The sequence below is a fragment of the Phyllobates terribilis genome, unplaced genomic scaffold (assembly GCF_046119375.1).
Source record: "Phyllobates terribilis strain yellow unplaced genomic scaffold, ASM4611937v1 Scaffold_3__8_contigs__length_932513732, whole genome shotgun sequence".
NCBI classification, from domain to species: Eukaryota; Metazoa; Chordata; class Amphibia; order Anura; family Dendrobatidae; genus Phyllobates; species Phyllobates terribilis.
Genome location: NW_027362763.1, coordinates 274,761,505 through 274,833,593, shown reverse-complemented (window position 1 = coordinate 274,833,593; position 72,089 = coordinate 274,761,505).

Genomic DNA, 72,089 nt, shown 5'->3' with positions numbered 1-72,089 from the left:
GCTGCTGCTGTTAGACATTTCTAGAAATAGGGCCAGGAATAATTTTTTTTTTGGATCTAAATCCTCATGATTTGCTTAAAAAGCAATCCAGAGAACACCGTTGCTCTGCGATATTTGCTGCTGGCACTGTAGAATGCCGCTAGGTCCTTTCCATTTTACAGTGCTAAAAATCCAGCTATTTAAAACTATGGCTTGACCGTCACACGGATAACATATAATTGCGCTGAAAATACTGCCATTTCTGGCATCCATTAAAAATTAGTTTGTGTGTCAGTGAAGCAGTTGACATAGGTTTGCTGTTCAAAATAGTTACCTACAGGCCAGGCATTTAAAACTGTGGTTTTTCTGTCACACAGATCACATATACATTTTCAGAAAATACTGCCAATTCTGGCCTCCATTAAATTTATTTTGCAGTGTGTCAGTGAAGCAATTGATACCACTTTGCTGTTCAAAGTAGTTACCTACAGGTCAGGTATTTAAAACTGTGGTTTGTCTGTCACACGGATCACATATATGGTTTCAAAAAATACTGCCATTTCTGACCTCCATTAAAAATTTATGTCGGTGTGTCAGTGAAGGAATTGATACCAGTTTGATGTTCAAAATAAGTTCACTCCAAATTCAGTCATTTTTAGTGAACGTGGAAGATATTGTCCTCCATTTAAAATGGGTATGGCACGTGGCATGGGAAGGGAACTGGATGTGATGGTGATGGTGCATGTAGAGGCCGAGGCTGTGGGCAACTTGAAATTGTGCCACAACAAACACCCACATCTTCTCGCTCGACCTTCCTGTCCAAATTAATAGGGGACCGCAGAACCATACTACTGAACACAGAGCAGTGTGAAAAGGTTATTGGTTGGAAAGCAGATAATGCTTCCAGTCACTTAGCCACCACTACCACCAGCTTGCCTTCCACACGGTCAAGTCTCAGTAGTTGTGAGTCAGGACCGCATATTCCTCACCCTGAACCACTTCCTCCCACAATGCCGAGTGCCCAGAGACAACTGATCCCACACTTGGACACTCTGAAGAGCTGTTCACTTTCCCATTTATAGATTCGGGCCTCTCGCCCGGTCCACTTGAAGCAGGGCAAGAGGAGAACGCTTGTAGCGATGCCCAAATATTTGAGCAGCCACGGTCACAAGAAGGCAACGGTGGGAAAGTGTCACAAGAGGTGGATGATGATGAGACACAATTGGCAGAAAGTCAGGAGGAGGACCAGAGTGCGGAAGTGGAAGACGAGGTGGTGGATGATATAGTAACTGACCCAACTGGGCAGGAGGACATGCAGAGTGAGGAGAGCAGCACACGGGGGGAGGGAAGCAGAGCACGGCAACAGGCAGGAAGAAGCAGTGTGGTGGCTGCAGAGAGAAGGCAGGTAACCATTCCCCGTAGCACCAACATGAAGGAAGTTGCCAGTACAACTGTTAGGTCTTCCCGAGTCTGGTTGTTTTTTAAAGACTCTGCTGATAACCACAAAAAGGCCATTTGCACCACCTGCCAGGCCAGCATCATCAGGGGTGGCAAAACGATCAGCCTGACCACCCCAGGGTCCAGGAACAGGGTCTGCTGGTGGCACCATTGCTTCTTCCTCTGTTGTGCATGCAAGCCAATCCCCTGTCCATGGTGCATGTGAAGATGCCTCCTGCCTTACACCTGTCATTGTACACTCTCAAGTAGCAGCATCAGGAAGCACGTCCACATCCATCTCCAAGCGCAGCGTTCAGTTGTCCATACCCTAGTCCTTGGAACACAATCGCAAATACACAGCCAACGCCCCACAGGCCACACTACTAAATTCCCACATTTCACGACTGTGAAATGTTGCCTTTTAGGCTCCTGGAGACTGAAGCATTCCCCAACCTGATGGCGGTGGCAATTCCTCAGTACTCAGTCCCCAGCCGCCACTATTTCTCCCTGTGTGCCGTCCCCGCATTACACAAGCATATCTCCCAAAACATTAGCCGTGCCCTCAAAAACGCAGTTACCGGGAAAGTCCACATAACCATGGACACGTGGACAAGTGCTTGTGGACAGGGACAGTACATCTCACTGACGGCACACTGGGTTAACATAGTGGAAGCCGGGACCCAATCGGACCATGGGATGGAACACGTCCTCCCGACGTCAAGGATCGCAGGCCCTAGGCCAATCATGGTTGCCCCCACAGTCTACAGCTCCTGCACCACATCCTCATCAGCCTCCTTCTCCTCTTCAGCCTCCATCTCCAAAATGGTGGCTGCTCTGAGGCGAGGCAAGCTCACACATGTACCATGCCTGGCACATGTGCTTAACCTCGTAGTTCAGAGATATCTCAAATCCTACCCGGAGCTGCCGGATCTGCTTGTCAAAGTACGCCACCTGTGTGCCCATTTTAGAAAGTCAGCTACAGTATCTGCCGCCCATGCTGTGCTTCAGCAGCATTTGCAGCTTCCGGTTCACAGACTGGTGTGTGATGTCACCACGCGTTGGAACTCTATACTGCTGATGTTGGGAAGGATTTGTGAGCAGAAGAGTGCAGTTGTTGAGTACCAGCATTAACAAGGCCATCGGTATTCAGTTCAGACTCCACACATAAGACCTCAGGAGTGAACATGGATGTCAGGCATATGTACCATCCTCCAAAACTTTGAGAACTTCACCAAGATGGTGAGCGGCGATGACGCCATAATTAGCATTACCTGTCTTCTGAAAAGCTCTCTGCTCACGATCAAAAAGGATGCATTGAAGGCGGAGTACGATGAGATGTGGCAAGGAACCATACAGGGTGATTACACACAGCCCAGCCTCATCTCATCCCAATGTGGATTGGGTGACAATGAGGAAGAGGAGGAGGAAGAACAGGAGCTTTTTTCATGTGCTATATACTTTTATTACCTGCACACCTGTCATAACATCTGTTCAGCATGGATGGCCTGAGGACAGAGAGGAGGAGGAGAGGATGGTCTGTCATCCTCTTGGGGAGGACCCACGCTACAAGTAGAACTTTATATCTCTTATTTCTGAGGTGGACAGGTCTACAAAAATGTGGCAGTACCAGAAGGCCCTTGTTGTGGAGCTATTAAAAAAAATTTAATCTGAAAACGCTGGCGGCAGAAGTCACAGTTCGTTGGACAACCAAGGAGTACAGGCGAGAGAGACCAAGCTCAAATCCAGCAGAGGCAGAGGAACACTGTCAAAGTTCTGGGAGATTTTTCTCAGCCCCTCCCATCGCACAAGCCCTGAGTTGCAGGGTACTCTCACAAGGAGTGCAAAGTTTGGGAAGATACTGATTCAGTTCCTTGCTGACCGTACCAACGTCCTCCGTGATACCTCTGTGCTTTATAATTATTGGGTATCCAAGGTGGATACGTGGAGTGAACTGGATCTCTACGCCTTGTAGGTCCTGACCTGCCCTGCCCCCAGCGTTTTATCAGAATGGGTTTTTAGTGCCGCTGGTGGAATTATAAATGATAAGCGCATCCGCCTGTCAACTGAAAATGCTGACATTTGCATTATAAAAATGAACAAGGGCTGGATTGGGCCAGATTATCAACACCACTGAATGATAGCAGCATAACATAAACTCAAATCCAGTGTCTTTTTTTGGGAGGTGTATTCCCATGAACCTTTTCACACCCACACATGGGTATACACTTCCTGATTTTGGCTATTTGCTCTTGTCCTCCTGCTTCTCCTCATCCTCATCCTCCACCACCATATCACCAGGGTGACCGTGGTCTGTGATGCAACACCCATATAATTTTTTTTAAAGATTGTTTATGATGCCCGTAAAAAATATTTTTTATACGGTATGTTCATGTATACCCCCCAGAGGTAAATGTTTGTCAGCCCATACACTTAGTGCATGGGCATTACAAGTATAGGAGTCCCGCTCCTTTTTATTTGTGAACTTTTTTTATGAGGCCCTCTAAGTCTCTTCCAAAGGGTATTGGAGTACCTCCCAATTTTTGGCAGCACTTGCATTCACTGCATATGCCAACACAATGGGAGACCCACTTCCAAATAATGGGAAAAAATTTTCATGATACCTGTACGTCTCTTCCAAGAGGCATTGGAGTGGCTCTCAATTTTTGGCAGCCCTTGCATTCACTGCATAGGCCAACACTCTCCTTTCTAATGTTAATTTGTCATTTCTGTGGCCCTGCTATATGTGTGGTTTTTCCTAAATTTGGTCAGCCGTTGGGCTCACTGCATACCCTATAACTGTATAGCAGACTCTCTCCTTTCTAATGGGAACATGTCGTACTAGTTACTGTGGCCCTGCTCTGTATCTTTAAATTGTTAATGAGGCTTTTCCTAAATTTGGTCAGTTGTTGGACTCACTGCATAACCTATAACTGTACAGCAGACTCTCTCCTTTCTAATGGGAACAGGTCGTACTCTTAACTGTGGCCCTGCTCTATGTGTCTTTAAATTCTTTGTGGGTTTTTTTCTAAATTTGGTCAGCCGTTGGACTCACTGCATACCCTATAACTGTATAGCAGACTCTCTCCTTTCTAATGGGAACATGTCGTACTTGTTAATGAGGCCCTGCTCTATGTGTCTTTAAATTCTTAGTGGGGTTTTTCCCAAATGCTGGCAACCTTTGCAGTCACAGCATGAGTATTACCACATTAGGAGACCCGCTGCTTTATAATGGGAACATTTTTTTTACTGAGACCCTCCTCTATGTCTCTTCAAAGGGGTATTGGGTTGCATCCAAATTTTTGGCAGCCCTTACAGTCACTGCATACTCAATAACAATATATGAGACCCACTCATTAATAATGGAAACAACAAACCATAGCTGGCTGATGGCTCTCTAACAATAGCGAGGGCCGACTGCTGGTCTTTTAAGAATATTAAGGGCCATCTGATGGCACTATAAAAATAGTAAATAATTTGTTTGTGACTTTCAAAGTCCCTCCATCATAAATGAAACAAGATGTGTCTGATGATGGGTCACACACCACATTGCCAGATAAGGTTGTAAAATGTTAAAATGAAATTTCCCGGTGAATGCATTAGTCTTACAAACAAAACTGTAGGATCTTTCTTTAGTATAAAAAACAGAGTCGCCAATGTAACCTCAATGTAATCACATTGTTCAGCTCCTGCACCTCCTCCTCCATGTCCGAAATGACCAAATCAGTCACAAGCTGAAAGCACTGCAGCACTGCCTTGGCCAAGCGGCAACAGGCTGTGCTGAAGATAACATGCTTAATGCTTAGGTGACAAACCGCCCAGCGCTGCAGAGTTGTTGAAAGCTGTAACACAGCAGCCTGGTCTGTGGCTCTCACCACTAAACATACAGCCAGGCATGGCCGTGTGTGTCAATGGGCGGACCCTGGTGACGGAGAAATGACAGCCGGAGTAAATGCGGTTTCCCTCTATGCCAGTCTTTTCACCGAGCTAAAGAATATGGCTGTGGTGAAATACATCTCCCACTGAGAGCTGTTTCAGATTGAAAAACATTGGGGCCACCAGAGGATTAAATTCTGAGGGATCACCTTTCTCCCCCGCTCAAGAGTCCAATAGCAGCTGCAAATTTAGCGCTATCATGAACTCTCCTGATTTAGAAGCCAGGGCACACCAGAGCACTTTCTGGTGGGACGTCCAACCCTGCCGAGAAGCAGTCCTGGCTAAGAAAAATGTGTGGGATGGTTCCTGGACACTCTATGGCTGCTTTTTAACTGAGGTGGAAACCCATGCAAAAACAGGGAGAACATACAAAATACTTGCATATGTTGTCCTTGCTGGGATTTGAACCCAGGATCCCAGTGCTACAAGGCTTCAGTGCTAACCACTGATACAATGTGCTGCCATTCACCCTCTGATATCTAACAGGCTGGAGAAACTTGCACCTACTACCACTCTATCTTCAGCTCCTTTGTGAGAAACTAATGTATTTGGGCAGCCACTCAGTCTACCAAATAAAATTTCTGAGAAGGAAATTGGGGATGGCTTCGCTACTGGTACTGGGGACAGTGCTAATACCATGGCGTTGTACCATAGTTTACTGGAAATATTCCAGGCCAGTAGGAGGCAAGCAGATTCCCACTGAAGTATACCAGCAGTAATGTTATGGGACCCACACTTGTAGAAGACGGAAACAACACCGGGGAAAATAGTGGCAGGTGGAGACCGGGTATGGACACAAGGCATGAGGCATGTGTTTGTGAAAAGCTTCTGCCTCCACGAGCCTAAAAGGCCACATTTCAAGTGAAAGCAGCTTTAGAAGACTTCCTGGGAGAAATGACAGCTGAAGTAGATATGGTTTCCAATTCCTTTCACCAAGCTAAAGAATATGGCTGTGATGAAATACAACTCGGCAAAAAAAGCTGTGGACTGGCTCCATACCGCCCCTGGCCACATTCACTTGATCACATGTTTGTGGGTAGGCGGTCCTTCCCAGTAAGTTCACTGGAGAGGGCACGGGTAATATTGTGGGACCCGTGCTTGTGGAAGGCAGAGACGACACCGGGAGAAATAGTGGCAGCTGGGGATCGAGTATGGACACCCGGCCGCCGCCGGCATGAGGTTGTGAAAAGCTTCCCTCTCCATGAGCTTAAAAGTCCACATTTCAAGTGCAAGCAGCTGCCCAGAAATCTGGCAGTTTAGTATTGCTGCCTGTGGGTGGGTGGATGGGTGGCTGGCTGCACACTTGCGCTTGCATTCCAAGTAATAGAAAACTAAGCAGATGGTGGCCTCTGTCATCATCATGGCCTCACCTCAGCACTATGAACTCTGCTGAAGGAGAAACCAGAGCCCACCGGAGGAGTCTTCGGATCTCTGGTGGGTCTGTCCAACCCTGCCGAGAAGCAGCCTTGGCTAAGAAAAGTGTGGGGGAAGGTTCCCGGACACTCTATGGCTGCTTTTTTAATGTGGATCGGACTTGCTTATGCATGTTATTTCTCAAATTGCATTGCAGATCAGGCCATTGCCCAACTCTGTAGTCATGAAATTCAATGCGTAAAGAAATATGTTTGTGTGTCAAAGCACCACCGACAAGTGAGAGCTGATGTTGGATGAGCTGCCATTTCTTCTGCTACAAGCTGCATTACAGGACTTCCTGGGAGAAATGATACCCAGAGTAGATACGATTTCCCTCTATGTCCAAAATTTGGCAGTATAGTATTGCAGCCTGTGGGTTAGTGGCTGGCTGCATACTTGCACTTGCATTCCAAGGAATGGAGTAGGGACAACGGAATGCTGCACTGAGACAAGGATGTGGACGGTGAATGTTGCAAGTCTGCAATGACAGCTGCATGGCGGGAGGCATCTTCGCATGCGCCAAGGATCACTTATGATGGGCACACTTTTAGGCAGTGACCAGGGAGTCAGAGATGCTTCCAGGGGCCTTCCCCATGCAGTTTCCATGTCTTTTCAGCGCTGTATGCATGTGTCTGATGATGTGTCACACACCACATGGCCAGATAAGGTTGTAAAATGTTAAAATGACATTTCCCAGTGAATGCATTTGTTTTGGTTGAAAGCAATGCAAAAGTGCAAAAACGCATCAAAAATGCTACGTGTGAACATAGCCCAAGGTGTGGAGGAGTATTTTTGGTTATTTATTTTGCCTTATACACAAGTCATTACCATAGAAAGGATGTTCCTTAACATATTTCCCAGGAAAATCCATTTTGGATTTGTTTTTGTATGTTTTATTGTGACTCTGTAAAAGTGGCATAATGCCGCTGACAACGTTGTTGACAGCAGTGACCTTGGAGTTAGAAACGCTTCCAGGGGTCTTCTCCATGCTGTTCCCATGTCATTTGAGCACTGTTCCCATCGATTTGGGCAATTTTTAGGCACTCTGCAAACCGCCGGGTGGAGCCGCCTGAAAAATGCTCGAGTTTCCCATAGACTTACATTGGGCTCGTTGCTCGGGTCGAGCACCCGAGTATTCCAATTTGCTCGACCCGAGCAAGCACTACCCCAGCATTTTAGTGCTCGCTCATCACTAGTGATGAACCCACCGATACTTTGGTGCACATCTGAAGATGCAGAGACAGAGAGAGCAGCGCAGTTTTTTTCCCTTATGAACAGTGCTATACATAACATAGCGCTATACATAGTAGAGGATACAATGTAATAAGAAATGGCACTACACATAATGAGAGGATGCTATATAATACCGACTGGCGCTATATATAACAAAAGGGAATGCTATGTAGTAAGAGACAGCTCTATATATAACAAAAGGGAATGCAATATAATATGGGACAAATCGCTCAGTGCACATCATTAACTGTGGTCTGTCGGTTTAAATAGGCTTTTAAATGACTGCCAATTGGCAATGGTTTACCGAAAAATGGTTATTTAGCGCCGCCAGTCAGTCCGTGTAATCATGCTCCTATACAGAGTAGAGACAGAAAAAAATATTTGCATTCAGTAACTTAGCGTGGACATCTTGGCTAATTACTGCCATTTTCTTAGTCATCTTGTTAAACCTTGATGTCAATGTCCTAATGCTGGGACTTGGTCACTGCAGAATTTGCTGCACTCATCACCCCGCCCCTGAAAATAAAAAAAGGTTACATATATGTACACATTTGTTTCCTGAATAAGAAATAATGCATACTTTGCAGATAAATACAGACATGCACCCAACATTAACATATAATTAATAGTGATGATCGAGCATTAAAATTCTTGAATGCTCAGCACCCAAATCAAGCTGGTCGGATGAGTATAATGGAAGTCAATAGGAAACTCGAGCATTTTTTCCGGAAGATGCCAAAAGGAGGGCGAGGTGACATAGTAACATAGTAACATAGTTTGTAAAGCCGAATAAAGACTTGCGTCCATCAAGTTCGACCTGTTAGTTCTGTAATTGCTAAAGTTGATCCAGAGGAGGGCAAAAACCCCAAATGATTTAGCCAATCTTCACCTGAGGAAAAATTCCCTCCCGACTCTGAAACCAGCAGTCAGAATAAATCACTGTATCAACCTACTATTTTATTTTATTTTTAAGTATATGCTGAAATCTGCCTGGTATCTAGAAATGCATCCAGTCCCCGCTTGAACTGGTGTAGTGAATATGACATTACCATCTCCTCACTCAGTGAATTCCTTATTCTCACTGCTCTTACCGTAAAGAACCCCTTCCTATGCTGGTGCTGAAACCTTTTCTCTTCCAGTCTTAGTGAATGCCCTCTTGTTACCGTAATATTCCTCCTTTTGAACAAATCCCGGGCAAGATCTCTATACTGTCCCCTAACATATTTGTACACATTTATTATGTCCCTCCTCAACCTTCTCTTTTCCAGGCTGAATAGTCCTAGTTTTGCCAACCTCTCTGGGTATTGCAGTCCCTCCATTCCCTTTATTAATTTTGTTGCCCTCCTTTGTACCTTTTCAAGCTCATTTATATCCTTTCTATATATTGGGGCCCATAACTGAGCACAGTATTCCAAGTGTGGTCTGACCAGTGCTCTGTACAGTGGAAGAACAATGTTCTCATCCTTTGCAGCTATACCTCTTCTGATACATCCCATTACCCTGTTTGCCCTTACAGCAGCGGCCTGACTTTGGGCACTCCAATTTAGTTTGCTATCAATCAAGATGCCCAAGTCCTTCTCCATCTCTGAATTCCCCAATGATTTCCCATTCAGTGAGTACTGGTGACTTCCATTTTTCCTTCCCATATGCATGACCTTACATTTCTCCTCGTTAAACCTCATTTGCCATTTAATGCTCCACCTACCCAGCTTATCCAAATCCCTCTGTAGGTCTGCACTGTCCTCTTTTGTATTAATTGTTTTACATAACTTTGTGTCATCTGCAAATATTGATATTTTACTATTTATCCCGTTGACTATGTCGTTAATAAAGATATTAAATAACATTGGGCCTAGTACAGACCCCTGTGGTACCCCACTAGTGACGCTTACCCAATCTGAGTATATTCCATTTATAACCACCCTCTGCCTTCTATCCTTTAGCCAGTTAGCTACCCACTTGCAGACATTTTCCCCCAGCCCCATCATTCTCATTTTGTATACCAACCTATTATGTGGCACGCTATCGAACGCTTTTGAGAAGTCGAGATACACGACATCCACTGGTTCCCCCTGATCTACTCGAGAGCTAACCTCCTCGTAGAAGTCAATCAGGTTTGTTTGGCAGGAGTGATTCCTCATGAATCCATGTTGGTTCGGGATTAAAAGACTATTAGGATCAAGATGCTCCGTAATTGCCTCTTTAATGAAGCTTTCAAAAATTTTGCCCACAACGGACGTCAGACTCACCGGCCGATAGTTTCCGGCGTCACTTTTCGCTCCCTTTTTTGAATATTGGCACTACATTCGCCTGTCGCCAATCAAGTGGCACAGACCCAGTCTCAACAGAGTCCTTAAATATAAGATATAACGGTCTGTCTATCACATTACTTAGTTTCCTTAGTACCCGTGGGTGTATGCCATCAGGTCCTGGTGATTTGTTTATTTTAATGTTACTGAGGCGTTTCTGTACCTCAACTTGGGTTAGATTTGTCATACTTAGTGGAGGATTAAGCTTGTCACTTCTCATTTCTCTTGTTAGTTCTATTTCCTTTGTGAAAGTTGTCGAAAAAAAATTATTTAATAGATTAGCTTTATCCTCATCTTTCTCTATGATTTTGCCTTCCTCACTTTTTATCGGTCCAATATTATCCGATTTAATCCTTTTACTATTTATATACGTAAAGAACAGTTTGGGATTTGATCTACTTTCCCTAGCAATACGTTTCTCTGTTTCCTCCTTCGCTATTTTTATTTGTTTTTTACAGGTTCTCGTTTTTTTCTTGTAACACATTAGTGCCTCCTTACTCTTTTCCTGTTTTAATCTCTTAAATGCCTCTTTTTTGCTATTTAACGCCCCTTTTACATTCTTGTTCAACCATATTGGTTTCCTCTTATTTCTGGCCCTTTTATTCCCATACGGTATATACCTCTCGCACTGAGTATTCAGAATTCTTTTGAAGGTTTCCCATTTACTATTCGTATTCCATTGATTAAGAACTTTGTCCCAGTCAATAAGTTGAAGGTTTTCTATCAGCTGATCAAACTTCGCCCTCCTAAAGTTTAATGCTTTTGTTGTTCCCTTATTGATAACCCTACTGAAGGGCATTTTGAAGTCGATAATATTATGATCGCTATTACCTAGGTGCCCCCCTATCTGTACCTCAATTATTCTATCAGGCCTATTAGTCAATATTAAGTCCAACACGGCCTTCCCTCTCGTTGGTTCCTGCACTAGTTGGGAGAGATAATTATCCTTAATATTTGTCAAGGTGGGCAGAAAAATATCTGAAATGGATGGTAATAGCACTCAAATGGAATGGGAAAAGCTTGTGGAAGATGCCTGGACGCATCGCTGACTCCCAGGTTGCTGCTGGGAACTGAATAAATAATTAAAAATAATTACCTATGACCCCTCCTATTTTTGATAACCAGCCAAGGTAAAGTAGACAGTTGGGGGCTCATATTATCAGGCTTGGAAGGTCTATTTTTTAATAGCAGACTAAGCCGCATGAATGACTATTTGTACAAGCGGGTCCCCGGTGACTTTTCCCCACCCACTTACAGTTAATGATGAACCTCTGAGTATACACGCACGTAGGCAAAGACTTACCAATCACTGCCAGTGGGTAGGGAGAATTCGCCGGGGACCCTCCTGTACATCCATGTGGCTCGGCCCCTGGAAGCTAATAAAATTGCTTTTTTTAAAATGCCGCAGCATTTCAGAGACAAACATACAGTTAGGTCCATATATATTTGGACAGAGACAACATTTTTCTAATTTTGGTTCTAGACATTACCACAATGAATTTTAAACAAAACGATTCAGATGCAGTTGTAGTTCAGACTTTCAGCTTTCATTTGAGGGTATCCACATTAAAATTGGATGAAGGTTTTAGGAGTTTCAGCTCCTTAACATGTGCCACCCTGTTTATAAGGGATCAAAAGTAATTGGACAATTGACTCCAAGGCTATTTCATGGACAGGTGTGGGCAATCCCTTCGTTATGTCATTCTCAATTAAGCAGATAAAATGCCTGGAGTTGATTTGAGGTGTGGTGCTTGCATTTGGAAGGTTTTGCTGTGAAGTAAACATGGGGTCAAAGGAGCTCTCTATGCAGGTGAAACAAGCCATCCTTAAGCTGCAAAAACAGAAAAAACCCATCCGAGAAATTGCTACAATATTAGGAGTGGCAAAATCTACAGTTTGGTACATCCTGAGAAAGAAAGAAAGAAAGCACTGGTGAACTCATCAATGCAAAAAGACCTGGGTGCCCACGGAAGACAACAGTGGTGGATGATCGCAAAATAATCTCCATGGTGAAGAGAAACCCCTTCACAACAGCCAAGCAAGTGAATAACACTCTCCAGAAGGTAGGCGTATCAATATCCAAATCTACCATAAAGAGAAGACTGCATGAAAGTAAATACAGATGGTTGACTGCACGGTGCAAGCCACTAAGCATCAAGAATAAAAAGGCTAGACTGGACTTTGCTAAAAAAACATCTAAAAAAGCCAGCACAGTTCTGGAAGAACATTCTTTGGACAGATGAAACCAAGATCAACTTCTACCAGAATGATGGAAAGAGAAAAGTATTGTGAAGGCGTGGTACAGCTCATGATCCAAAGCATACCACATCATCTGTAAAACACGGTGGAGGCAGTGTGATGGCTTGGGCATGCATGGCTGCCAGTGGCACTGGGTCACTAGTGTTTATTGATGATGTGAAACAGGACAGAAGCAGCCAAATTAATTCTGATGTGTTCAGAGCCATACTGTGTGCTCAGATCCAGCCGAATGCAGCCAAACTGATTGGTCGTCAATTCATACTACAGATGGACAATGACCCAAAACATAAAGTCAAAGCAACCCAGGAGTTTATTAAAGCAAAGAAGTGGAATATTCTTGAATGGCCAAGTCAGTCACCTGATCTCAACCCAATTGAGCATGAATTTCACTTGTTAAAGACTAAACTTCAGACAGAAAGGCCCACAAACAAACAGCAACTGAAAATCACCAAAGTGAAGGCCTGGCAGAGCATCAAACAGGAGGAAACACAGCGTCTGGTGATGTCCATGAGTTCATGACTTCAGGCGGTCATTGCCAACAAAGGGTTTTCAACCAAGTACTAGAAATGAACATTTTATTTACAATTATTTAATCTGTCTAATTACTTTTAGTCCCTTTAAAAACAGGGTTGCACATGTTAAGGAGCTGAAACTCCTAAACCCTTCATCCAATTTTAATGTGGATACCCTCAAAAGAAAGCTGAAAGTCTGAACTTCAACTGCATCTGAATTGTTTTGTTTAAAATTCATTGTGGTAATGTCTAGAACCAAAATTAGAAAAATGTTGTCCCTGTCCAAATATATGTGGACCTAACTGTACCTAGCTGGGATACTACAGTCAGTGGCTGATACATGCAGCCCACGGTTTGGGCAGCATGTATCAGCTGAAAGGTTTCCTTTAACCCCTTCCCGACCTTAGACATATCCATACATTCTGATTGGGAAGGACTTCCTGACCTTAGACGTATGAATACATCCTGGTGATTTTGTGCGCACAGAAGCTGTGTGCACGCGATTGCCGCTGGGTGTTCAGTGAATATGATAGATTGCAACCGGCACTCAATACCAGGAGAAGTGGCCGCACTGCTCCCGGAAGTTTTACCCTCTAAATGCTGTGATAGAGACCGATCGTAGCATTTAGAAGGCAGGGAGAGGGAGGGAGCTCCCTCTCCGATCGGCACACCCATGATGTCATTGCGAGGGTTTTATCATTGCCATGGTGACCTGAGGTCATTATGATGACATCCAGGTCACCAGGGTAGCAAGATTTTTAGACCATGCTCAGAGAATGGTCTAACAAGCTTGTGTGAGGTGAGACCAGAACTCAGAATACACAGATGCAAAAATAATTATTTTTTCTATAAAAAGTTTTTTAAAAAAATATATAAATGTGATATTGCTATAATCATACTGACCCAAAGAATAAAGTAATATTATAAATTTTACCATACGTGGAACGGCATAAAAAAAAAAAAAAAATCTTAACGTACTGGTTTTTGTTCATTCTGCCTCCCAAAAATCAGAATAGAAAGCGATCAAAAAATGTCATGTGCCTGAAAATGGTACCAATAAAAATGTCAACTTGTTCCGCAAAAAAAGCTCTCACAAGACTTACATGTCGGTAGAAATATGAAAAAATTATAGCTCTCAAAATATGGCAATGCTAAAACTAGTTTTTGAAAAAAAAGCCTCTTTTAGTCTGTGATTGCAGCCATACATAAAAACTCTGATATAAATCTGGTATTGCTGTAATCGCATTGACCCGAAGAATAAAGTCATCTAATTACTTATACCACAAGAGGAACAGCATAAAATATAAATAAAACGAATTCCTGTCCATCTATTGATGTGTTAATTTTGCCTTCCAAAGATCAGAGTAAAGCATTTATCCTGCACTCTATGCTGAGCGCTTACACCAGGCTTTCCGTGTAAATCTCTGAAATGTGTGATTCAGACCGAACCCCCAGCAGAAGATTCCCTATAATGAGGCAGATGGGGACACTGTTGATTCTGACCTTTATGGTCTCAAAAAAGGCCCAGGCTAGGCAACCCCTGCCGTACCTGCCAACTGCAGACCCGTGACCACTGCTGGCCACAGCCACAGTTGTGGGTGAGGATGCAGTGCTTGTCGTGGTTGCATTACTTCATGTCTGTGCAGAATGCCGCAACGTAACCGCCTCGTCTTCCTCCTCCTCCACTTTCTCTGCTGAGCTACTCAGCTGTGTGCCTCTCTGTTCACACCAAGTAGGATCTACAACCTCATCGTCATCCTCTCTGTTCTCCCACTCCTCACCTTGACAGTCACCATTTTCCTGCCTTGACAGCACAGTACAGTCCGCTTGTACCTCAAGCATCTGAATCTCATCAGGATCACCTTCCATCCGGGGGTTAACGTCTGGTGACGAGGGTTAAAATTCTGCTCGGACCCCACTATGTCCATCTCTGGATCCAACAGAAAAATTTTTGGGCATTGGTGCTGATGCTTTCCTCCTCTTGAGTCTGTGAATATTTGGAGCAGACCTCTGATGCCCATGGCATAGAATGTGTGAACAGCTCTGCAGACTCAGTCATCTGTGGTTCCCTACTGTCAGTTGGGCAGTTGGAGATTTGTGACACGGGGGAAACAAGGATAATTGGGGTGCCACATCTGAGGACTATATACTGTGTGCGATGTTGAGGTGGTGTCACAAATAATTTGTGGATTTGTGACAGCTCTGCGTATCCTGCAATTTAAATGTAGTTTTTTCCTTCTGGCCCAGCCAGGGTTAATCTTAGTCTCTTGCTGGCAGCCTTTTGAGGACAGTCAGCTGATGTTGGTTAGTGACATTTCCACCTCCCTTTAAATAGCGTGTGGGGATTGTGGTCTCCCTTCTTGGTAGTGATCTCTAGTCCTGGGCCATCTCCCTACCCTCCCTCTCCATCATTCCGGTCATTGGACAAATCTTTTGCGACTTTGACCCTGGTATATGGTGATCCCGATGGCGTCTCCCTGGCTGAGTCTAAACTCCGTAGGATCAAGCAAGGTGCCTGGCCAGCTGAGGAGTACTGCTCCGAGTTGCGGAGATGGGCCACTGACACTCAGTGGAATGATCTGGCCCTTAGGAGTCATTTTTTGAGGGTCTGTCAGGCTGCAGGATTCTCTGGCCCAATACTCTACTCCAAAATTGTTGGAGGCTGCCATGGCCCTTGCTATCAGAGTGGATAGATGCCTCAGGGAGAGATCTACACAAATTCTGCCCCCTGTTGTCATTCCTACGTAGGAGGCCATGCTGATGCTGTCGGAGGAACCCATGCAGTTGCCTCTCACTAGGTTGCCTGCAGTTCACCGTGGGAAGGGGGCATGTTTTTACTGTGGTCTTACAGATCATTACATCAATGTCTGTCCATCTCGTGCCAAACTTGCTGTTCGATCACATAATCTGCTTCCCCCTGGTTGTGTGGAGGGAGACGACCAAGGTGTGTACCTTTCCTCCATTAATACATCTTCGTTTTCCATTTCAGCTGACATAATAGTGGGTGGAAAAACTGAGACTATTCCTGTTTTGCTGGATAGTGGAGCTGGAGTCAGTTTGCAGGATGCTCGCTTTGCTCAGTCCCATGAGTCTCACTGAGTCTTCTAAGGGTAGGAGTTTTGTGACACAAGGGACAACTCTGCTGTCAGACCTGCAAGGAGAGTACCATCTGGTTTCAAATGTACATGTGGTAATAAACATTCAGATCCAGACCTGTATGTAAATGAGTACTTGTGGGTGTCCACTAAAAACATCAGGGGGAAATATGCTTTGGGGTCTCCGGGTTCTAGGGTGATAGGTCCTTATATGGTTACGGCCAATCTCAGCCCTGTGACCTTCCAGTTGGAGTTACCCCCAATGATGCGTTTCCTTAACATATTCCACAGGTGGTCGCTTAGGAAATTTGTTGCGCCTCCGGAGCCTACGTCATTACCATCACCGTCGGTCTGTGTTGGTCGCAACCTTGAGGACCAAGTATCTATGGAGGTGAATACTGATGTTTTCTGGTGTCCCTGCCATATGTCATTTCAAGTCTGGTCTTGAGGGTCCAGAGGCCCTTTGCAGAAAGGGGGGTACTCTCACGAATAATTTGGGTATTCGTGGCAGCTCTGGGTGTTACGGGTCCAGGTGGTGGAACCTCTGTGCCTAGGTGCAAGGAGGGACCCAGAGGGGCGTGACTAAGTATCAACCCGAACCTACCCTGGCCGGACGGCAGCAACCGACACCGTGACCAGGGAGGATCCGGGCTGAGGGACCAGATGCTACTCTGGGGACGACCTCGTAAGAGAGCAGGTAGCTCCCACGGGTCAGATGGCTGGGACTGACCGGTATGAAGGATGGACACGGCAAGCAGGCAGAAGTCTCTGGTAGCTGACAGGTGGTCACGGTACGTGACAGCAGAGCAGGTACTAGTCTCTAGGTTTACCAGGCAGGTGGTCACAGCAAGTGACGGCAGGGCCTCCAGGCAGGCTGGCAGGAAACAGGCGGGCACTCCCAGGTGAGCGGTATGACAGACACAGCAGGTAACAGGTGAGCGCTCCCAGGTGAGCAGGCTGACAGACTCTGCAGGTAACAGACGGATGCTCCCAGGTGAGCGGACAGACAGACAGGGCAGGTAACAGGCAGGAAACAGGTGAGCGCTCCAGGTGAGCAAGCTGGCAGGCTCGGCAGGTAACAGCAGATAACAGGCTGGCAGGCAGGACGAGGAGTCAGGCTAGCAGCGGGACTTGAGGGTTGAAGCAGAGATCAGAAACTGTGCAACAACTATGCTCGGGCACCTCCATTTTGGAGGAGGTGCCCTATATATGGGAGGACCCTTGGCTATTGGCCGGGGACTCCTTAGGATGGCGCGCGCAGCCCCTTTAAGAGGTGGGGAGCCCTAAGCACAGTGCCCGGGGGACTGCGCGCCGACAGCAGGCTGAGAAGAAGAGCGGGGAGCGTGGTGAGAGGGACGGCGTCTCTGCCCGGCAGGAGGCAGAGACGCCGAAGCTACAGGGCTGCACGGGCCGACAGCAGGCTGGGAAGGAGAGCGGGGAGCGAGGAGGTGAGAGGGACGGCGTCTCTGCCTGGAAGAAGGCAGAGACTCCGATGCTACACTGGGTATTCTGTAATTAAAATGTAGTTTTTTCCTTTTGGCCCTGCAAGGGTTCATGTTAGTGTCTTGCTGGAAGCCTTTTGAGGATGGTAGGCTGATGTTATTTGGTGCCACTCTCACCTCCCTTTAAATAGACACATGATTAGTGTTGAGCCACCCCCGTAGTGTTCGAGTTCGGTTCGGTTCGGTTCGTCGAACACCCGTGTGTTCGCCGAACTGTTCGTCGAACTGTTCGTCGAACACCTTCGAACACCGTTAAAACCAATGGCAGGCAAACAAAAACACATAGAAACACATAGAAAACACCTTCAAAGGTGTCCAAAAGCTGACAAACTGCTCAGAAGACACGTCCAATATCTATTAAGTGAATACCGTCGGGCCGTATGAGGCCTGCTTTATCTCCTTCCAGTTGTCGGTGTCGTATCACTACACCGCCTCTGTCTCTTCTAAATTTTGCCATCCGAATATTTATTACCCGCCTTGTCCATTCGATGGCCGTGATGTCTCGCGCACCTTGCCATACCGCTATCGGTATCTCTGACCATACTATAGCTAATTTTGTGAAAAATTCTCTGAAGCGCTCAGTGTCTAGTTTCATTATTGCCATTAGTTATGCGCTCTTGTGATGACCTAGGTTGTTTCCCCCGGCCTGTATAACTAAGATGACCGGACCTCTTGCCTCTCTCCCTACCTTGATTACCTCCATTAGTACCTGTGGCCATAGCAGGCCTCTAATACCTCTCCAGTTGAAATATGTGTTATGAAACTCTAATCTCCTCCCGCCTGGGCGGACTTTCGCCCTTTTTTGTGCCCAATATATATACGAGTGGCCTATCACTCAAACTGTTGGCTTAGCGTCACCTGTAAAAGAAACAAACCACGTTAGGATAACAAGTCCGGTCTTATGTATCTCGCCAAACACGTGGATCGCCATCTCCCTATCCTCTGAACTTCCGTTTCTGACAGTCCTGCTCTTGCTGCTTCCGTGGCCGTACCTATGCGGAATGAGTGTGTCCCGTAATCTTTGGGGTGGTTCCCTGCCGATGTTATGCATTTATTAAATATAGCTTGGAACAGGTATCTTGATAATGGCGTTCCATCAATGTGTGATACGAAGAAATTACTTTGTGATCTGATGGTTAGATATGTTTTTACTATTGTTACCCGACTCAGTGTACCGTTTGTGGGTTGTAGAAGTACCCAAGTACCCCTGCCCGCTGGAACCGTTTTCGATTGGTGTATGCGTACACGTATTGCATTATTGGCTATGACTACTTCCTGGTGTAATAAGCGTCCACTGGTGGTAATTTTGGATTGAGGGACTAATTCGCTTATACATAGCTCCCCGAAGAAGGCGATCACAAATGCAGTAGACATTAGTGTTGCTTCAAATTGTGAGTGTCATGTTAATGGTGTTAGGGATAAGATGTGAGAAATCAGTTTTAGTGACACGGGACGGGACGTCTACATTCCTGACTTGGCTGACCCCTTTTCCACCCTTTTATGGATTGTCTGATGATGAATCTTTGTCACATCTCCCCAATTCAGTAGTTGGAAGTGAAATGCTACTCCGGTCAGACACCGCTGCGCTGACGGCCCTGATATGCCCCTCATCATTAGCTGGTGGAGAAATTCTATGGTGACTTGTGATCTGGCTTGTTCACATTGGTCAACCCGTCTGCCTGCTACTAGTCGTGTCCACTCTTCCCATGCCTTACCATATGCTTGCCACGTTGACGGGGCAACTGACGCTCTGATTAATGGCATCAACTATTCGCCACTAGATCCCATAGGGAGGGTGGGCAACTGTTGCCCGATGGATGGGCGTTGTGGAAGAGCTCTGTGAAAATCTGCCAATTGAATTGTTATAAAGCGTTAGCAGCAGCTTTATACCCCTCAGCATAGTGGCTAGCGCGGACCCATACATTGTGTTTTAGGCACAGGAATACTAGCCTGCGTAGTAGGCCTAGCACTGGGAGAGACGATGATGCCATCTTATTAATGCAGTGCGCTAGGCTGGTGTTTTGTGTTATGAAGCGTATATTTTTGTTAGCCAGGCGCGCGCCCCATATTTCTATTGCTACCACTATTGGGAAAAATTATTTTCAGGGCTAGATGCAGCTAAAAATTATTATTAATTTCAAAGCTGGTGGAGCTTGGTATAGATGGCCTAATACAATGAGTCCCACACACTGCTAGAAGCCCAAATATTTTTTCAGAGGTAGATGCAGATAAAAATTATTTTTAATTTGCAACCTGATGGAGGTCAGTATAGATGGACTAATAGAGAAAGTCCCACACACTGCTAGAAGGCCAAATATTTTTTCAGAGCTAGATGCAGATAAAAATTATATTCAATTTGCAACCTGATGGAGGTCAGTATAGATGGACTAATAGAACAAGTCCCACACACAGCTAGAAGCCCAAATATTTTTTCAGAGGTACTGTAGATGCAGATAAAAATTATTTTTAATTTGCAACCTGATGGAGGTCAGTATAGATGGACTAATACAACAAGTCCCACACACAGCTAGAAGCCCAATATTTTTTCAGAGCTAGATGCAGACAAAAAATTATTTTGAATTTGCAACCTGATGGAGGTCAGTATAGATGGACTAATAGAGAAAGTCCCACACACTGCTAGAAGGCCCAATATTTTTTCAGAGGTAGATGCAGAAAAAAATATATTCAGTTTGCAACCTGATGGAGGTCTGTATAGATGGATTAATAGAACAAGTCCCACACACAGCTAGAAGCCCAATATTTTTTCAGAGGTAGATGCAGAAAAAAATATATTTAGTTTGCAACCTGATGGAGGTCTGTATAGATGGATTAATAGAACAAGTCCCACACACAGCTAGAAGCCCAATATTTTTTCAGAGGTAGATGCAGAAAAATATATATTCAGTTTGCAACCTGATGGAGGTCAGTATAGATGGACTAATACAACAAGTCCCACACACAGCTAGAAGCCCAATATTTTTTCAGAGCTAGATGCAGACAAAAAATTATTTTGAATTTGCAGCCTGATGGAGGTCAGTATAGATGGACTAATAGAGGAAGTTCCACACACTGCTAGAAGGCCACATATTTTTTCGGAGGTAGATGCAGAAAAAAATATATTCAGTTTGCAACCTGATGGAGGTCTGTATAGATGGATTAATAGAACAAGTCCCACACACAGCTAGAAGCCCAAATAATTTTTCAGAGGTAGATGCAGATAAAAATTATTTTTAATTTGCAACCTGATGGAGGTCAGTATAGATGGACTAATAGAGAAAGTCCCACACACTGCTAGAAGGCCAAATATTTTTTCAGAGCTAGATGCAGATAAAAATTATATTCAATTTGCAACCTTATGTAGGTCAGTATAGATGGAATAATAGAACAAGTCCCACACACAGCTTGAAGCCCAAATATTTTTTCAGAGGTACTGTAGATGCAGATAAAAATTATTTTTAATTTGCAACCTGATGGAGGTCAGTATAGATGGACTAATAGAACAAGTCCCACACACAGCTAGAAGCCCAAATATTTTTTCAGAGGTAGATGCAGAAAAAAATATATTCAGTTTGCAACCTGATGGAGGTCTGTATAGATGGATTAATAGAACAAGTCCCACACACAGCTAGAAGCCCAATATTTTTTCAGAGGTAGATGCAGAAAAAAATATATTCAGTTTGCAACCTGATGGAGGTCAGTATAGATGGACTAATACAACAAGTCCCACACACAGCTAGAAGCCCAATATTTTTTCAGAGCTAGATAAAGAAAAAAATTATATTCAATTTGCAACCTGATGGAGGTCAGTATAGATGGACTAATAGAATGATGCTATGCCCAAAAGATTTTACTTCACTAGGTGCAGTAAAAAAATTGGTATTCTATACACAGGTGGTATATCTTGCAACACAGATAGGCTACTCCACTGACTAACACACTCTGCAATAGGCCAAAAAGGATTAGCTTTGCTAGATTCAGCCAAATGCTGTGAAAAAAACTTGCTCAGCACTGGCACAGACCTGCCTGGCAAAAACTGATAGGAACTGATGTAACCTAGTCCTGAAAAGGACTCCAATTACAATTAGTCTTTACTCCCACAACCTATCTATTTAAGAGCACAGACCTGCCTGATAAAAGTCATAGGAAATGCTGTAACCTAGTCCTTAAAAGGACTGCAATCACAACTATTCCCTACTCCCAAGCTATCTGTAGATATGTGCGAAAATTGGCTTGAAATTAACAAGGTATAGCGCACACAGCAACAGCGGTGCCGTCTAACATGCAGCTGCAGCAGTGAGAAAATGGTGGCGACGGGGAAAATGGTTTGGTCTTATAGGGCAAGGACATGTGACATACACTGCCAATGACACGTGCCCTTGCTTGTGTGAAAAAAAAGCACTTCGCTCCGTGTGTGCGCTGCTGATAGGCTGACAGATTGCACCTCCCCACTGTAAATGCGGGAAAGAGAAAAAAAAAATGGAGATCTTCATTGTTCCTGCAGAGATCCATCCCCTGCCCCTCCCCCCACCCCGCTGTACACTCAAACTGCGTATTAACATTAATTTTCATCATTACTGAGAAAAAATCCAGTTATGATTTTGGTGCACGAACAGTTATCGAACATAACCTCGAACAGCCGAATTTTTCTCAAATTGTTCGTGTTCGCCGAACGGCTCGAACACCGCCCAAAACAGCTCGAATTTGAGATTGGCGAACAGTTCGAGTAGAACAACGCTCATCTCTACACATGATCCATTGGCTGATCACCAGTTACAGTTCATTCTATTCTGATCTCTTTGAAGGAGCCAGTCTCTGAAGAAGTTGTGGTGTTCATTGCAATTGCAGTCGTGAAGTTTCCTATTGGAAAGCTAAGTGTATTTTGTGTTATCTTCCCATTGTTTGTCTTACCTTCCTTGTGTTGTTCTATTGTAGTGGTGAGACTAGTTCACTAGCCAGGTTAAGACCAGGGCCAGAGAGGGCTTAGGCATATGTTCGCACACCAGGGGGAAGGAACAGTCTAGGGACAATAGGGGAGCTTTGGGACAGTCATAGGCTGGTGTCAGAAGGTGATTCTTCCCTCTTTCCCTACTGCTAGGGCCCTCCTCCCCCTCTATCTTTCCTTTTCCTCTGTGTGTTGTGCTGTCCCCCGGACATCTCCTTGTTGTTCCGTTACAGTTGGAGGAAGAGAAGGAGAGGCCACTTGATGCAGCACTTGCCATCCACTGCAGTACATGCTCTTTCTGGCCCTCTTCTACAAGTTGTACCACTGTACAGCTGCCAAAGAAAGGGAGTGGAGTAGCCCATTTAGCAACAGAAGTTGTCAGTTGTCTTTGGATGGGATGTGACAGTGTTTGCTCACTAGAGCTTTCACTAACATTACCACCTACCCCACATACACCTTGAACACCAAGCCTATTCCCCATTCCACCACAACCTCGCTTTTTCTCACTCATGTTTGATGTACCCTTCCTCTCTTGTAACCATCTGTTTCAGAACTCTATGTCTAGACCTCTCTGTCACTTGTCACTAAATTACTAATCATAATTTATTTGCTGAGAAAGTGTGGCTGGAGCACGCTATTAGCAATAACAATTTAGATTTTTAATGTGAACTCCTGGATGGAACAGAATCTCAGCACAAAACAATTTGAAGCTCAGATGTGGCCTGCTTTATGTAGCACGGTAGTAAAATAAAAAATTTTTGGTCTAATCTGACCAGACTACAGTATATTCTCCCAGTATTTCACAGGCTTGTCAAAATGTTGTTGAGCAAACAATAAACGCTTTTGAAAATACTTTTTGTTCAGCAATGGAGTATTGTGTGGACAGTGTGCATGTATGCCAAGAGGTTGAGTACATAACTTATTGTTTTCTTTGGAAAAATTATACCTACTGATTCTCGGTCTTTCTATAGCTTTCCACTGGTGGTCCTTGGCTGTTGGACAACTTTTCCGATAATTATTTTCACTCCACTGTCTGAAATCATGTGTGGAGCACCTAGTCGATGCCAGTTTATTGTGAAATTGTTATTTCCACCCCCGGATTATGGCCACAGCAGTGCTCACTGAAACCTTTAGTAGTTTAGAATTTCTTCTGTAACCAATGCCATCAGCTTGTTTTGCAACAATAAGGTTGTGAAGGTATTGAGACATCTCACAGGCTTTAACCATCATCAGATGTTTCTTGTGTGGCACCTTGGTAATGAGACATTTTTTTATAAGCCATCAATTGAACCATTTGATATTATTTTTCACTAAGTGGCAGGATTGCTTTTTAATTACTAATAGATTTCATCTAGTGTTATGACTTTCCATGGCTTTTTGCACCTCTTTTGCTTCATATATTTAATACTTTTTTCCTGTGCTATTTCTCATTATTACACATAACTTAATTTATGGACATCTGTAGTTTGATTTATTTGCCTGTTTGAATTGGATGGGTTATTACTGACATATAATGTAAATTTCATGTCAATACCACCATAAGAAATATATTTACTTAGAAAATTGGTGACGTGTTCAATACTTATTTCACCCAATGTATAGATAGATAGATAGATAGATAGATAGTTGGATGTGCTGTGTTCTTTTTTGAAATTTGAATTTCTTTGATAGAAAGTTTTGCCAGTTTCTTTGGGGGACATTTGCACCCATTTATGCAGTGCTGTGGACACACTTAAAGCCTGTTATTAATGTAGAAGCCAGTAAGACAGTAAAAAAGAGGCAGAAGAGACCCCCACAGCCATAGTTAACAGAAAATACCCTAAAGATCATCGAAGAAAGACAAATGGCAAAAGCAAAAGGTAACAAGCAGGAGAAAGACAACCGCAGTAAAAGACTAAAGACAGCCATTCGATCAGAAAAACAACTATTAACAAAAGATATGTACAGAGATAGAAAATGAACACCTGAGGGGCAAGACCAAGAAAGCATGCTTAAAGATCAAAGAGTTATGATGAAAGTTTCAACCAAGAGGGGGCATGTTGAAATAAGCCAAAGGGAACAAACTTACTGAGCCAAAACTGATCAAGGAAAGATGAAAAGAGTACACGGAGCACCTCTAAAGAGTGACTCATTGATACGCAAAGAAAATGAGATTTGAACTATAGAGAGCCAAACATCCTGAATGATTGTCATTGCTGTGATAAAGCTTCTGTCAAATCACAAATCGCCTTGATGTGACAATATTCCAATAAAGTTAATAAAGTCTTCTGAAGTAGAAGTTGATGTCATCACATGCCTGTGTCAACAGAAATAGACAACTAGAAAATAGCCCAAGGACTTGACAAGATTGGTGTTTATTTCTATTCCAAAAAAGGGAGATGGTAACAACTGTGGAAACTATTAGACTACTATGCTCATACCTTATTCCAGCAAAATACTAGTGAAGATCCTACAAAGACAGTTATAGCCTTACTTTGACAAAGAGCTGCCAGAGGAACAAGCAAGATTCGGAAAAGGCAGAGGAACAAGAGATGGGGTTGCTAACATTAGATGGATAATAGAAAAGGCCATAGAATACTACAAGGAGATCTATTTTTGCTTCATCGACTACAGCAAAGCCTTTGACTGTGTGGATCACCAGAAATGTTTGAATACCATGAAGGAAATGGATCTGCTGAACCATTTAATCAATCTCATTAGGAACGATTACATTGACCAAGAAGCAACAGTTTGAAGGGAACATGGCAACATGGCATGGTTCAAAGTAGAGTGAGGCGTCAGACAAGGTTATATCCTGTTAATATTTCTCTTCAATTTATATGCAGAAGCTATTTTCAGAAAGGCTGGACTTGCCGAAAAAGAAGGAATCGTAAATGCTGGAGGAATCATCAACAATCTTTAAGGCTGTGTGCCCACGATGCATTTTTTAAGTGTTTCCCCAGCAGCAAAAACACTGCAGAAATGCTTAAAAAATGCATGGTAGAAGGCCTGCCATGGTCCCCAATGATAATCCGCATGTGCTGAGCACATGCTGCGGAAATTTCTGCTGCGGGTTATCATTGCGGAAAAAAAAGCATCACTACCAATTATTTTGCAAAAGTGCTGCGCTTTCACCGCCATTGACTTGCATTGAAATGCATGGATTATGCATCACTGCATCTGTAGATGCGCATTCCATGCGTTTCAATTTGCAGTTGGTACCCGGGTCTGGAGGAGTAGAGACTCTCCTTCGGACCCGGGTACCAGAGAACCTGTAAAAAAAAAAGAATAAAATAAAAAATAAATATCATATTTACCTTTTGACGGCCCCCGATGCGCTTATCCTCCCTTGCCGGCAGCTCATGATGGACTGAAGGACCTGCGCTGACGTCATAGTCATGTGACGGCAGGTCCTTCAGTGTACCGTGAGCTGCAGGCAAGCCTGGACGGAGTGAAGCAAGACTGCGGGGGCCATCAGAAGGTAAGTATAGATTTATTTTTTTATTTTTAAACATTCTTTACTGTCACGCTATATAAATCCATGCCGTTTGCATGGATTTATATAGTGTGACCAAGTTGACAAGCACTTTCCAAGTGATGCTAAAATTGCTTGGAAAGTGCTTGTCAACCTGCATGCGGAAATGCATGTGCAGAACGATTCACATCCGCAAGTCCCTGGCAGGAAAAACGCATGTACAATCCACATGTACAATCCACATGCGTTTTTTCTGCCAGGGAGATGCAGAAACGCTCAGGAAAAATTGCTGAGCATTTCTGCATCGTGGGCACATAGCCTAAGAAGCACTTCCATCAAAGTTTTTATCCTCTTAATATATTGCAATCATCATATTACAGTGGCAAGAAAAAGTTTTGGCACCCCTGGTCAAAATTACTGTTATTGCGAACAATAACATGCAAGTTGAAGATGAAATGATCTCTAAAAAGGTTAAAGTTAAAAATGAAACATTTCTTTTTTATTTTAGGCAAAAAAATATATTGTCATTTTTTATGTTTTAAAAATTACAAAACGGAATATAGGTTGATGCAAACGTTTGGGCACCCTTGAAGATGTGTGTGCTCCGATAACTTTGACCAAGGTTTCAGACTCTTTTTTTTTAGCCTGTTAGGGTTATGGCTTGTTCACTATCATCATTAGAAAAGGCAAGGCGATGCAAATTTCACAGTTTTATAAAAACCCAGACTCCTCTAACCTCGTGCCAAAAACAAGTGGCCATGGGTTCTTCTAGGCAGCAGTCTAGCATTCTGAAAATGAAAATGGTGGAGGCTCACAAAGCAGGAGAAGGCTGTTTAGGGTGGCATATAACTAGTGATGAGAGAGCATACTCGCAAGTACTCGGTACTCGCCCGAGCATCTCAGTACTCCAGATGCTCGGAGCTCGCCGAGTACTTGTGAGATGCTCAGTCGGATGCTGGGGTCCCCTCCCTGCAAGTTTAGCGCTCTTTAGAGTGCCAATCAACATGCAGGGATTGCCTACCACTCACTGTAATGCCACAGCAATGATTGGCTGGCCACAGAGTGTCATCAGGTCTATATCAGACCTGGCGCCGCTGTGCTCGTCAGTCTACTCCGCAATCAGGCAGTGTAGGGACAGGTGCTGCTGAGCAAAGGAGAGATTTGGTTGTGTATTAGGTAGTGTAGGGAGAAAACAAGTACATTACAAATGTCCATCTCAACAAACAGTCCTTCTGAGGACTAATCCATCTGCAGATATATCAGTCAGGCAGTGTATATAGGCAGGCAGGCAGTGTATATAGCAGACTGCAGTGCATATAGCACAAGAAGCTCCATTCCAGTTCTGCCTTCTGTTGCTGTTAGATATTTCTAGACAAAGGCCCAGGTCTCAGAGCTAGGAATAATTATTTTTGGATCTTAATCCTCATTATTTGCTTATAAAGCAATCCAGAGAACACTGTTTTCCTGCACCATTTGCTTGTTGGCACTGCAGAATACAGCAAGATCCTTTCCATGTTATTTAAAACTGTGGTTTGTCAGTCACATGGATCTCATATAATTGTGCTGAAAATACTGCCATTTTTGGCCTCCATTCTAATTTTTTTCAGTGTGTCAGCAAAGTTTTTGACACCGGTTTGCTGTTCAAAATAGTTACCTACAGGCCAGGAATTTAAAACTGTTGTTTCTCCATCACACGGATTACATAAAACTTCGCTCCAAATTCAGCCATTTGTCTTGAGCATGGAAGTTATTGTCCTCCATTTAAAATGGTCAAAGCGCATGGTAAGGGACAGGGAACTGGACGTGATGATGATGATGATAGTGCATGCAGAGTGCGAGGCCGTGGACAAGCTAAAATTGTGCCACAACAAACACTCACAACTTCTCGCCCGACCTTCCTGTCCCAATAAATAGGGGACCGCAGCACAACGCTATTGAATCCAGAGCAGTGTCAAAAGGTTGTTGGTTGGATAGTGGATAATGATTCCAGTCGCTTAGCCACCACCATCACCAACACTCTGTATTCCACATGGTCAAATTTCAGTAGCCGTGAGTCTGGACCGCATATTCCTCACGTTGATCCCCGTTTCTCCCACCATGCTGAGTGCCCGGAGACAACTGATCCCACACTTGGACACTCTGAAGAGCTGTTAACTTTTCCATTTATAGATTCGGGCCTCTCGCCCGGTCTACTTAAAGCGGGGCAAGAGGAGATCACACGTAGCAATGCCCAAATATCACACGAAGGTGACGGTGGGAAAGTGTTGAAAGAGGTCGATGATGATGAGACACAATTTTGAGAAAGTCAGGAGGAGGACCAGAGTGCAGAAGTGGAAGACGAGGTGGTGGATGATATAGTAACTAGCAGGAGGACATGCAAAGCGAGGACAACAGCACACAGGGGGAGGGACATAGAGCACCCCAACAGGCAGGAAGAAGCAGTTTGGCGGCCACAGACTGAAGGCAGGTAACCTTTCCCCGTAACATCAACACGAAGAAAGTTGCCAGTACAACTGTTAGGTCTTCCCGAGTCTGGTTGTTTTTTAAAGACTCTGCCGAGAACCCCAAAAAGGCCATTTGCACCACCTGCCAGGCCAGCATCATCAGGGGTGGCAAAACGACCAGCCTGACCACCACCAGCATGATCAGGCACAAGGCAGCAAAGCAACCGACTGTGGGCCAAACCCCAGGGTCCAGGAACAGTGTCTGCAGGTGGCACCATGGCTTATTCTTCTGTTGTGCAGGCAATCCAATACCCTGTCTATGGTGCATGCGAAGATGCCTCCTGCCCTGGACCTGTCGTTGCACACTCTCAAGTAGCAGCATCAGGAAGCCCACCTCTTTGTCCCAGCGCAGTGTTCAGTTGTCCATACCCCAGTCCTTGGAACGCAAGTGCAAATACACAGCCAACGCCCCACAGGCAACACTACTGATATCCCACGTATCACAACTGCTTGTGCTCGAAATGTTGCATTTTAGGCTCGTGGAGACAGAAGCAACCTGAAACTTGGTGGCGGCGGCCGTCCCTCGGTACTCGGTCCCCAGCCACCACTATTTCTCCCAGTGTGCCATCCCCGCATTACACAAGCACGTGTCCCAAATAGTGTTGAGCGAGCATGCTCGACACTGCTCGGTACACGCCCGAGCATCTCACTACTCGGGATGTTCTGCGAGCACCGAGCATTTCAGGGTTACTCGGGCGGGAGCTCGGCTCTCCGCACTGCACGTTTGGCGCTCTTTACAGAGCCAATGAACATGCAGGGATTGCCAGCCAGTCACTGGAATGCCGCAGCCATGTTGTTTGTGGGCATTACAGTGATTGGCTGGCCGCACAGCGTCACCTCGAGTATTTAAAACCGGGCGCCGCCATCTTGGGCACAGTAGCTCCGGATCAGACAGTGTAGGGTCAGTGCTGCTGAGCTAGGGAGAGATTTATACTCCCCGAAATAGTTAGTGTAGGGTCTCTACAGCCTGCCAAATAAAACAAACAGTCCTTCTCAGGACTAATATCCATCCCAGATATGAGGCAGGCAGGCTGTATAGGAGACACAGTAGTTATACCAGCAAACGCTGCATTACAATCCTGTGTGCTCCTGTTGGTCAAATTGCTAGACTTATCACCCCGGTCTTAGGGGCCAGGAAAAATTATGTTTTTTTCATCTAAATCCTCTATTTTTTTTTTCCTTGGTCAGACTGTCCAAATACGCATCTTAATGAACATTTGGTATCCCCCCCCCAAAAAAAAAAAATTGAGTGTGTCTGTGACTATTCAGACACCAATATATCTGTTTAAAAGAGTCTGGTGTAGACAAGAAAAATATAACTGTGGTTTTGCAGTTCCAAGGGTGAAATCTCTGTATTATCCTGTTTTTGGCATTTTTTGCCGTAAAAAAAAAACAGTAATAGTGTCTCCCTGACTGGTCAGACACCAATATATCTGTTTAAAAGAGTCTGGTGTACGCCACATAACTATAACTATGGTTTTGCAGTTCCATGAGTCAAATCTCTGTATTATCCAGCTTTTGGTAATTTTTCCGTAAAGAAAACAGTAATAGTGTCTCCCTGATTGTTCAGACACAAATATATCTGTTTGAAAGATTCTGGTGTAGGCCAGAAAAATACAACTGTGGTATTGCTGTTCCACGGTTCAAATCTCTGTATTATCCAGCTTTTGGTATTTTTTCCATAAAGAAAAATGGTAATAGTGTCTGCCTGATTGTTCAGACACAAATAAATCTGTTTGAAAGATTCTGGTGTAGACAAGAAAAATATAACTGTGGTTTTGCAGTTCCACGGGTCAAATTTCTGTATTATCCTGTTTTTGGCATTTTTTGCCATAAAAGAAAAATAGTAATAGTGTCTCCCTGACTGGTCAGACACCAATATATCTGTTTAAAAGAGTCTGGTGTAGACCAGAAAAATATAACTGTGGTTTTGCAGTTCCACATTTCAAATCTCTGTATTATCCAGCTTTTGGTATTTTTTCCCTAAAGAAAAACAGTAGTAGTGTCTCCCTGATTGTTCAGACACAAATATATCTGTTTAAAAGATTCTGGTGTAGGCCAGAAAAATATAACTGTGGCTTTGCAGTTCCACGGTTCAAATCTCTGTATTATCCACTTTTGGGCCTTTTTTACATAAAAAAAACAGTTTGAGTGTTTCGCTGACTGTTCAGCCCCAAGTATATCTATTAAAATAGTCTGGTATACGCCAGTAAATTAGAAATGTGGTTTTGAAGTTCCACGGTTCAAATCTCTGTATTATCCAGCTTTTTGCCTGCTTTACATAAACAAAAAAAAAATAGTATCTCCCTGTCTGTTCAGTCACAAATATATCTGTTTAAAAGATTCTAGTGTAGGCCAGAGAAATAGAACTGTGGTTTTCCTCTTCCACGGTTCTAATCTCCTTTTTGTTACCCTTTTTCCATTGATAGTGCGAGTGTAAGCTATTTTACTAAATCGACAATGGGCAAGGCGCGTGGCAAGGGATGTGGAACTGGACGTTATGGTGATGGTGCGTATAGAGGACGGAGCCGTGGCCAAGGTGAAAATGTGCCACAACCAACAGCCATATCTTCTCGCTCCCATTTCTTGACCGAATTACTTGTGTACCTGACTACAACACCAGTATTGCGAACTGATCAGTGTGAACAGGTTATTAATTGGATAGCAGATAATACTTCTAGTTACCTGGGCACCACCACTTCCAGTCTGTCTTCCAAACGGTCAAGTTTTAGTAGCCGTGAGTCTCGACCGCATACTCCTCCTCACCCTGATGCTCCTTCCTCCCACCATGCCGAGTGTCGTCAGACAGCAACTGATCCCACACTTGGACACTCTGAAGAGCTGTTCACTGGTCCATTTCCATATTTGGGCCCCTCGCCTGCTCCACTTGAAGTGGAGGAAGAGGAGATCCCATGTAGCGATGCCCAAATATTTGAACAGCCACGGCAAGAGGATGTCGACGCTGGCAATTTGTCACAAGAGGTGGACGATGTCGAGAAACAATTGCCACAAAGTGAGGAGGAGGATCGTGGTGCGCAAGTGGAAGAGGAGGAGGTGGTGGATGATCTAGTAACTGACCCAACGTGGCAGGAGGACCCGCAGAGCGAGGCCAGCAGCACACATGGGGAGGGAGGCAGAGTACCCCAACAGGAAGGAAGAAGCAGTGTGGTGGCCGCACACAGAAGGAGTGCAACAGTTCCCCATAACACCAACACGAGAGACGTTGCCAGTACAAACGGTAGGTCTTCCAGAGTCTGGAAGTTTTTTAAAGACTCTGCTGATAACCCCAAAAAGGCCATTTGTACCACATGCCATGCCAGCATCAGCAGGGGTGACAAAACTACCAGCCTAACCACCACCAGCATGATCAGGCACATGGCAGCAAAGCACTCAACTTTGTGGGGCGTACCCCAGGGTCCACCACCAGTGTCAGCTGGTGTCACCACTGCTTCTTCTGCTGTTGTGCATGTAATAGAACCCCCTGTTGTGCGTGCAAGGCAATCCCCTTTCCATACTGCATGCAAAGATGCCCCCTCCTCTCAGGCTTCACTTGTTATGGCAGTTTCTCAAGAAACAGCATCAACGTCCACGTCCACGTCCCACCGCAGCGTTCAATTGTCCATATCCCAGACCTTTGAATGAAAGCGCAAATTCGCAGCCAATGCCCCACAGGCCACAGTCCTAAATTCGCACATTTCATGACTGCTTGCGTTGGAAATGCTGCCTTTTTGGCTGGTGGAGACGGAATCCTTCTGCAACCTTAAGGCGGTGGCCGTCCCTCCTTACTCGGTCCCCAGCCGACATTATTTTGCCCGGCGTGCCATCGCCGCACTACACAAGCACTTGCCCCAAAACATCTGCCGTGCCCTAAACAACGCAGTTACTGGGAGAGTCCAACTGACAACGGACACGTGGACAAGTGCTTGTGGCCAGGGACGGTACATCTCCCTGACGGCACACTGGGTAAACATAATGGAAGCTGGGACCCAGTCGGACCTTGGGACGGAACACATACTCCCCACACCGAGGATTGCGGGCCCTATGTCAGTCAGAGTTGCCTCCACAGTGTATAGCTCCTGAACCTCATCCTCCTCCTCCTCCTCATGTTCAGCCTCCATCTCAGATATCACCAATCAGTTACAAGCTGGAAGTACTGCATTACTGCCTCAGCCAAGCGGCAACAGGCTGTGCTGAAACTCTTAAGCTTAGGTGATAAACCTCACACTGCTTGTGAGTTGTGGACAGCTATGAAAGAGCAGGCAGATCTGTGGCTGAGACCGCTGAACCTACATCCAGGCATGATCGTGTGTGACAATGGCCGTAACCTGGTGGCGGCTCTGAGGCGAGGCGAGATCACACACATACCATGCCTGGCTCATGTGCTTAACCCCGTGGTTCAGTGGTTTCTTAAATCGTACCCTGAGTTGCCAGATCTGCTCGTCAAAGTACGCCGCCTGTCAGCTCATTTTCACAAATCGGCTACAGCTACCGCCGCCCTTGCTGTGTTGCAGCAGCGTTTGCAGATTCCGGCACACTGACTAGTGTGTGATGTCCCCACACATTGGAACTCTACCCTCAACATGTTGCAAAGGATTTGTGAGCAGAAGAGAGCAGTTGTGGAGTACCAGCTGCATCAAGGCCGTCGATATTCAGGTCAGACTCCACACATAAGACCTCAGGAGTGGACCTGGATGTCTGACATATGTACCATCCTGACAAACTTTGAGGAGTCCACCAAGATGGTGAGTGGTGATGACGCCATCATTAGTGTCAGCATCCCACTTGTCTGTCTGTTGCAACGTTCTCTGCAGAGAATTAAAGATGAGGCATTGCAGCCAGAGTATGATGAGATAGATCAAGATTCCGTAGCAGGCGATTACACACAGCCCAGCCTCATCTCATCCCAACGTGCATTGGGGGACAATAAGGGAGAGGAGGAGGAGGCGGAAAAACAGGAGCTGGCTTCATGCGCTGTAGACGGTAGTACCTGTACAACTGTCATACCATCAGTTCATCGTGGGTGGCCTGACGACAGGTGGGAGGAGGAGGAGAGCATGGTCAGTCGTCATCTTGGTGATACGCTGCCTTAACTGTGACCCTCGCGTTGTCAAAATGTTGGGTGACAGTCATTACTGGTTGGTGACACTTTTCAACCCCCGCTACAAGGAGAACTTTCACTCTCTTATTCCTGAGGTGGAGAGGTCTACAAAAGTGGGGCAGTTCCAGAAGGCCCTTGCTGCAGAACTGTTAAAAAAATTCCCATCTGAACACGCTAGCGGCAGAGGTCACAGTTCGTTGACCAACCAAGGCGTACAGGCAAGAGAGAGGCGTTCCAATCCAGCAGAGGAAGGGGAACACTGTCAACATTCTGGGACAGTTTTCTGAGACCCGCCCAGCTTTCTGGCCCTGAGGCGCGGGGTACTCTCACAAGGAGTGAAAGTTTCAATAGATGGTGAGGGAGTACCTTGCCGACAGTATCAGCATCCTCTGTGATTCCTCTGTGCCTTTTAATTATTGGGTATCCAAGCTCGACACTTGGAATGAACTTGCTCTCTACGCCTTGGAGGTCCTGGCCTGCCCTGCCGCTAGCGTGTTATCGGAGCGTGTTTTTATTGCCGCTGGGGGAATTATAACTGATAAGCGCACTTGCCTGTCAACTGACAATGCTGACAAGCTGACCCTTATCAAAATGAACAAGGGCTGGATTGGGCCAGACTTCTCATCACCACCAAATGACAGCAGAGTAACATAATAAGTCAAATCCACTGTGTTATTTCAGGAGGTGTATTCCCATGCACTGCTTCACACCCACACATGGGTATACGCTTCCTCATTTCGGCTGTATTTTGCTCTTCTCCTTATCCTCAGCCTCCACCACCACTATACCACCAGTGTGACCTAGGTCTGTGTTGCCAGCATTGCAAGTTCCTCCCTCCTAATTTTTGGCAGCTTTTGCTTGGAAGGCATAGGCAAAGACTATGGGAAACCGACTCCCCAATAATGGAAATAATGTTTTTAAGATGCTGCACTGCATTGCTCTTCCAAGGGGCAATAAATCTGTCTTCTTAAGCTGTTGCGTCCTCCACCATTCTTCCAAGGGGCATTAAAACCATTTTGTTAAGCTACTGCGACCTCCACCATTCTTCCAAGGGGAATTAAAACCGTCTTGTTAAGCTACTGCGACCTCCACCATTCTTCCAAGAGGAATTAAAACCGTCTTGTTAAGCTACTGCGACCTCCACCACATTTTCAAGGGGCATTGATATTGTCTTTTTATTCCACTGTGGCCACGTCTCTTCCAAGGGTCATTAAAACCGTCTTGTTAAACCACTCTGACCTCCACGTCTCTTCTAAGGGGCATTAAAACCATCCGGTTAAGCTACTGTGACCTCCACGTCTCTTCCAAGGGGCGTTAAAACCGCCTTGTTAAACCACTCTGAAATCCACGTCTCTTCCAAGGGGCATTAAAACCGTCTTGTTAAGCTACAGTCACCTCCACGTCTCTTCCAAGGCGCATTTAAACCGTCTTGTTAAGCTACTGCGACCTCCACCACTCTTCCAAGGGGCATTAAAACCGTCTTGATAAGCTACTGCGACCTCCACCACTTTTCCAAGGGGCATTAAACCATTGTTAAGCTACTGCGACCTCCACGTCTCATCCAAGGGGCATTAAAACCGTCTTGTTAAGCTACTGCGACCTCCACGTCTCTTCCAAGGGGCATTAAAACCATCTTGTTAAGCTCCTGCGACCTCCAGGTCTCTTCCAAGGGGCATTAAAACCGTTTTGTTAAGCTACTGCAGCCTCCACGTCTCTACCAAGGGCCATTAAAACCATCTTATTAAGCTACTGCAACCTCCACGTCTCTTCCAAGGGGCATTAAAACCATCTTGTTAAGCTCCTACGACCTCCAGGTCTCTTCCAAGGGGCATTAAGACCATCTTGTTAAGCTACTGCGACCTCCACGTCTCTTCCAAGGGCCATTAACACCGTTTAATTAAGCTACTGCAACCTCCACGTCTCTTCCAAGGGGCATTAAAACCATCTTGTTAAGCTACTGTGACCTCCACGTCACTTCCAAGGGGCATTAAAACTGTCTTGTTAAACCACTCTGAACTCCACAGCTCTTCCAAGGGGCATTGAAATGTTGTTTCTAATTAACTCTAACCTCCATGACTCTTCCAACGGGAATTGAATTTCCTCCTAATTTTAGTCAGCTTTTGATCTTCAATGCATAGGTGAACACTAAGGGATACCCACTCCCCAATAATGGGTAGACTTTTTTAGTATGCTGTAATCCACGTCTGTTTCAAGGGCCATTGCAGTTCCTCATAATTTTTGGAAAGCCTTCCATTCACTGCTTAGGCCAACAGCGCACAGGAGACCCAGTTGCTATAAATGGAAAAAACTGTTTACTTAAGGCCCTCTGACCTCCATGTCACTTCCAAGGAGCATTGGAGTGCCTCAAAATTTTTGGTAGGCATTGCACTCACTGTATGTCCTATAACTGTGTAGCCGAATCGCTCCTTTTGGTACAGAAACATCCTACAAGACATGTGTGGTTGACTGGCCTGATATTGATGTGAATGGTCCCTGTTCCTCCTGCACCTCATCCATCATTCATCACCTGAAGCTTTGTTTTAATGGGAGTCATAGAACTGGGATAGTAGCAGGAAAACATCCAGCAATCCTCGGAGGAGGTAGGATATGCGGCAAAACGCTGACCACCTCAGGCCTAGCCGCTACTACATACATGCGCTTGCATTCCAAGGAACAGAAAGCTAAGGAGATGGATGGCCTCATGAACATGAATAATTTACTAGCTGTGCAGGAGGCCGACCAGTGCTGCAGTCTACCTTTTGAACTTTGTGTTGAAGCCTGATTGACCCAGGACACGCAATCCTCCCAGTGTCCAACTGTGTCTTGGCTTCCACAAAATTAACCCAGTATGAAGGCGTGAGATGGACTATCCCTGGCCACATTCACTTGTCCACGTGTTTGTGGTTAGGCTGTCCTTCAAATAGGGGCGGCTGGGGACCATTTAAGGACAGCCGGCCGGCCCCTGGCGGCTGTGGGCTGTGTGTGGACACCCGGCCGCGGGATGGCTGGGGACCGAGTATGGATACCCAGCCGCCCCCTGGCGGCTGGGGACCGAGCGTGAACACCTAGCCGCCAGGCAGCTGGGGACTGAGTATGGATACCAGGCCGCCGACGCATCCATGACGTGGTGGACAGATTCCGCCTCCACATGTCTAAAAGGCCCAATTTCAAGTGCAAGCAAGCAAGCTGTATGGTATTTCAGCCTGGGGGTGGGTGGGTGGCAGGCTGCATACTTGCGCTTGCATTGGGGGAGGTACAATTGAACACTGCCCTCGAACAAGGACTTGCACGGGGATAGTTGCAAGTCTGCATCTTCTGATGCAGCAAGGATCACTTCTGATGGGCACACTTTTAGGCAGTGACCTGTGTGTCAGAGATGCTTCCAGGGGTCTTCCCCATGCTGTTCCCATGTCTTTTAAGCATTGTATGCATGTGTCACACAGCACATGGCCAGATAAGATTGTAAAATGTTAAAATTACATTTCCCTGTGAATGCATTTGTCACGGTTGAAAGCAACACAAAAGTGCAAAAACGCATAAAAAATGCTACTTGTGAACATAGCCCAAGGTGTGGAGGAGTATTTTTGTTTTTGGTTATTTATTTTACCTTATACACAAGTCTTTACCCTGGAAAGGAAGTTCCTTAACATATTTCACAGGAAAACCATTTCAGTTTCGTTTTTGAACGTTTTATTGTGAGCCCTTTAAAGAGGCTTAATACCTCTGACCACATTGTTGACAGCAGTGACCTGGGCATCAGAAATGCTTCCTGGGGCGATGCTCATGCTGTCCCCATGTCTTTTGAGCACTGTCACTATCGTTTTGGGCACTTTTTAGGCTTTCTACTAACTGCCGGGGGTGCCGCCGCAAAAATGCTCGGGTCTCCCATAGACTAACATTGAGCTCATTGCTCGGGTCGAGCACCCGAGTATCATGGCGAGCTCGGCCCGAGCTTCGAGCACCCGAGCATTTTAGTCCTCGCTCAACATTAGTCCCAAAACATTAGCCGTGCCCTCAACAACGCAGTTAGGAGGAAAATCCACCTAACCACGGACACGTGGACAAGTGCTTGTGAGCAGGGACGGTACATCTCGCTGACAGCACACTGGGTTAACATTGTGGAATCCGGGACCTAGTCAGACTTTGGGATGGAGCAAGTCCTCCCGATGCCAAGGATTGCGGGCCCTAGGTCAATCATGTTTGCCTCCACAGTCTACAGCTCCTGCACCTCATCCTCCTAAGCCTCCTCCTCCTCTTCAGCTTCCATCTCCAAAATGACCACATCAGTCACAAGTTGGAAGCAATGCAGCACTGCCTCGGCCAAGCGGCAACAGGCTGTGCTGAAGCTAATATGCTTAGGTGACAAATCGCACAATGCTGAAGAGTTGAGGACAGCTCTGAAAGAGCAGGCAGATCTGTGGCTCACACTGCTAAACCTACAGCCAGGCATGGTCATGTGTGACAATGGCCGGAACCTGGTGGCGGCTCTGAGGCGAGGCAAGCTGACACATGTACCTTGCCTGGCCCATGTGCTTAACCTCGTGGTTCAGTGGTTTCTCAAATCCTACCCGGAGCTGCCAGATCTGCTTGTTAAAGTATACCGCCTGTGTGCTGATTTTAGAAAGTCACCTACAGCTTCAGCTGCCCTTGCCATGTTTCAGCAGCGTTTTCAGCTTCGGGCTCACAGACTGGTGTGTGATGTCCTCATGCATTGGAACTCTACACTGCAAATGTTGGGAAGGATTTGTGAGCTGAAGAGGGCAGTTGTTGAGTACCAGCATCAACAAGGCCGTCGGTATTCAGTTCAGAGTCCACACATACGACCTCAGGAGTGGACATAGATGTCAGACATATGTACCATTCTCCAAAACTTTGAGGACTCCACCAAGATGGTGTGTGGCGATGACGACATAATTAGCATCACCATCCTGCTTCTCTGTCTTCTGAAATGCTCTCTACTCACAATCAAAGAGGATGCATTGCAGGCGGAGCACGTTGAGATGGAGCAAGGAAACATACAGGGTGATTACACACAGCCCAGCTTCATCTCATCCCAAAGTGGATTGGGTGACAATGAGGAAGAGGTGGAGGAAGAGCTGGAGCTAGTTTCATGCACAATAGACGGTACTACCTGCACAGATGTCATACCATCTGTTCAATGGGGATGGCCAGAGGACTAAGTGGATGAGGAGGAGGAGAAGCATGGTCAGTCATCCTCTTGGTGAGGACATGGAAGTCTTGCCTGTTAGCAGTCTGGCACGCATGGCTGAGTTTATGTTACGCTGCCTTTCCCATGACCCTCGCGTTCTCAAAATTTTGGGTGACAGTCATTACTGGCTTGTGACACTTCTAGACCCATTCTACAAGGAGAACTTTATATCTCTTATTCCTGAGGCGGACAGGTCTACAAAAATGGGGCAGTACCAGAAGGCCCTTGTTGTGGAACTATTAAAAAAAATTCCCATCTGAAAACGCTGGTGGCAGAGGTCACAGTTCGTTGGACAGCCAAGGAGTACAGGCGAGAGAGACACAACTTCAATCCAGGAGAGGCCGGGGTACCCTGTCAAAGTTATGGGAAAGTTTTCTCAGCCCCTCTCATCGCACAGGCCCTGAGGTGGGTACTCTCACAAGGAGTGCTAAGTTTGGGAAGATGCTGAGTGAGTACCTTGCCGACGCTACCAACGTCCTCCGTGATTCTTCTGTGCCTTATAATTATTGGGAATCCAAGCTGGATACGTGGAATAAACGGGCTCTCTACGCCTTGGAAGTCCTGGCCTGCCCTGCCGTTATCGTTTTATCAGAGGGGGTTTTCAGTGCCGCTGGTGTAATTATAACTGATGAGCGCATACGCCTGTCAACTGAAAATGCTGACAGGCTGACTCTTATAAAAATGAACAATGGCTGAATTGGGCCAGACTTCACAACACCACCGAATGATAGCAGTGTAACATAAACTCAAATCCAGTGTCTTTTCTTGGGAGGTGTATTCCCATTCACCTCTTCACACCCACACATGGGTATACGCTTCCTGATTTTGTCTATTTGCTCTTGTCCTCCTCCTTCTCCTCATCCTCATCCTCCACCACAATATCACCAGGGTGACCGTGGTCTTTGATGCAACACCCACATAATTTTTTTAAAAGTTGTTTATGATGCCCTTAAAAATTTTTTTTATACAGTATGTTCATGTATACCCGCAGGGGTAAATGTTTGTCAGCCCATACACTTAGTGAATGGGCATTACAAGTATAGGAGACCCTCTCCTTTCGAATGGGAATATTTTTTATGAGGCCCTCCTCCATGTCTCTTCCAAGAGGCATTGGAGTACCTCCCAATTTTTGGCAGCCCTTGCATTCACTGCATAGGCCAACACTATTGGAGACTCACTTCCTAATAATGGGAACATTTTTTTTCAAGGGGCCCTCCTCTACCTCTCTTCCAAGGGGCATTGGCGTGCCTCCCAATTTTTGGCAACCCTTGAATTCACAGCATAGGCAAGCATAATGGGAGACCCACTTCCTAATAATTGGAACATTGTTTTCAGGAGGCTCTCTCACCTACATGTCTCTTCCAAGGGGCATTGGAGTGGCTCAAAATTTTTTGCAACCCTTGCATTCACTGACTAGGCAAACACAATGGGAGATCTACTTCCTAAAAATGGGAATATTGTTTTCAGGAGGCCCTCCTCTAAGTCTCTTCAAAGGGGTATTGGGGTGCGTCCAAATTTTCAAAGTGGTATTGGGGTGCATCCAAATTTTGGGCAGCACTGCCACTCACTGCATACGCAATAACAATATAGGAGACCCACGCTTTACTAATGGGAACAATAAAGCAGCCGGCTGATGGCTCTTTATGAATAGTGAGGGCCGACTGCTGGTTCTTTAAGTATAGTAAAGGTGGCCTGATGGCCCTATAAAAATAGGCTTTGTGACTTTCAGAGTCCCTTCTTCATAAATGAAACACAATGTGTCTGATGATATCTCACACACCACATGGCCAGATAAGGTTGTAAAATGTTAAAATGACATTTCCTGGTGAATACATTTGTCACGATTGAAAGTAATGCAAAAGTGGAAAAGCGCATCAAAAATGCTACGTGTGAACATTGCCCAAGGTGTGGAGGAGAATTTATGTTTTTGGTTATTTATTTTGCCTTATATACAATTCATTACCCTGGAAAGGATGTTCCTTAACATTTTTCCCAGGAAAATCCATTTTGGTTTAGTTTTTGTATGTTTTATTGTGAGTCCGTAAAAGTGGCGTGATACCTTTGACAATGTTGTTGACAGAAGTGACCTGGGAGTCAGAAATGCTTCCAGGGGTCTTCCCCATGCTGTCCCTATGTCATTTTAGCACTGTTCCGATCGATTTGGGCAATTTTTAGGCCTTCTGCTGACCTCCGGGGGGAGCCGCCTGAAAAATGCTAGAGTTTCCCATAGTCTTACATTGGGCTCGTTGCTCGGGTTGAGCACCCGAGTATTCCAATGTGCTCAACCCGAGCATCGAGTACCCAAGCATTTTAGTACTTGCCCATCACTGCTTTTGAACTGTCAGTATGGAAGTGAGCAGGGTGTACACCAAAGTACAATCTGCACTGGTAGATGAATCCACCAAATTTTTCATGGTTTCCAACAAACCTGAAAAGTGGCAGTAGAAGGGTGAATGGAGGGGCCGGAGCAATATGTTGATTTTGTAGCTGAAGGACCTTTTCAGACTACCGTGCAATCTTAACGCTTAGATCTTGCAAAATATTCTGTAGATCCTTTGTAGCTTCTCCAAATATTTGAATGTTATGAGTTGTCTGATTTTCAAATGCCGTTTATTTTGTTTTTAGTGTTTACATATCTGCATAGATGTTGGTAAGCAAACAGTTCATCTTAGTTACATGCACCTCCAATTTTCCTCCCTCAGCGGCGTCTATGATGAAGGCTTGAGTATCCTGCTATGATACTGGCTAAGTACTGGTGGAAATCAGTGGCCGAAAGAGCACAAGCAGGAACAGCAAGCTGTAGTAGAAGTACCTGGAGATAGCAAAGAGTTGTAGGAAACAATCCATAGATAAATTAAAACTGACTGCGTAAAAATGTACAGGAGCTGGAGACTGAAGCTAAGCTAACAGCTAGACACAATACTCAAGCAATAAGTGAGAGATCCATGTGACTTTAAGTAGGTCCAAACAGGAAACAAGATGGATTCCATAGATTCAGAGTCTGCCATCTTGGAAAAGGGCAATTGTACAACACAACAGCAACCTCCAGTGGTAAGGAGTAAAACTGAAGCACAATTAATAAAGGGACCAATAGCGACAACCATAGGATCAAAATATCAAATATCATTTATTCCACTTCTTATGACCTAAATTCCTATATAGACAGCTTAGGAGGGTTGATCCTACTGAGAGATTTCCTTTAATAGAGTCTGATGGACATTGTTGTGATTGTTTGACAGATCTGGCACTGCATGACTCTTGTTAGAAAAAGAATCCACAACACATATGTGAACAGTGTATTGAGATCAATCATAGAATCATAGAATCATAGAATCATAGAATGGTAGAGTTGGAAGGGACCTCCTGGGTCATCTGGTCCAACCCCCTGCTCAAAGCAGGATTCACTAAATCATCTCAGACAGATGTCTGTCCAGCCTCTGTTTGAAGACGTCCATTGAAGGGGAACTCACCACCTCTCGTGGCAGCCTGTTCCACTCATTAATCACCCTGTCAAAAAGTTTTTTCTAATATCTAATCTGTGTCTCCTCCCATTTAGTTTCATCCCATTGCTTCTAGTCTTTCCTTGTGCAAATGAGAATAAAGATGATCCTTCTACAATGTGACAGCCCTTGACATATTTGTAGACAGCTATTAAGTCTCCTCTCAGTCTTCTTTTTTGCAAGCTAAACATTCCCAAATCCTGTAACCGTTCCTCATAGGACATGGTTTGCAGACCAGTCACCATTCTGGTCGCTCTTCCATTCACCATTCTGGTCGTTCCATTTTAGTTTAATTATTTTTATTTCAGTATTATTACTCTGTGTTGAATTATTTTTGCCATAAAATCTAATGGAGTGTCAGTACAGCCTCAAAAGCAAATGTCAATGTAATAGTTTTATGGATTGGCCAATAGTGGAGTTCAGGTTTAAATTTATAGAAATCATTCAAATGCTAAACTCTAGTACGATTAAAAATAGGTCAAATTTTCACATCTAATGGATTACACAGGTCTGCAAGGATTAAATTGTTTGAAAATTAAGAGGTGCTTTTTATATACTTTTGATCCCTGAACATTCCATCATGCACAGTTTTTTCACAAACATTGACTCCATAGGTTTTTTCGTGCATCATATTTTGACCCCTTTGCGTGTCCTTTGATGAATGATTTTAGTGTCATTACATTGGTTAGAAATTAATGGATGCTGTTCTGCAATTGGCTGCTGTTGGAAGCGAAGATTTTCTTAGCCCATCTTCCAAAGAGTGCGGTGGTGTCCATTGCATCTAATCATAGCATATCTTATCTTTTACCTCAGCAGTATAAGAAATGAAAACTACACTGTGATAGGTTGTTATGGGCAGAAAAGACAGATTTTTTTTTAGTCACAGTTCATAACAGCATGATGGTATCCATAGCAACCATTCAAAGCACAGCTTTAATTTTACTTCAGTAGTATAAGAACTAAAAGCTGCATTGTGATTGATTGCTATGGGGAGCAACGGCATATTTTCTTTTAAACAGAGTTCATAAGAGTGTTGTGGTGTGCTTGCCATGATTCCTTTCAGTATTTAGTGGTTGTGGTGGAAAAAGCTTCTGTTTCTAACAATGTGATCAAAATTGCTACAAGGGGGTGTCGTAATTCACCAAACAACTTTTGCTACATTTGCGGTTGTTTAGTAATGAACAAAACAATGAAGGAACATTACAGACTTCATTTAAAAAGTGTATTATGTGTACTTTGGTGTAAAACTAGGTGATCAGGACTAGTCTTGGGCTCCACATGTATTGTGTTCTGTTTGTGTAGAAGAACTACAACAGTGATTTAAAGGGAAGAAATAGAGCTTTGTTTTTGATGTGCCTATGATCTGGGGTAACCGCTAAATCATAGTGATGATGACTACTAAGTTTTTCTGTGCAATGTGGAGGGATTCAACCTTAAAATTATGAGGGAAACTCTGTGATTAACCCTGTGCCTCACTGTCCAGGAATATTTGTCTCTTCACCTCCGGAGAAACTTAAAGATACTCCTGATTCAGAAGATTTAGAACATAAAGAGCAGGATTGTGATGAAGACTTTCTCACTAGTCCCAACGAACCACATCTTTTTTCACAGCTCAACTTAAATGATTTAATCTTGGACTTGGACCTTCCTAAACATTGTGCAGAACTTTTAGGTTCTAGACTAAAGGAAAAGAATCTGCTAGCTCCTGGTACCTTTTTCATGGTAACGAAGCAGAGAAAAGGAATTCCTTCCATACTTTTCTCAAGGTGCTCTAGTGTATTGCAGTGATATTCCTGAGCTGATGGAAAAATTTAATACTGAGTACAATGTGAGCGAATGGAGACTCTTTATTGATTCATCAAAAAAAAGTCTGAAAACTAAACTGTGCTACTGCACAATAGCAGCAAGTAAGCTTCAGTACCTGTAGGGCATTTTGTGCACTTGAAAGATATGATAATTTACACTTTATTATGAAAAAACTTAACTATGAGGATGGTCAATATGTGGTGATCTGAAAGTTCTCTCTCTGCTCCTTGAGCAGCAAGGAGGATACACAAAGTACCCATGCTTTTTGTACTGGGACAGCCAGGATAGGTCTCATCACTGGAGCAAAAAAAGTTGGCAAACTAGAACATCTTTGTAACCTGGACTCAAAAAACATAGTTGTGGAAAGTTTAGTTGATCCCACTAAAGTTTTCCTGCCACCACTCCACATTAAGCTTGGACTGATGAAGCAGTTTGTGAAAGCTCTACCAAAAGAAGGAGAGACTTAATTACCTGTGTATGAAGTTTCAGAGACTGTGCAAAGAAAAACTGAAGGAAGATATTATTGTGGGTACAGATATTCAGAAACTCATGAAGAATGACGTGTTTGAAACAAAAATGAAAGCTCTTGAGAAAAGGGCTTGGGATTCTTTTAAAGAAGTCATGTAGAAATTTGAAGGTAACAATGAAGATCATAAATTTAAGTCTATTGTGGAGAACATGCTGAAATGTTTCAAAGCCTTGGTAAATTTGAAGTTACATTTTTTTTACATTCCCATTTAGACTACTTTCCTCAAAACGTTGGTGTTTTTAGCAAAGAACAAGGACCAAGATTTCAGGATATCAAGGAGATGGAATGATAACAAAGTACATGGAACATGAACATGATTGGAGACTGCTGCTGGATGCTTAACAGAGAAGAACCACAGGCCTTCGATAAGAGAAAAGGTATCAAGAGAAGCTTTGAAGAGAAAAGGAAAAGACAAAATAATTAATTTCCAATAAATTTGCAGAATAAATGTTCAATATTTTTTACATACAATATTGTGTACATTTTTGGCCACGTTAAAGATCTGCCTTGTTAATCTCGCTTGCATGTAATTTCATGTGCGTTTTTGTGCAAAATACATACGTCATGGTTAAAAATAGAAGCATTTTTTTAAATCCGAGCATAAGAAAACATAAGAATCAGTTATTGAATTGAAAACATTTCATAAACCCAATTTTTGTATACCTGTGATATTAATTCTTATGTTATTGTTTTGTGAATGCTCATAACTAATGATTCAGAGAATGGAAAAATTGTTAGATGTCATTTTAGCTTTTTAATTTCCCTACGTGGACATCATGGACATATTTTTACATTTCTTCCTTATTAATTGATGATGGTGTGGAAGGGCTTTTTTTCTTTAGGGAGAGCTGTAGTGTGTTTTGCTACCACTTTCTTTGTTACAAATATTTCATTACTTTTGTAATAATCTTTTTTTAGGGGGGATGAAACTAGATAACTGGAATCTTTCTGTATTACAGTGTATTTAAAATTCAGTTAATTCCTATTAAAGCCAGGGGCTTATATAAGAGCAAACTTCTGAGATCTAGCTACTATAACAACTAATCAGCACCATATGGTCCCATCACTGGGCGGTTGATGGCAATACAGCGAGTCTAACCACTAAAATGCCATGGTAGCTATACATCACAACATCTAAGCAGTTAAACTGCAGTAATCAATACTTGCAGTTAATTGCTCATTCTGAATAACACTAAAGAACATGACATCATACATGGACATGGAAAATGCATTAATGATCAGATGCAGTTGCTGGTAATATAAATAGTTATCATAAGTAATTCACAGGTGACAACTCTGAATGTAATAATAGCTATTTTTTCAGTTAGTTCAAGAAGCTCAATATGAAGGTAAAGTATTTCAGCAGACATAGTGCTTGCATACCAGCTGAGGAAAATGCTGACACACCAGATTCAGGTCATGCCAGCACAGCTAAACAAAGACTGACAAATATTGTTGGAACATTAGGGTCAAAGAAAAATTAACATATGTACTCACATGTGATTAGATATAGCAAGAAGTAGACTTTATCTTTTGGTTCTTGAAAAAAGACCCTGCAAAGAAAATTCCATCAAAAACAAGTCTATTATTTGTATGCCACAATAATATAGTTACACCTAATCAGACATTTTCATAAATACTGAACTAGCAGCACCAGCAAGTACAAAACAGATAGAGGACCATAAGGACTAGTGATGGGCGAGCACTAAAATGCTCGGGTGCTCGATGCTCTGGTCGAGTAAATTGGAAGGCTCAGGTGCTCGACCCGAGCAACGAGCCCAATGTAAGTCTATGGGAAACTCAAACATTTTTCAGGCGGCTCCCCCCTGCGGTCTGCAGAGGGCGTAAAAATTGCCCAAATCAATGGGAATAATGCTCTAATGACATGGGAACAACATGGGGAAGACCCCTGGAAGCATTTCTGACTCCCAGGTCACTGCTGTCAACAACATTGTCAGAGGTATTACGCTACTTTTACTGACTCACAATAAAACATACAAAAATAAAACCTAAATGGATTTTCCTGGGAAATATGCTAAGGAACATCATTTCCATGGTAATGACTTGTATATCAGGCAAAATAAATGTACAAAAACAAAAATGCTCCTCGACACCTTGAGTTATGTTCGCACAGCATTTTTGATGCATTTTTACACTTTTGCATTGCTTTCAACCAAGACAAATGCATTCACTGGTTAATGTCATTTTAACATTTTACAACCTTATATGGCCATGTTGTGTGGGACACATCATCAAACACACCCGGTTTCATTTATGATGGAGGGACTCTGAAAGTCACAAAGCCTATTTTTACAGAGCCCTCGCTTTTGTTAGAGAGCCATCAACCGGCTATGTTTTGTGGTTCCCATTATTAACGAGTGAGTCTCTTATACTGTTATTGCGTATGCAGTGACTGCAAAAGCTGCCAAAAATTTGGAGGAACTCCAATGCCCCTTGAAAGACAAGTAGAGGAGGTTATATGGTGGTGAATGATATGATGATGGAGGATGAGGAGATGGAGGAGGACAAAAGCAAATAGATACAATCAGGAAGCGCATACTCATGTATGGGTGTGAAGACAGAGGTGCATTGGAATAGAATTAGACCTTCCAAAAAAGACACTGCTTTTGAGTTTAGGTTACGCTGCTATCATTCGGTGGTGTTGAGAAGTCTGGCCCAATCCAGCCCTTATTAATTTTTTATAAGAGTCTGCCTGTCAGCATTTTCAGTTGACAGGTGGATGCACCTATCGGTTATAATTCCACCAGCGGCACTAAAAACCCGCTCTGATAAAATGCTAACGGCAGGGCAGGCCAGGACTTCCAAGACATAGAGAGCCAGTTCATTCCAAGTGTCCAGCTTGGATACCCAGTAATTATCCAATCCTCTGCTGGATTGGAGTTGTGTCTTTCTCACCTGTACTCCTTGGTTGTCAAACGAACTGTGACCTCTGCTGCCAGCATTTTCAGATGTGAATTTTTTAATAAATCCGCAACAAGGGCCTTCTGGTATAGCCTCATTTTTGTAGACCTGTCCACCTTGGGAATAAGAGATATAAAGTTCTCCTTGTAGCGTCGGTCTATAAGAGTCACTAACCAATAATCACTGTCACCCAATAATTTGAGAACGCGAGGGTCATGGGAAAGGCAGCGTAACGTAAACTCAGCCATGAGTGCCAGACTGCTAACAGGCAAGACTTCTGTGTCCTCACCAAGAGGATGACTGACCATGCTCTCCTCCTCCTCCTTCTCCCTGTCCTCAGGCCATCAACGCTGAACAGACGGTATGACAGTTGTGCAGGTAATACCGTCTATAGCGCATGAAACTTGCTCCTCTTCCCCTTACTCATTGTCACCCAATCCACGTTGGGATGAGATGAGGCTGGGCTGTGTGTAATCACCCTGTATGGTTCCTTGCTCCATCTCATTGTGCTCCGCCTGCAATGCATCCTCTTTGATTGTGAGGACAGAGCGTTTCAGAAGACATAGAAGCATGATGGTGATGCTAATTATGGTTTCATCGCCCTTTACCATCTTGGTGGAGTCCTCAAAATTTTGGAGGATGGTACATATGTCTGACATCCATGTCCACTCCTGAGGTCTTACAGTTATATGAAAAAGTTTGGGCACCCCTATTAATCTTAAGCTTAATGTTTTATAAAAATTGGTGTTTTTGCAACAGCTATTTCAGTTTGATATATGTAATAACTGTTGGACACAGTAATGTTTCTGCCTTGAAATGAGGATTATTTTACTAACAGAAAATGTGCAATCTGCATTCAAACAAAATGTGACAGGTGCATAAGTATGGGCACCCTTATCATTTTCTTGTTTTAAATACTCCTACCTACTTTTTACTGACTTACTAAAGCACTTTTTTTGGTTTTGTAAACTCATTGAGCTTTGAACTTCATAGCCAGGTGTATGCAGTCATGAGAAAAGCTACTTAAAGTGGCCACTTTTAAGCTGTTCTCCTGTTTGAAGCTCCTCTGAAGATTGTCATCATGAGCTCCTCAAAACAACTGTCAAATGATGTGAAAACAAAAATTATTCAACATAGTTGTTCAGGGGAAGGATACAAAAAGCTGTCTCAGAGATTTAACCTGTCAGTTTCCACTGTGAGGAACATAGTAAGGAAATGGAAGAACACAGGGACAGTTCTTGTTAAGGCCAGAAGTGGCAGGCCAAGAAAAACATCAGAAAGGCAGAGAAGAAGAATGGTGAGATCAGTCAAGGACAATCCTCAGACCACCTCCAGAGAGCTGCAGCATCAACTTGCTGCAGATGGTGTCACTGTGCATCGGTCAACTATACAACGCACTTTGCACAAGGAGAAGCTGTATGGGAGAGTGATGCGAAAGAAGCTGTTTCTGCAAGCACGCCACAAACAGAGTCGGCTGAAGTATGCAAAAGCACATTTGGAGAAGCCAATTTCTTTTTGGAAGAAGGTCCTGTGGACTGATGAAACCAAGATTGAGTTGTTTGGTCATACAAAAAGACGTTATGCATGGCGGCAAAAAAACAGCATTCCAAGAAAAACACTTGCTACCCACAGTAAAATTTGGTGGAGGTTCCATCATGCTTTGGGGCTGTGTGGCCAATGCCGGCACTGGGAATCTTGTTAAAGTTGAGGGACGCATGGATTCCCCTCAGTATCAGCAGATTCTTGACAATAATGTTCAAGAATCAGTGACAAAGTTGAAATTACGCAGGGGATGGATCTTTCAGCAAGACAATGATCCAAAACACCGCTCCAAATCTACTCAGGCATTCATGCAGAGGAACAATTGCAATGTTCTGGAATGGCCATCCCAGTCCCCAGACCTGAATATCATTGAACATCTGTGGGATCATTTGAAGAGGGCTGTCCATGCTCGGCGACCATCAAACTTAACTGAACTGGAATTGTTTTGTAAAGAGAATGGTCAAAAATACCTTCATCTAGGATCCAGGAAATCATTAAAAGCTACAGGAAGCGACTAGAGGCTGTTATTTTTGCAAAAGGAGGATCTACTAAATATTAATGTCACTTTTCTGGTGAGGTGCCCATACTTATGCACCTGTCAAATTTTGTTTGAATGCAGATTGCACATTTTCTGTTAGTACAATAAACCTCATTTCAAGGCAGAAACATTACTGTGTCCAACAGTTATTACATATATAAAACTGAAATAGCTGTTGCAAAAACACCAATTTTTATAAAACATTAAGCTTAAGATTAATAGGGGTGCCCAAACTTTTTCATATAACTGTATGTATGGAGTCTGAACTGAATACTGATGGCCTTGTTGATGCTGGTAGTCAACAACTGCCCTCTTCTGCTCACAAATCCTTCCCAACATCTGCAATGTAGAGCTCCAATTTGTGGGGACAACACACACTAGTCGGTGAGCCGGAAGCTGCAAACACTGTTGAAACATGGCAAGGGGGCCGGAAGCTGTAGTTGACTTTCTAAAATGAGTACTCAGGTGGTGTACTTTGACAAGCAGATCCAGCAGCTTCGGGTAGGTTTTGAGAAACCGCTGAACCACGAGGTTGAGCACATGGGCCAGGCATGGTACGTGTCTGAGCTTGCCTCCGAGCCGCCACCAGGTTCCGGCCATTTTCACGCATGACCATGCCTGGCTGTAAGTCCAGCGGTGTCAGCCACATATCTGCCTGCTCTTTCAGAGCTGTCCACAACTCTTCAGCATTGTGTAGTTTGCCACCTAAGCATATTAGGTTCAGCACAGCCTGTTGCTGCTTGGCTGAGGCAGTGCTGCAGTGCTTCCAGCTTGCGACTGATGTGGTCATTTCAGAGATGGATGCTGAAAAAGAGGAGGTGCAGGAGCTATAGAATGTGGGGACAACCGTGATTGACCAGGGGCCCGCAATCCTCGGCGTCGGGAGGACGTGTTCCGTCCCAAGGTCCGACTGGGTCCCGGCTTCCACTATGTTAACCCAGTGTGCCATCAGCGAGATGTACCGTCCCTGCCCACAAGCACTTGTCCATGTGTCCGTGGTTAGGTCGACTTTACCGGTAACTGCATTGTTGAGGGCACAACTAATGTTGTTGGACACGTGCTTGTGTAATGCGGTGATGGCACACCAGGAGAAATAGTGGCGACTGGGGACCGAGTACCAAGGTACGGTCGCCGCCATCAGGTTGTGGAAAGCTTCCGTCTCCACAAGCCTAATGGCAACATTTCAAGCGCAAGCATGTGTGAATTTAGTAGTGTGGCCTGTGGGGTGTTGGGTGCGTATTTGCACTTGGGTTCCAAGGACTGGGGTAGGGACAGCTGAATGCTATGCTGAGACAAGGACGCGGACATGCTTGCTGGTGATGCTAGTTCAGAGTGTGCAATGACAGGTGGAAGGGCAGGAGGTATCTTCGCATGCACCATGGACAGGGGATTGGCTTGCATGTACAACAGTGGAATAAGCAGTGGTGCCACCCCCAGACACTGTTTCTTGTCCCTGGGTTTCAGCCCACTTAGTCAGGTGATTTGCTGCCATGTGCCTGATCATGCTGGTGGTGGTCCGGCTAGTAGTTTTGCCACCCCTGCTGATGCTGGCCCGGCAGGTGGTGCAAATGGCTTTTTTGGGGTTATCGGCAGAGTTTTTAAAAAATAACCAGACTCGGGAAGACCTAACAGTTGTACTGGCAACTTCTGTAGTGTTTATGTTATGGGGAATGGTTGCCCGCCTTCTGTCTGCGGCCACCACACTGCTTTTTCCTGCCTGCTGTGGTGCTATGCCTCCCTCCCCCTGTATACTGCTGCCCTCGCTCTGTATGTCCCCCTGCAAGGTTAGGTCAGTAACCATATCATCCACCACTTCCTTACCCTGGTCCTCCACCTGACTTTCTCACAATTGTGTCTCATCATCGTCCAACTCTATTGACAGTTTTCCACCATCGCCTTCGTGTGACCATGGCTGCTCAAATATTTGGGCATCGCTACATGCGATCTTCTCATGCCCCGCTTCAAGTGGACCGGGCGAGAGGCCCCAATCTATAAATGGAAAAGTGAACAGCTCTTCGGAGTTTCCAAGTGTGGGATCAGTTGTCTCCGGGCACTTAGCAAGGTGGGAGGAAGGAGGATCATGGTGCGGAATATGCAGTCAAGATTCACGGCTACTGAGACGTGTGGAAGACAGGGTGGTGGTGGTGTCTATGTGACTGGGAACATTATCTGCTATCCAACCAATAACCTTTTCACACTGCTCTGTGTTCAATAGTGGTGTTCTTTGGTCCCCTATTAATTGGGACAGGAAAGTCGAGGGTGAAGATGTGGGTGTTTATTGTGGCACAATTTCAGCTAGCCCACGGCCTCGTCCTCTGCATGCACCATAATCACCATCATCACCATCACATCCACTTCCAAGTCCCTTTCCAAGCGCCTTGCCCATTTTAAATGGAGGACAATATTTTCCACGTTCACTACAAATGGCTGGATGTGTACTGCAGTAATATGTGACCCGTGTGACGGAAAACCACAGTTTTAAATAGCTGACCTGTAGGTAACTATTTTTAACAGCAACCTCGTGTCAATAGCTTCACTGACACACTGCAACAAAATTTCAATGTAGGCCAGAAATGTCAGAATTTTCGCCGCACTTATATGTGATCCGTGTGATGGACAAACCACAGTTTTAAATAGATGGAATTTTAGCGTTTTAATATGGAAAGGATCTGGCTGTATTCTGTAGTGCCCACAAGCAGATGGAGCAGAAAAACTGTGTTCTCTGGATTGCTTTTTAAGCAAATAATCAGGATTAAGATCCAAAAAAAATGATTCATGGCCCCTGATACCTGGGTCTATTTCTAGAAATATCTGTAAAAGCACCAGCTGCAAACAGTACTGGAACTCTATTTTACTAGAAAATTAGAAACACTTTCAGAAATAAATCAAAACAGAATATTTTCCTGTTACAATATCCAGCAACACAGATAAGTAGACCCCACCTGCCCGACTCCACATCAACTACCACACAACCATCCCTATACATAATCATAAAACATACACACCACTAACTCCACCACTGGTTCCTCCGCCATACCTAATTACATAAATATTATTTCCATATATATGCATGGAACCATAATAAAACAATATGATACTACAGCATAATACAATAACATACAATAACATGACAGTACAATAGCAATATGCCATATAAATCAGCCGCATAAAGCACAAACATCCCACCGACCCCTCCGACCCCTAACTACACCTAACTCCACCTATCTCCACCCTCCCCCCTCGAAACCAGCCTCCAAGTTCCAGAGAAAGTCCTCCAAGATTGGGACCCCCAAAGTCCAGATGGGGCCAGGGCCAGTCCAAGTTAACACATGCCGTCAACCCCTCAAAACCTCTCACCCACCTACCTAAAGCCCCCCCAAGATAAAACAAAACAATAACAGCAGCCCAAAGGGCCAATATGCCATATCCAATATACTTGCATCGGTTCGGTGCTTGCAAACCCTTTTCCATCATATTTCTGCTTTCCAAAACATAAAGCTATGGTGAGAGCTTAGCCCATCACCAGGAAGTTTGAAGTACTACAGAACTAGGGCACCTGGAAGGAAAATCCCCTCCAGAGATGAGAGCACCCCCGCGCACCCAGTCTTTCATACTCCAAAGAGCGCACTTTCACCAGGTCACCAAGGATGCTTCTACATACCTCACCCATTGACACTAAGCAACGTGCATTCCAGGTGAAAAACCTAACCACTACGCTGACTAGAAAAAGAGTGCATCGGTCCCATCCACTAAGGTCTCTGAACACCTCATAAGCCCACTCAGCATAGGAGAGACCCACCAGCCTAGGCCAGCCAATGGAAGCGCCCACCCTGTTATATACCTCTGCATTAAAGGGGCATCAAAGCAGGAAGCATGTCAGCAGAACTCTCATGAGGACAATTCCTATCATCGGAGTTCCTGTTCTTCAGATTGCCCTCAAATACAGCTTACCATGAAAGCAGCACCATGTCAAGTCCCAATACTTCGAGGGGATCCGTTTTTAATTCAAAAGACGTAACTCAACCTCCAGATCCCAACTTGGGCAGTCCCTGAGGGCCAATGGTTTTTGAAAATGGGTCGACAAGATCCTCTCATCAAGGAGTTTCCTTGTCAGAGTCCTCACCTCCCACACCCCAAACCCCACAGGCGGATCACTTTCAAAACCGGGGTAACGTAAGCTGGGAGATGCCCATGTGGTGCGCGAAGATCCTTCACATGCCCTCCTGTTTCCCATTCCAGGAGGAAGGGCTGCAGCCACCCCCTACAGGAGAATACCCACAGAGGAGCCCTCTCTTTCCAGAGGTTTGACACATTCAATTTAAGAAAGGTGCATACCAAAAATACCAAAGGGTTGACCATATTCAACCCCCCTAGTCTCCTCTATAGCATCGGCGTCTCTGCCTCCTGCCGGGCAGAGACGCCGTTCCCTTCAACGCCGCAGTCCAGGTCCGGCATCTTCCCGCTCCCAAGCTGTTGTAGCGCACACTGTGCGCAGATTCCCGGGCACTGTGCTTAGGGCATGCGAGCGCGCGCTCCCTCCCTCTTAAAGGGGCCATGCGCACTATCCTATAGAGACCCCGGCCAATGGCCGGAGGACTTCCCCTATATAAGGCACCTCCTCCAAAATGGAGGTGCCTATGCAAGGTTGTTGTTCCATGTGCTAAACACTTGCTCCAGCCCTCAAGTCCCACTGCCTGTCAGTCCTGCCTGCCAGTCTGTCTGTCAGTCCAGCCCCCCAGCTTGTCTAACAGTTGTGTTCTCCAGTCTTTCTACAGTTGTGCCCACCAGTCTGCTTACCTGGAGCACCTGTCTGTAACCTGCCATGCCCGCCAGTCTGCCTACCTGGAGCACCTGCCTGTTACCTGTCATGCCCGCCAGCCAATCTACCCAGAGCACCTGACAGTTACCTGCTGTGCCTGCCTGCTCGCCTACCCGGAGCACCCGCCTGGCTATCTGCCGAACCAGCCTGCATATCTACCCAGTCCACCCGTCAGCCTTCCTGCCATGCTCATCCGCAGAACCCGTCAGTTCCTGCCATCTGACCCATGGGAGTCGCCTGTTCTCACACAAGGTTGGTCCCAGACTGGCACCTGGTCCACCTAACTGGTTCCTCCCTGGTTCACGGAGTCGAATAAGCCGCTGTGTGACCTTGGTCGGGCAGAGTAGGCACTTATTGACACCCCTCTGGTCCCTCCTTGCACCAAAGCACAGAGGTTCCACCACCCGGACTCGTAACATCCTCGTACGGTAAGTAACCTCCCGCTTAACTAGGTTCAGCCTGTTCCCCATAACAGAGGGAAAACAGGCTGTAGACCCGCATCCAGAGAGGCTCTGGCAAAATACATACACTGCCCAGATAAATTAACAATGGGAGCAGGAAACCTTTGCACAAGCTTACCTTTTCCCTCAGGGTCAAAGACCAACCCTTCCATTGGTCCACTCTCTGGGCGGCACTTTTCAGTCTATCTTCCCAATTTTTTGTTGGGTAATAACCCTGGCCAAATTCAATGCCGAGGCCTTGGCATACCTCTGGGGCTCTGGGGGGTGTCCGGGAGATAAAATCCAGGATCTCCTCCCCCCAGTCAGAGACTCAAACACTTGCTCTGATTGCTCTGATTGACCATGGATCCGGATGCTCTGGAGTAGCCTTCCACTTCAGACATCACTGCCTTCACCTCCCCTTCCGAGGAAACAGAGACTTTGTCAGCGTAGGCCACCACCTTCAGGGCGACTTCCTGTTCGCCCGCCTTGTCCATCCTCACCCCCATCAATGGTCCACGATCCACCCTCCTTACGAAGGGATCAATCATGAACACATACAGCAGAGGACTGAGAGGACATCCCTGGAGAACTGCAGAGTCCACCGCAAAAGCCTGTCCAATTCAACCGTTCACAAGTGGGAAACTCTCAGCCCCCCTTAACAATGTCTTCAGCCTGTCCACAAACCCCCCTGGCAGACCATACCTCAGGAGAGCGGACCACAGATACTCATGATCAACCCGGTCAAAAGCTTTTGCCTGGTCCAAGGTTAGCAGAAACCCCTTCCAAATACCCACCGTACCCTGCTCCACAGCCTCCCAGACACTGAGAACTGCACTAAAAGTGCTATGGCCTGGAACACAGCAGTGATGAAACTCCGAAAGAAGCCTTGGCGCAAACTTCACCAACCAATTAAAAAGTACTTTATCCAGAACCTTTCTGTCCATATTGAGAAGTGCTATGGGCCGACAGTTCTCAATGTTTGACAGATAATTCCCCTTTGAAAGAAGAATCAAACCTGACCTCCTCATTGAACTCGGAAGAGTGCCCGAGGAAAGAAACTTATTAAATATCTGAGTCAACAGGGGGACCAAAAGGTCCCTAAAGGTCTTGCAAAATTCAGACATTAAGCCATCCGGACCCGGCGACTTTTTGAGCCAAAGCCCATCAATCGCCAATTTCACTTCCTCTTCTTTCATCTCTTCTCCCAAAACTCCAAGCGAAGGGTCTACCCCTGCTTCCGGAATAGCTTCAGCAAGGAAAGCTGATGTATCGTCTCGATCCAGATCCTTCCTCCCCAAGAGATGCGAGTAAAAGAATCTGACTACCTCCAGAGTCACTGATCTGGACCTTACCAGGGATCCTGTACTGTCCTTCTGACCTACCACAACCTTACTACTCACTGACATCCTACAATTTCTGTAGGGGTCGGGCGAGCGGTACTTCCCAAAATCCCTCTCAAAAACCAAGGATATGTGCCTATCATACTGGCATCTCTTTAGTAAGGTTTTCACCCTGGTGATGTCCTCTCGGCCACCCCCAAATCGAGACCAGCTGTTCGAGTTTCCTCCTCAGGTTCTGATAAAGGCGATCCCTGTCAGGCTTCTGAGGTTAGAAACTGGTGGAAGAATCTCGCTACCCGATGTTGGAAGATCTCCCACCACTCCGAATTAGAGTTACTAAGGCCCAGTAATGGTGCCTGACTTTGAAAGAAATCCTCAAAGGATCGTCTTACAGCTGCTTCCTTAAGGAGTGACAAATTAAACTTCCAAAAACCTCTTCCCATCCGAGGAGTTTCTGTAACATTCAGAGAAAACATAATCAAACAGTGATCGGAGAATTCAATCTCCATCACCGATAAAGGTGAAGAGATTGCCTCCTCTAAATAAAACCTGTCTATTCTAGACCTTCTCTGACTACCTCTACAATAAGTGTAACCCGCGTGGCCTGTGGTGTTCTAGATGTGGACATCCACTAGACGAGCCTTACTAACTATGCTATTCAACGCAATGCTGTCATAGGCCAACCTGTTTCTGGAACCTCCTCTGTCCTGGGGCCTCGAGACATTATTGAAGTCCCCTCCAAAGACCACCTGTCGGTTAAAAAACAGAAATGGTTTAATACTCATAAAGAGACATTTACGATTTTATTCAGTCTGGTGACCATAGATATTTATGAGCCGAAGCTCCTGTCACCTCATGAGTACATCTAAGATCAAGCATCTCCCCATTTCCAACCCAATAGTCCATCACCATTCTACATCTGTGGTTTTGAAAAGGACCGCCACCCCAGCAGCAAAAGACCAATAGGAAGTTCCATACACACACTCCCTCTTTGCTTTTTAAAGGGATGTGATGTCCGCCAACCTGGTCTCTTGCAAAAACAAAATGTCGGCATCAAGATGGCCGAGAAAATGAAAGGCCGCAAACCTAGCCATTAATGGTTGCCAACGTCAACGGGGTGAGTTCCGCCATAATGAATGATCAAGTTAGACAGCAAGCTTCTCCCCATCACTTTACCCTTTACCTGTATAGCACCCTCCTATGACTAGCTTCAGACATACAGACACATCCATACCAGTATTGTCCTTATTAGGCACACTTATAGCTGGCACCCTTTTGCCTTTATCAGGCACACTTTTGCCTTTATGAGGCGCTCCCTTACCTTTGTCAGGCGGTCCGGGGACGACCCTCCCCACCAGGGGCCCAGTTCCCTCGACCCCCGATGCAAAAGGCCCGGTGTCCACCGCAGCCCTGACCTCCTTGTCCGCAACCATCAGCACCAGACCCTCCTCCTCCCACCCATCTGAAGAAAGGGGAGATTCACTTAGGGCCTGGTACTGATTTGAGAGCTCCACCGGAGGAAGGGTGAATGAACCTTCCTTTGACATTTGGCCCCGGGTGGTTTCCTCCCTCTGGTTACTCTTCCTCTTCACCTTCTTTTTTTCCCTCTTCCTTTGCTGTTGCCACCCATCCTTCCCATCCTCACTCACACCTTCACTGGATGAGGATAAAGAAGCAGCGGCCCCACCCTCTCTAGACATCCTCCTGACCTCCTCATTTATTTCGCTGTCCAGGACCTCAGCTGCAAGCTACCTCGAAATAGGGACCAAGGGCAGGGACATAACCCCTTGCTCCCTTTCCGTCAGTCTCCTCTGGTGCTGCACCTGCTTTCTCTCCTTAGGGGGAGGTCTGCTCCTCATCGGTCCCCCGCTTCCCTGCCGCTACCACTGCTAGTCCCTTCACCAGCTGGGTTGGTCCTAAGTGGGTGCCCTAAGACACCACACAGGTTACACCGAATATCCCGACAGGATGCGGCCAGATGACCCACGCCGCCACACATCGTGCACTTCTCCACCTTACACCCAGCGCTGAAATGTGAGGGGCTACCGCACTTGTGACAGGGCTTTGGCTGCCCCTGGTAGAAGATCAGGATTTGGTCTCTTTCCAAGAATGTTGAATTGGGACTATGAGTAGCCGAGTAGCCTGATACCTTTAGTTTTACCATAAAGGACCACCTCACCATACCTACTGAGCCAGGTCATGATATCAATACCGGAAAGAGATTTGCTACTGGTCAGAATGGTCACTTTCTTTACCGAATTTTGACAAGAGATAGCCTGGACAATGAACCATTACCACACAGGGCAACTTCGAGCCAGCTCGTACTGAGACCAGAAGAGTTCTAGGCCCTCTGGCCTCACAAAAATGACATTGAAGAAAGTGGCACCGTAGGGATGAATCAGGGCATAGATGTCATTCGCCCCAAAGCCCATCCCCAGAAGAAGCTCCACCACCTTGTCCCTGGAAGGGCATGCATCATTGCCTTCCCACCGGAGATGGACTACATTCCTATGGTCACCACCTTGCCCCCCTGTCAGCAGAAACCACCTGATATTCTCTGCCCCTGTCTCTCGGTAGGCAGACAGCCTGTGACGGTCTATCCAGAATGACAAATCAACCTCCCTATCCCCCACAGTGATGGACTCTTCACCCCTCCTCAGGGCCTCCAGGAGGCGCTGTTGCAAGGCACCATTCCAAGGGCCACCTGACAAGGTCTCACCACTACTTCCAGCGGTAACTCCCACAAAAGTGCGAACATGCTAATCTGTTGAAAACGAGGGTGCGACGGAACCAGCCACCTTATTTTTGGGACGCACACTCTGCTCCTCCCGCACACTCTCACTCTGGCCGATACTCACATCCACATCCCCTCAAACAGCACCTGTCAGAGCAGGTGGGTAACTGTCAATAATATTTCCTGCTGTGGTCCCTGCATCACTGGGGGCAGGATTCAAGACAGCTACCACAGACACCGCGGTGCTGTCCTTACTCCCCCTTCTCCCCTCCGCCATCTTGGGCTTATTACCAGTAACACCAGCACTATTACTATTAGCAGAATTAGCAACATTAGCAGCCTGAGCTTCACTGGGGCCCGAACTCAGGGTGCCCAGTTTCACAGACCCCTTAGGCACAAGCCCAGTGGCCCATTCACCCCTGACATCCCCACTCTCGGTACTCAGCCCCTCCACTTTTTGATTTGCCTCACCCATACCCCTAGAACCACGAAGTAACAGAGTCCATAACACCAATGTCCTTTACTCTCGTTGAATGCCCTGAGACATTAGCTCTCTCCTCCTTCACCATCTGCCTAACAAAAGCCAAGGTTTCAGCATCCGTAGAATTACCAAGTCCCACCCCCCGTCTACCCGTGACACAGAGACAGGGATGGTAACTCTGCTTCGCTAAAATTGTCTGGCGCCTCCGCTTGAACTGACACCTCGCCACCCCCACTGTTACCCGTGGGGATGGCCTCACCATTACCCTTCTTATTTTTATTCTCCCCACCAGACCTGCACCATGGATCTACTGCAAGATCCGGGCTCCCATGCCCAGCGGTGGTCACACAAGAGGCAGCAGCCATAGTACTAGTAGTACCAGCAGACACATAATGCAGGCTTACCAACTCCTGTGCCGTCTTCCTCTGCTTCCTCTTTCCATTCCAGGACCGGGATACTCATCACCGAAGGTGAAGTGTTGGAGGTCAACAGGGGACTCCAAAAGCTTAATGGCCCTCAGGAGCCCACTGGATTCCGATGACTCCTCAATGTCTTCCTCTTCTGCTGATGAGCCTGATGCAGGTAAGGCCACTTGCTCTTGCTCCTGTGACTCCATTGCTGGCTGCACTCTCAGGGTCTCATCCACCGCCTCCTCCATGGCTTCCCTAGCTGCCTCCATAGTTGACAGCACTTCCTCGCTGCCTCCCGCCCTCCTTCCCCGAAACTCCCCTGCCCACACCAGATACAGTGATAGGCTGATCATGGGGTAGGCCGCTGGGCGGGGTTTCACCAGCAAGACTTCCAGCGCTGTGTGGACCACTAGGCGGGACACAGGGCTCTGAACAGGAGTCTCTGGGCGTGTCCTTGCTATGTAATGGGCTGCCTGCATCCACCCCCTCCTTTCCACGCTGGGTTAACCCCTTCATAGCTGAAAAACGCTGATCATTAGCAAACTTCTCTAGGAAGGGACCTGCGTTTTTTTCAATTTCAGCCTGCTGCTCCTCCATCTCAGCGATTCTCCCTCTTAGCTTCTGTATATGAACAGCTATCCCAGGGTGTTTTTTATGGGCAGCATTGTTATACTGCACTTTAGCCTGCCGCAATTCCTCTTGTAATTTGGACAGTGCGGCTTTTCCCTTTTCATGGCACCTCAGCATATCCACTACTCTTGTGTTATAGGTTTCCTCTGTTTCCCCAGGGATTTTTACTGCCCACAAGGCTACACCTTTTCCATTTGACTCACCGCCTTTCTGTTTGCTTGAGCCATTCTTGTTGGATGCCATTCCAGCTGGAGCCGGCATGTTCTCCACTGCAGCTGCCTCTCTCTGGGACAGAATTACAGACCTCCGCACACTGTCCTCCTGGGAAAGCATGGACCTTCCATACCCACCCAGCCCAGACCGGTAGGGCTGTAGCCTGAGGCCTTTGTCCGACACCTCTGCCTCTTCCTGGGTAAGCAGCGAGGCAAGGTCCTGAGCTTGGTTTCCTCACTGGAGCCTTCAGAGATCTCCACACCACACACACTGCTTCCTTGGCCACGCCCCCAACAAAGTCCTCCCACGACTGCTGGCAGCAGACAGAGCTGAAATGAACTCTTTTGCCATGTGCACTGCAGTATGCCACATACACTGCATGCCTGCCTAGCATTGGTATCTATGCAGCTGGATTAGTCCTCAGAAGGACTGTTAGTTTAGATGGATATGTGAATAATATATGGTATACCTACACTAACTAGAAACAAGCAAATCTCTCCCTAGCTCAGCAGCACCTCTCCCTACAATGTCTGATTCCGGAGTAGACTGTGACTAGCATGTTGGCGCCTGTCTGATATAGACCTGATGACGCTGTGCGACCTGCCAATCACTGTAATGCCACACCCAACATGGCTGTGGCATTACGGTGTGAGGCAGACAATCCCTGCATGTTCATTGGCACACTAAAGAGTGGCAAACATGCAGGGAGGGGACCCGAGCTACGGCAGAGGAACCCTGGAAATACTAGGCGAGCACCGAGCATCTTGAGCAGTGAGACGCTTGAGTGAGCACCCAGCAGTAGCGAGCATGCTCGCTCATCACTAGCAAGGACCTCTAGAGTATCCTGACATAATCTGTCTGGACTGACTGCCTAAAAGGTTAATTTCTATACTTGTTGATATGCCCTATGTCAATTACTATATCTCCCCAGATTATATTAACATTTATGCATTATAACATGCAAAGCTATCAAATTAAACATCAAAAGCAGACTTTGTATTGATCCCTGAAAGCAAAATAATGTACAATGACAAATAATGACAATGTCTCCCAGGGCTTGCTTACTACTGTTGAGCGAGCATGCTTGACACTGCTCGGTACTCGCCTGAGCATCTCACTACTCGGGATGTTCAGCGAGCACCGAGCAATCCCTGCATGTTTGAAGAGCCAATGAACATGCAGGGATTGCCAGCCAGTCACTGTAATGCCGCAGCCATGTTGATTGTGGGCATTACAGTGATTGGCTGGCCGCACAGCATCACCTCGAGTATTTAAAACCGGGCGCCGCCATCTTGGACACAGTTGCTCCAGATCAGACATTGTAAGTAGATTGCTGCTAGCTAGGGAGAGATTTATACTGTGAAATAGGTAGCGTAGCGTCTCTAAAGCCTGCAAAATCAAACAAACAGTCCTTCTGAGGACTAATATCCATCCCAGATATTAGGCAGGCAGGCAGGCTGTAGAGGAGATGCAGTGGTTATACCAACAAACACTGTATTACAGTCCTGTGTGATGCTGCTGCTCAAATTGCTAGACTTAGCCCCAGGTCTCAGGGGCCAGGAAAAATCTTTTTTTTTTCCCCTCAGTCAGACTGTACAAATACCCATCTTATTAAGCTTTTGGTATCCCCCCCCCAAAAAAAAAAAATTGAGTGGGTCTGTGAGTGTTCAGACACAAATATATCTGTTTAAAAGAGTCTGGTTTTGGCCAGATAACTAGAACTGTGGTTTTGCAGATCCGCGTTCCAAATCTCTGTATTATCCACTTTTTTGCCTTTTTTTCCATAAAAATAAACAGTTTGAGTGTCTCGCTGACTGTTCAGACAGAAATATATCTATTTAAAAAATTTTTTTTAAAAATATATCTGTTTAAAAGATTCTGGTGTAGGCCAGAGAAATAGAACTGTGGTTTTCCTCTTCCACGGTTCAAATCTGGGTGTTATCTTCCTTTTTGCCTTTTTTACATAAAAAAAAAACTATTTGAGTGTCTCGCTGACGGTTCAGACACAAATATATCTGTTTAAAAGATTATGGTGTAGGACAAAGAAATAGAACTGTGGTTTTCCTCTTCCACGGTTCAAATCTGGGTGTAATCCACCTATTTGCCTTTTTTACATTAAAAAAACAGTTTGAGTGTCTCGCTGACTGTTCAGACACAAATATATCTGTTTAAAAGATTCTGGTTTATGCAAGAGAACTGTGGTTTTCCTCTTCCACGGTTCTAATCTTCTTTATATTACCCTTTTGCCATTGTGCGAGTGTAAGCTATTTTACTTCATTTACAATGGGCAAGGCGCGTGGCAAGGGACGTGGAACTGGACATTCTGGTGATGCTGCGTGTAGAGAACGGGGCCGTGGCCAAGGTGAAAATGTGCCACAACCAACAGCCACATCTTCTCGCTTCCTATTCTTGACCAAATAACTAGGGAAGCACACAACAACACCACTATTGCCAACTGATCAGTGTGAACAGGTTATTAATTGGATAGCAGATAATACTTCCAGTCACCTGGGCACCACCGCCTCCGGTCTGTCTTCCACACGGTCAAGTCTTAGTAGCCATGAGTCTCGACCGCATACTCCTCCTCACCCTGATGCTCCTTCCCCCCACCATGCCGAGTGTCGTCAGACAGCAACTGATCCCACACTTGGACACTCTGAAGAGCTGTTCACTGGTCCATTTCCATATTTGGGCCCCTTGTCTGCTCCGCTTGAAGTTGTGGAAGAGGAGATCCAATGTAGTAATGGCCAAATATTTGAACCGCCACGGCCACAGGAAGGCGACGCTGGCAATTTGTCACAAGAGGTGGACGACGTCGAGACACAATTGACACGAAGTGAGGAGGAGGACCGTGGTGCGGAAGTGGAAGAGGAGGATGTGGTGGATTATCTAGTAACTGACCCAATGTGGCAAGAGGACACGCAGAGCGAGGCCAGCAGCACACAGGGGAGGGAGGCAGAGTAACCTAACAGGCAGGAAGAAGCAATGTAGTGGCCGCAGAAAGAAGGCAGGCAAACGTTACCCATAACACCAACACAAGGGATGTTGCCAGCACCAGCTATGTCTTCCAGAGTCTGGAATTTTTTTAAAGACTCTGCTGATAACCCCAAAAAGGCCATTTGTACCACCTGCCAGGCCAGCATCAGAAGGGGCGACGAAACTACCAGCCTGACCACCACCAGCATGATCATACACATGTCAGCAAAGCACCCCACTTTGTGGGGCAAACCCCAGGGTCCACGACCAGTGTCAGCGGGTGTCACCACTGCTTCTTCCGCTTTTGTGCGTGTAAGAGAACCCCCTGTTGTGCATGCAAGGAAATCCCTTGTCCATACTGCATGCAAAGATGTCCCCTCCTTTCAGTCTTCACTTGTTATGGCAGTTTCTCAAGAGACAGCATCAACATCCACGTTCCACCTCAGCGTTCAGTTGTCCATATTCCAGACCTTTGAATGTGAGCGCAAATTAACAGCCTACCTCCCACAGGCCACAGTACTAAATTCTCACATTTCACGACTGCTTGCAATGGAAATGCTGCCTTTTAGGCTGGTGTAGACTGAATCCTTCTGCAACCTTATGGCGGTGGCCGTCCCTCGGTGCTCGGTCCCCAGCTGACACTATTTTGCCCGGTGTGCCATCCCCACACTACACAACCACGTGTCCCAAAACATCTGCCGTGCCCTCAACAACGCAGTAACTGGGAGAGTCCACCTGACAACGGACATGTGGACAAGTGCTTGTGGCAAGGGATGGTACATCTCCCTGACGGCACACTGGGTAAATATAGTGGAAGCTGGGACCCAGTCGGACCTTGGGACGGAACACATCCTCGCAAAAACGAGGATTGCGGGCCCTATGTCAGTCAGAGTTGCCCCCACAGTGTACAGCTCCTGTGCATCATCCTCCTCCTCCTCCTCACGTTCAGCCTCCATCTCAGATATCACCACATCAGTTACAAGCTGGAAGCACTGCAGTACTGCCACAGCCAAGCGGCAACAGGCTGTGCTGAAACTCATAAGCTTAGGTGATAAACCTCACACTGCTTGTGAGTTGTGGACAGCTGTGAAAGAGCAGGCAGATCTGTGGCTGAGAACGCTGAACCTACATCCAGGCATAGTCGTGTGGGACAATGGCCGTAACCTGGTGGCGGCTCTGATGCAAGGCGAGATCACACACGTACCATGCCTCGCTCATGTGCTTAACCTCGTGGTTCAGCGGTTTCTTAAATCGTACCCCGAGTTGCCAGATCTGCTCGTCAAAGTACGCCGCCTGTCAGCTCATTTTCGGAAGTCGGCTACAGCTTCCGCCACCCTTGCTGTGTTGCAGCAGCGTTTGAAGCTTCCGCCACACCGACTAGTGTGTGATGTACCCACACGTTGGAACTCTACCCTCCACATGTTGCAAAGGATTTGTGAGCAGAAGAGAGCAGTTGTGGAGTACCATCTGCAACAAGGCCATCGATATTCAGGTCAGACTCCTCACATAAGACCTCAGGAGTGGACCTGGATGTCTGACATATGTACCATCCTGACAAACTTTGAGGAGCCCACCAAGATGGTGAGTGGCGATGACTCCATCATTAGCATCAGCATCCCACTTGTCTATCATTTGCAACGCTCTCTGCAGAGAATTAAAGAGGAGGAATTGCAGCCAAAGTATGATGAGATGGATCAAGAAGCCATAGCGGGCGATTACACACAGCCCAGCCTCATCTCATCCCAACGTGCATTGGGGGACAATGAAAAGAGGAGGAGGAGGAGGAGGAGGATGAACAGGAGCTGGTATCATGCGCTATAGACGCTAGTAGATGTACAACTGTCATACCGTCGGTTCAGTGTGAATGGCCTGAGGACAGGGGGGAGGAGGAGGAGTAGAGCATGGTCAGTCGTCATCTTGGTGAGCACACGGAAGTCTTGCCCATTACCAGTCTGGCACGCATTGCTGACTTTATGTTACACTGCCTTAACCGTGACCCTCGCGTTGTCAAAATGTTGGGTGACAGTCATTACTGGTTGGTGACACTTTTCGACCCCAGCTACAAGGAGAACTTTCACTCTCTTATTCCTGAGGTGGAGAGATCTACAAAATTGGGGCAATACCAGAAGGCCCTTGCTGCAGAACTGTTAAAAAAAATTCCCAACTGAACATACTAGCGGCAGAGGTCACAGTTCGTTGCCCAACCAAGGCGTACAGGCGAGAGACACGTAACTCCAGTCCAGCAGAGGCAGGAGAACACTGTCAACGTTCTGGGACAGTTTCCTGAGACCCGTCCAGCTTACTGGCCCTGAGGTGCGGGGTACTCTCACAAGTAGTGGAAAGTTTCAAAAGATGGTGAGGGAGTACCTTGCCGACTGTACCAGCATCCTCCTTGATTCCTCTGTGCCTTTTAATTAATGGGTATCCAAGCTGGACACTTGGAATGAACTCGCTCTGTACGCCTTGGAGGTCCTGGCCTGCCCTGCCGCTAGCGTGTTATCGGAGCGTGCTTTTAGTGCAGCGGGGGGAATTATAACTGATAAGCGCACTCGCCTGTCAACTGATAATGCTGACAAGCTGACCCTTATCAAAATGAACAAAGTGTTAGAACCTTGCTCTTAGGTTTTTTCCTTTGCTGGTCACATGACCTTGTTGGCCTATTTAATCCTGCTCCACCCTTCTGGCTTTGCTGGACTTCATTGTTTAACTACTTTCTAGCTAGCCTGTGCTCTGTATCTAACTCTGTTAGTTTGCTTGGTCTACGGACCTCTATGTTCTATATATTTTGTTTATTCGTCTGTCTACTACTATTTCTGTTAGGAGGTGTCCCATTTTCCTCCCAGTCCTTAGTTCTTGTAGGGATTCCTTCCCCACATCTATAGGTCTCCGTACAGACTAGTTTAGGACTTTAGCAGGTCTGATCGCAGGATCAGGTTCCCTGTTACATCGTAGGGATTAAGCTGAGTTCTATCGTAGGGACAGATCTCCTCTCTTTCCTTAGCTCTGGTAGCAGAACATAACAGTAAGTCCAGCCCAGCAAATGCTCTAAGGAAAGATTTTTTTTTCTGTTTCATCATGGTGTCGGTTCTGGATTTGGCTAAACACCTGCAGGGACTCTCTTTGGAGGTGACTGAGCTCCGTCAGCACGTGATTAACTGTCCTGGAGCACATTTCTTGGAGCCTAAGGTACGTTTGCCGGATTTATTTTTTGGTGAACACCGAGAATTTTTTTCATTTAAAAATGCTTGCTTATTGTATTTTCGTTTGAGACCCAAGTCCTCTGGGGATGATTCCCAGCACATAGGGTTTATAATGTCACTTTTGCGCAAAGAGCCTCAGGAGTGGGCCTTTTCTTTGCAACCTAGTGATACATGCTTCAGTTCAGTGGATAGTTTTTTTTCTGCTTTGGGACTATTATATGATGATCCTGACCGTGTCTCATCAGCTGAGACTGAGTTAAGACGTTTGAGACAGGGATCAGGTAATGTGGAAAAATATTGTACTCATTTCCGTCAATGGTCTACTCAAACAGGGTGGAACGATTCTGCTCTGAAAAGTCTATTTCTTGCTGGGCTCAGTAAAAGGGTTAAAGACCTGCTAATTGCTTATCCTACACCTGAAGATTTGCAACAGGCTATGCAATTAGCTATACGGGTGGATAGGAGACTGCGTGCAAGGGTTAATGAGAGCAAATCCTCTGCTATGTCAGTTTCTGGTTTTGAGAATGTGTGTACTAACAGTGGTGAATCGATGGAGATTGGAGCGATGGCACCTCGCTCTCAAGAAAAAGATCGCAGATTTTCTGAAGGCTTTTGTTTCTATTGCGGAAAATCTGGTCATTTAATTAAAGACTGTGAGCTTCGTATCAAGAAAGAAAAAAAAAATGGTCAGTCATGCCCGTATTGCCTGTTTAAATTCCAAGGGTGTATTTTTAGCTGCTTCCACGATTGCTCAGGAAAAATTAATGGAATTTCGGGTGTTTGTTGATTGTGGGTCTACTCTGAATGTTATTGATGGGGGATTCTTGGAAAGACTCAATTTAAAACCCGAACCGTTATCATCCCCCATTGCTGTGGTTTCTGTGGATGGTTCCCCTTTGAAGAATATTACTCTCAAGGTCTGTGAATTTCCTCTCACTATTAATGGTGTTCACCATGAGAAATTGGATTTGGTAGTGTTGAATAACTTGCCTTCTCCAGTAATATTGGGATTGCCCTGGTTAAAATTTCACAATCCTGTACTGGATTGGTCTACCAATGAAATTAAATCCTGGAGCCATAAATGTTATGACAATTGTTGTAACGGGCGTATTGCAGCTTTGGATAGGGGAGAATTGCCTGTTCCTATTCAGGATTTTTGGAGAGTTTTTTCTGAGAAGGAATCACAGGTTTTGCCTCCCCATAGAGACTATGATTGTTCTATTGAATTTGTCCCTGGAGCGACTCTTCCTAAAAGTCGTTTATTTAACCTTACTATTCCTGAGTGAAAGGCTTTGGAGGAATACATACAGACAAGTTTGGCCGCCGGTCACATTAGGCCCTCTAAGTCTCCTGTGGCGGTTGGATTTTTTTTTGTAAAAAAAAAAGTACGGCGGTTTACGTCCTTGTCTGGATTTTCGTGAGATTAACAAAATTACTGTACGCAATCCTTACCCACTGCCATTAATTCCTGATCTGTTTAACCAGTTAATGGGGGCCAAGTGGTTTTCTAAAATTGACCTTAAGGGGGCATACAATCTGTTGCGCATGAAGGAGGGTGACGAATGGAAGACTGCTTTTAACACTCCTGTGGGTCATTTTGAGAATCTGGTTATGCCTTTTGGTCTTACTAATGCTCCTGCATTTTTTCAGAATCTTATTAATGACATCCTTAGACCTTTGATCGGCAAAAATGTGGTTGTGTATTTGGATGACATTTTGATTTATTCGCCGGATCTGGAGTCTCATTGGCGGAGCGTACGTGAGGTATTACAGTTATTAATGGACAATTCGCTTTTTGCTAAGCTGGAGAAATGTGAGTTCGCTGTACAGAGAATTAGTTTTTTGGGCTACATTATCTCCAGCGAAGGTTTTGAGATGGACCCGGTTAAAGTTCAAGCTGTACAGGAATGGCCTAGGCCTATTGGTTTGAAATCGATACAGAGGTTTTTGGGTTTCGCCAATTATTACAGAAAATTCATAAAAAATTTTTCTAGTATTGTCAAACCTCTAACCGATCTCACCAGGAAAGGTGCTGATGCGGTTCAGTGGTCTTCTGAGGCCATTGAAGCTTTTGTGTATCTCAAGGAGAGGTTCACCTCTGCTCCCATCCTTATGCAGCCTGATGTGACTAAGCCGTTTTTGGTTGAGGTTGATGCTTCCTCTGTGGGGGTTGGCGCAGTATTGTCTCAGGATAACGGGGATGGATTACATCCCTGTGCCTTTTTTTCAAAAAAAATTTCGGAGACTGAACTGAATTACGATATTTGTAATCGGGAATTATTGGCTATTAAACTCGCATTTGAACACTGGCGCCACTTCTTGGAAGGTGCGGAATTTCCCGTTCAGGTTCTTACGGATCATAAAAATCTGATATATCTTGATGCTGCCAAGCGCCTGAATGCCCGTCAGGCTAGGTGGGCACTGTTTATCTCGCGGTTTAATTTCTCCGCTACTTACATCCCTGGTACTAAGAATGTTAAGGCGGATGCCTTGTCTCGCAGTTTTTCTCCCATAGTCGGTGCTGAGAAAGAGGAGAACATTTTACAAGAAGGTGTTGTGATAGCTGCTTTGGACTCCGTTTTGGAAGATGAGATTCTTAAAGCACAGGAGAATGCCCCATCTAACACTCCTCATGGGAGGTTGTTTGTGCCTGGGACCTTTAGGAGAGATTTGTTTGTTGAGTGTCACGAATCTCGGTTGGCAGGTCATCCCGGAATCTCTGAGACCAAGAGACTGGTGGGTCGCAGTTTTTGGTGGCCTGGATGGCAGAAGGAAGTCATTAAGTGGGTGCGCCAATGTACTATATGTGCTAGATCTAAGTCCTCACATACTCCTGCTGCGGGGTTGCTTTGTCCTTTGGAGGTTCCCAGTGCTCCTTGGACACATTTGGCTATGGACTTTATAACTGACCTTCCCCCCTCTGAGGGTTTTACTGTCATCTGGGTGGTCGTGGACCGTTTTAGCAAGATGTGTCACTTGGTTCCCTTCGTCAAACTGCCCTGCGCTAAAACTCTCGCTAAGGCCTTTGTCAAGGAAATTGTCAGACTTCATGGCGTTCCTACTGACATTGTTTCTGATAGGGGTCCTCAGTTCGTGGCTCATTTTTGGTGTGCCTTTTGTGACAGGTTGGGAGTTCATTTGTTGTTCTCGTCCGGATATCATCCTGAATCTAATGGCCAGACAGGAAGGAAAAACCAGGATGTTGAGCAGTTCTTGCGTTGTTTTGTGGCAGACAATCAAGAGGGGTGGTCTGAGTTTCTGCCACTTGCTAAATTTGCTCTGAACAATCATACATCTTCTTCTGCTGGTTGTTCGCCTTTTTTTGGTTGTTCTGGGAGACATCCGTCGTTTGGGTCTTTCTCCAAGTTGGGATCTGCCGTGCCTGAGGAGGAGAATTTTTCCGGTGATTTGGAGAGAGTTTGGATGGATGTGCGTGGTAATCTTCAGGAGGCCAACAGAAAATCTAAAGACTACTTTGATAGGAAACGACAGGAGGTTTTGTTCGTTGTTGGTGACATGGCTTGGTTGTCCTCTAGGAATCTGCGGTTGAGGATTCCTTCTAAGAAATTGGGTCCCAAGTTTGTAGGGCCCTTTAAGGTGCTTCAGGTTGTCAACCAATCTGCTGTTAGGTTGGAGGTTCCTACCTCCTGGAGAATTAATCCGGTATTTCATGTCTCTCTGTTAAAAAAAGCTGTTGTATTGGATTGTGACGCCTCTGCCTCTGTTCCTCCGGTGGTGGAGGACGGGGAATATGAAATTTCTCGCATCCTTAATTCTAGACGGTATAGAGGTAGTTTGCAGTATCTTGTGGCCTGGAAAGGTTTCGGACCCGAGGATAACTCTTGGGTGAGGTCGGATGATGTTTCCGCGTCCAGACTTATCAGAGCGTTTCACAGGAGATTTCCTGATAAGCCTGGTCCTAGGGGATCCGGAGGATCCTCTTAGAAGGGGGGGTACTGTTAGAACCTTGCTCTTAGGTTTTTTCCTTTGCTGGTCACATGACCTTGTTGGCCTATTTAATCCTGCTCCGCCCTTCTGGCTTTGCTGGACTTCATTGTTTAACTACTTTCTAGCTAGCCTGTGCTCTGTATCTAACTCTGTTAGTTTGCTTGGTCTACGGACCTCTATGTTCTATATATTTTGTTTGTTCGTCTGTCTACTACTATTTCTGTTAGGAGGTGTCCCATTTTCCTCCCAGTCCTTAGTTCTTGTAGGGATTCCTTCCCCACATCTATAGGTCTCCGTACAGACTAGTTTAGGACTTTAGCAGGTCTGATCGCAGGATCAGGTTCCCTGTTACATCGTAGGGATTAAGCTGAGTTCTATCGTAGGGACAGATCTCCTCTCTTTCCTTAGCTCTGGTAGCAGAACATAACACAAAGGCTGGATTGGGCCAGACTTCTCATCACCAACAAATGACAGCAGAGTAAAATAAAGTCAAATCCACTGTGTTATTTCGGGAGATATATTCCCATGCACCGCTTCACACCCAAACATGGTTATACGCTTACTCATTTTGGCTGTTTTTTGCTATTCTCTTATCCTCAGCCTCCACCACCACTATACCACCAGGGTGACCGTGGTCTGTGTTGCCATCATTGCAAGTTCCTCCATCCTAATTTTTGGCAGCTTTTGCTTGGAAGGCATAGGCAAAGACTATGGGAGACCCATTCCCCAATAATGTGAATAATGCTTTTAATATGCTGTACTGCATGGCTCTTGTAAGGGGCATTGCAAGTTCCTCCGTCCTAATTTTTGGCAGCATTTGCTTGGAAGGCATAGGCAAAGACTATGGGAGACCCACTCCCCAATAATGGGAATAATGTTTTTAATATGCTGTACTGCATGGCTCTTGTAAGGGGCATTGCAAGATCCTCCGTCCTAATTTTTGGCAGCTTTTGCTTGGAAGGCATAGGCAAAGATTATGGGAGACCCACTCCCCAATAATGGGAATAATGTTTTTAATATGCGGTACTGCATGGCTCTTGTAAGGGGCATTGCAAGTTCCTCCGTCCTAATTTTTGGCAGCTTTTGCTTGGAAGGCATAGGCAAAGACTATGGGAGACCCACTCCCCAATAATGGATATAATGTTTTCATATGCTGTACTGCATTGCTCTTGTAAGGGG